Raw genomic sequence first — 72,089 nt, forward strand, 5'->3', positions numbered from 1 at the left:
CATACATAAGATTGCCAACTACACTAGCATAAGGTAGTCTACTCATGTCCTCCACCTTATTAAGAGATTTTGGACAATCATCTATAGAAAAATTTGTTCCCATTGAAATAGGAACACAAAATGGTCTACAGTCTACCATGCTAAACCTTTCCAACATAGACTTCACATACTTATTCTAACTCAACCAAAGCTTTTTGTTAGATCTATCTCTACTGATTTCCATACCCAAGATGTACCTTTCTACCCCAAGATCTTTCATCTCAAATTGTACTGAAAAATGAGATATAAAATAAAAAATCATACCCTTACCCTTCCCAAATAGCAACATATCATCAACATACAATGCAACAATAAGAAGGCAATCATTTTCAACTCTGAAGTAAACACAATGATCTAATTTTGATCTTACAAATCCAATTGACAACACAAAGGAATCAAACGTAAGGTACCACATCCTAGGAGATTATTTCAAACCATACAAAGACTTCTTTAATTTGCAAACCAAATATTCTTTACCTTTAACAATGCAGTGCGTAGGTTGTCACATATAAATCTCTTCCTCCAAATCACCATGAAGGAAAGTTGTCTTCACATCCATCTATTCTATCTCTAAATCATATGATGTAGCAAGAGATAATAGATATGTAATGGGTGTCAACTTTGCAATAGGAGAGAATATTTTACCATAATCTATTCCCTGTACCTGTGAATACCCCTTTGCAACCAATCTAGCTTTGTACCTTTCAACACTGCCATCTGCATAGAATTTCTTCTTAAACACCCATTTGCTACCAATATGTTTTTTTCCTTTAGGCAAAGGAACAAGGTCACAAGTTTTTTTTTAATCCAATGAAGCCATCTCATCATCCATGGCCTCAATCCAAGAACTTGCATCTTCCATATCCAAAGCCTCTTTCATATATCTAAGGTCATCAGTGTTAGTAATCAAAGAAAAGGCACAACTAGAATCTAACATAGAATAACCAAACCTTTCTGGCTTCTTCCTTACTCTTGTGGATCTCCTCAAGGGCTGAGATTGAGTTTTTTCTTCCTTTTCTTCTAAACTATCAGAGCTACTAGATCTCTCCTCATCATTAGACCCAACGTGGTCTCTCTATTAAGTCTTCTTAGGGGTAGGAGGCAACTGGACAATATATTCCTTCTTTTCTTTTTCATTTGGTTGTAGCACAATAGGAGAAGATGTTAGCTCTCTAAAAATAACATTTTTTCTATACAACACCTTACTAGTCACAAGGTCCCAAATCTTGTATCCTTTCATACCAACTATGTATCCAATGAAAATATATTTGATAGCTTTGTTTTCCAACTTAGATCTTTTCTCCTTTGGAACATGTGCATAAGCTTCACAACCAAAAACACAAAGATGTCTAATTGAAGGCTTCTTACTAGACCACACCTCCATGGGTGTCTTACCAACAAGAGCTGATGTATGAGATCTATTAACTAGGTAGCAAGCAATGGCCATTGCTTCAACCCAAAACTTCTGTTCAAGACCAGCTCCACTAAGCATACTCCTAGCCTTCTCCATTAGTGTCATGTTCATTCTTTTTACAACTCTATTTTGCTATGGGGTATAAGGATTTGTCTTATGCCTCTCGATACCTTGTTCTTTACAGAACTGTTCAAACTCTGCTGAGCAAAACTCATTGCCATTGTCAGTTCTCACACACTTAATCTTCTTATTAGTCTAATTCTCTACAAGGGCTTTAAAATCCTTGAACTGACTAAAGACTAGTGTCTTTTTTTTTAAGAAATAAATCCATGTCATTCGACTATAATCATCTATGAAAGATACAAAAAATAGACTTGGAGATTGAGGAAACTTTTATAGAACCAAATACATCGAAATGAATAAGATTCAAAACATCAGAAGATTTGTGAGAACTAGAGTAAAATTGAACACAATTTTGTTTACCATAGACACAATGTTTGCCAAAGTCAAACATGAGATTACAATCATTTAACCCCTCAACAAGGTTCTTGTTCTTGAGGCTTCTAAGACCCTTCTTACCAATGTCGCCAAATCTCATATGCCACAACATTGTCTTTTTTGTAGGAAGCCTTCCTTCCAATGTGTTTGCACCCTTAGGTACACATGTTGCACTACCATTGGAACCAATAACCATAGTTTTCTTTACTGCTCATTCAAATGGTGGGGAATAAGTGATAGCTACTCTCTTCTTTGAAATAGAAGAAAAATTGCACTGAGAAATGCATGCATCAAGCTGAAAAAGAGTACCTCTCCTAGTACCCTTATCAAGCACCATAGCTCCTCTCATCATCTTACATCCATATTTAGAAAAAATAACTTGCACACCTAAATCATTCAACATACTTATAGATAATAGATTTCGTGCCAAACTAGGGATGTGCATTACCCTATTGATCTCCTTTACTTGTCCATCAAGGAATTTGATAGTGACATGTCCTCATCCAACTATCTTTAGGTGAGAATCATCATCCAAGTACACCTTTCCACCATCGAAAAATTCATACTTTAAGAACCAGCTTTGATGAGAGGTAATGTAGAAAGAAGCACTCGAGTCTATCAGCTATACATCTTCAGATGCATGCACTCCCAAGGCTACAATGAAAGCATCACCACCTTCTTTAGATTTTTCTAAACCTAAATTTGAGGCCTTCTTCTTCTTTGGCTCTTTACAATCTTTATGAAAGTGCTCAATCTTATCACAGTTCCAATATTTTGCCTTGGACTTTCTAGGAGTCATTGATTTTCCACAGGATTTGGATCTACCATTTCTAGACTTTTTTTCATTTTTCTTGTCTTTGTCATTAGATCTTCCATGAACAACAAGAGCTTCCTTAGTTGAATATGATGACTTTCTCTACATCTCCTTAGACAACAGTGAAGACACCACATCATTCATTCTAAAAGTGACTAAAGTACTTCTAAGAGCCATCACAAGATGGTCCCATGAATCTGGCAAGGAACATAATAGGGTCATACATCAATCCTCCTCCTTTATTGTGAGGCCTCACCCCGACCCATCATAGCATAGTGATACATTACCCTTATTTTGTTATTCACGACTTGAGATGTCGAGACATTATCTGATGCTTAGAACATATTTTATTATTTCATGTTGTGTGATGTTATTTCCAGATATATTTGATGATTGTCATTTAATGTTCATGTATATGTATGTTGATGAAATCAGTAGATGTAGGATTGAGATTTGATTTACGATATTTCTAATGGTTAAAGAATTATGAAGGATGAAGAAACTTTATTGATGTATGTTTTAAATTATGAAAATTTCTAATACGTATACATATATGTACATGTGATTTTATGGGACTACTGATGTTTGCAATGAGTGTGCAGATATTTAGCCGAGAAACCCTACGGAGGAACAAAACTGATCTCCATGTGCAAAAATTTGGAAACCCTGTTGGTTGTAATTATGTTCTTTCAGTGTCGCTTGACACTCGTAAAATGTTTATGTGCTTATTTTGCTAGTTAGAATTGTCAGATGGACCTATTTTATTCCTAGATTTTATTTTGTCTCTAAAACTCCTTCCTAAGGCTTTTAACATGTTTTTATTCTAACCATAGGGTATGGGTATGGGTTAGGGGTCTTTTCCAACCCCTAAGCCCCTAGCTTTGACTTTTGAGGGCACTCAAAAAGTCCCTTTTTGCCTTTGTGCGAAAATTGCAAGTGGTTGTCATGAGTTGTCTTACCCCACCTCCTTTTAAGGTTTAACCATGGTGTAGGTTGAGTGAGGAGTTTCTAGTGTGGCTAGTGGGTGGAAATAGTTATTGCTCCTTTTGGGTGGTTGGGTTGGAGGCTTATTTAGAGGCCTTCCTTGGTCTAGTGGGGGGGTTACCCAATCTCTACATTTAGAGAGGTTTTTCTTGAAGCTTGAAGGAAGGAGGGATACTCTACTCAAATTGGTTCATTGCCATTACCTCTTTGTGAAGGTAGGAAACTCTCATCTCCCTTATTTAGTTTTTATGATTTGTTTCATGTTCTTGTTACCTTGTTATTGTTTTACTGTTGTATGGTTGTGGGTATGTGGGGAAGATTTGTAAACCTTGTTATTTTGGTTGTTTTCCTTTCTTGTCTTTGTTTGAAATTTTTGAGTTTCCTTGCATGGGTGTTTTGGTATTACTCACCCTAGGAGAGGGTAGAAGTGACCAATTTTGGGAGAGGTCTGTTTAGTTGGACTCCAACCTGTGTAGAGTCTCTTCTCAGGATGAGAAGAGGGATAAAAGGGTAGGGTGTTATGGGCCCCTACCCATCAGTACAAACCTGGTATGAGTATGGCAAGTTTAAATGGAAGAACGGAAGTTCTTGGTTATTGGCCCTGATTGGGCATTTGAATTGGTGTTGTGCTTGACTTCTCCAGTTGGATGAATCCACCTCTCCCTAGTCTTGATTCATTGTGAATCCTATTGTGTAAACCATGTATGATTATGCATGCTTGATGTTCCTTTGGTTCTGCTTGGTTGTAACCCGATCAGTTATTGGTTTCCTCCATGGCTCTTGAAATGATATTCAGAAAACATTACAAAATTCTTGATTATGATCATGAAGAAAATTGGATAAAATTGTTATAATTGGGATTGAGATCCTATTGAAAATTATATTTTTAAATCTTATTGTATATGGCAACGAAGCCGGGTTTTCTTCCAGATTCTTTCCCGGCTGAGCTTTGAATCAGGTTAGCCAATAAAATAATGGTTGAGTGTATTTGGTTCTCATAATATTTGATCATAATGTTCAGTTGTTAGAGTGCTCATCAAAATAGAATAAATTAATTAGCATATATATAAATGGGAGAATAGAATCACAGATAATGTCTTGATTTATGAATGTTCAAGTTTTAATTACGATAATGAAGAGTTGAATTGATATAGTGAGTTTCAATTTTGATGTATAAGTATTATGATGAGATCAATCAAGAGCAAACCATATATTATGAAATCAAAGATAGTTCATTTCTTGATAAATTTCATGGTGGTTACAATCAAATTTGAATGAGAATAATCCACCACCTTTTCTTTTATTATGTGTATAGTATCATTCACCTTCTAAGTTCTTCAAATATGATCAATTGGACTAAGAGGTTGTATTCTTGAAATCAACAATAATAATAATCAGAACATAGAACTCATACCATGTCCTTGAAGAATTAATATTAAACATACAGGTTTAACTAGAGATTGAGAGACTTTACCTAATGTACTCCTTTGCATTGGTATACTTGTATTAAGGAGAAATGTTAATAATAGATTTATTCAAATCCTTAGCAACTTGAATGAAATGCATAAATTAGCATGACCATGCCTTGTCAAATTTTTTGCTTTCAAAAAAAATATGCACTCCCAGGAGTAAAAACTCTCTGGAAAATACATGGAGAGAAAATTCATTGCTTCCAAACTACAGAGCATATTCTTGCTCAGATTCCTTCCTAAATGAATAAAGAAACAAAATAAATATCATGTTCATCTCTTGGGTGCATAATTTTGAATATATAAATATGTACATTATTAAACAAAGTCAATACTAAGTATCCTATTGTTACCTATAAAACTTTATTGCATTTATAACCTAACTTCTCTTGGACGTCAGTTGAATGGAGGGTTAAAAAAAAAAAGAGATAAAATGTTTTATTGCAAGTCAATGTCATCAGGGATGACGTCACCCCCTGCACCACTCTCCCTGACTTGGTGCGAAATTCTAACCTTCTTGCCTGCACATCTCCTCCCACTTGGCCAGCGCTTATCTCCTTGCATGGATGGGATGGAGTAATAAAACGTTGTCAGGACACTTTCAACTGCTTTTCTTTCCATCATGCGTTTGATATTGCTCCCATTTTGTTTAAGTTTTGAACTTTCTTCGTACCCCCATCATTGTTGGACGGTGGTACTTGCGTTTGGAGAGTGGAGGACAGATCCTCTTGCAAATCAATTGCTCTGATCTTGTCCTTAGATCGCCCCTCCTTGGTTAGCGCTCTTCTTTTTGGGAGATGTATTAGTTTTAATGTAAGATGATTTTTGTGTAGCCTTGGGTTTTCCTCTGTGCCTCCACACGTTTTGTGTCAGTAATGGGCGGCCACGTGGGTAGTAAAGGTGGGTTAACGGTGTGGTAGGAAGGTGGGCGGCTAGGGTTAGGTTGTAGGGAGTTAGTAGGTAGTTAGTATAGGTTGTATTCATATTAGTAGTGTGTTGGTATTAAAATTAAGTTTGGTTTATGTTATGTTGTTAGCTTAATTTTATAAAGATCATAGGTTAGATGATTAGGATAGTTTTTATTTTAGTATTAGTTTGTTAGGTTTTGTTTTTGTTTGATAAAATTTGTAATTAGTTAGTTCTTAATGTTATTATTTTGTTAGTATAGTATTGCTAAAAGGATTAGTTATTTTACAAATTAGTTTAATGCATCTATGATATAAGTTAGTTAATAGTTTAGTTGGAAATGTATTTTTAGTTATTAGTATAATTGTAGATTTATAATGTAATATGTAGTTAAGTTTCACAGATTTAGTTGATATTTAAATTAGTATTACTAGTTAGAAAATGTTTTATTAAATTATTCAAATTTTTACATTTATTTTATGAAGAAAAGTTTCAAAAAAAATTTTGTTTAGATGGGTTACTTTTATTAAGTATTAAAATTAGTTTGTTTGTTTTTTTCAATTCTTCTATTTTAGATTTAGTTAGTTTTAAGTTAAAATTAATTTACTAGTTAGTTAATTTAATATATGACAAGTTAAGATTCACAATTATAACATTTAAATTGATTATTGATATTAGTGTCTTACTATGTTCTAAATTAAAATTCATACACGCAATCTTGGTATAAGTTAGATAATGATAAAATAGTTGGTAGATGTATCATTTAAGTCTGGCAAGTGATTAGTCGATAAATATTAATTTATTTAGTACATTCTTTTATTGATCTAATATCAAAAGATTAGATTAGAAGTTGGCGAGAAATGTTAATAATGATTGTTTAAAGTATTATCATAATTATGTAAAGTGAGTTTTGACGACTATTAGTTATAATTAAATGTATGATTGATTAAATAAGAAAATTAAGATAGTATTCAATTGGAGTTAGTTTAGTTTTAAATTAATTTAATTGTTTTACTATCTTATAAAGTTTTGAATTATTTAAGTATAGATATTAGATTTAGATAGTTTAAGTTTTCAGATTTGTTTTAATGGTTTCTCATTGTTGAAGGTTAATGTAGAGAACCTGTACTAAAAAGTTTATCTATCGTTTCAACTTAGAGCATGCTTAATTATTATTTATTATTAAAATAAAAAAATTTGTGTGTGTGTTTTTGCCTTCAAGTTTTGGGCATGACATTTATCTTGACACCAAATGATGTCAACTATGTAATTAGTAAATTAAAAGAATTTAGATGATCTATAACAGATCCTCCTTCCTCTAGTCTTAGAGAATATAGCTTCTTCCTTAGGAACAACTTGTTCACCAACAATTTGGCCTACTACATAGACCCAAGCCGTATCCACAAACTGTTTGTGATCTTCTCATCAAGAACATTCAAGATAACTAAATTAGCTAGATAGAGTAATGAGACCCTTAGATTTTTTATCCTTGAGATCCCAATCTACTTGAGATATTGTTATGGGTCTCACATCAAGTGAAATCACCTCCCATAGATCACAATCCTCAAGCAAGTCTTCCATCTTAAGTTTCAACAACTCAAAATTACTGCCATTAAATTTCTTCACCTCCATTTTTTGGTATGATGAACTAGACATCTCAATCTAAAAATAATATTCAAAATGCTCTACACAAAACTCCCACTCAAATATGAGATTAGCTCAAAAAACCCTACCCAACAACTAGGATCAAACATTAATCAAGCTCTGATACCACTTGTAAGGAAACTCAAGTGATAAAATAGCTTTGTACACTAATCTCTAAAGGAAAAGTATTGTGCAAATTCTTTTAAAATCCTTACAATTATAGATTTGATATTATGTAAACAACAATATTGTAGTCAAACATGAATACAAAAAATAGATAGAGAAAGAAAACACAAACACAAAGATATGCTGGTGGGGAAAAACTTTTCGGTAAAACAACCCCACCTCTCCAAAACCTGTACAATGTATTATCTTTAACAAAAAGGTTACAACACACTTGTAATACAAGTTCTTTCAAGACATGGAAGACTTATCCAGTAGCAATCAACAATACACTAGTCACTCTCTCTCACACACAATTAAATCTTCCAAAGATAGCTCTTACACATCATAGGAATCTGTCATAACCATTTTAGTCATGATCTCCTAACACACAATTACATATTCCAAAGATATCTCTTACACATCATAGGAATCCGTCATAGGAATCTGTCATAGGAATCCATCATAGGAATCTATCATAGTTTAAGATGTCGACACATGCAAGTGGACTGACACATCAACATGCCAACTAGACATGTACACTCACACTTAATTAAATTATTTACAAAAAAAAGATTTACAAAAATAATAATAGGAATAGGAATTATCCAAGGTTGAGACACCTTATTCCTAACAACACTCTCCAGGATATTTTTTTCCACAGCACATGGATCAATCCTGCATCAACATGTTGTAATGGATTCTCTTCCAAGAACTTGTTTGAACTGTAATCTTCTACCTCCAACAATTGAGTGACCATAGATGAAAATCAATCAACCTCTTCTTTCTAGATCATCACTTAAAGATGAGATTCATTAAGCAAAACATCAACCAAAGTGAAGATTTTATGTAAATCTATCATGAGCTTAGCCACCAAGTTTATTACTTGATCAATCCAGTTATAGACAATGATAGTCATAGCCTTTCCTTTTTTCATATCATTCATCAATTTTTGATTTTTAGACATGCTTGGATAAAATATGAGTCATGACAGATCATTAGACACCAAACTCCATCCCTTTAATGAGCTTATATATTTAGCCATTTCACCTATCTCTACTTTCAATTTTTTCTTCTTGATTCCATCTTTTTGAGATTGCAAAACAATCTATTTAGTTAATGCCTCCACCCAATGTTCTTTAGTTTCATGATTGAACACTCCCAGGTCAATGAAAGTAACTTCAAAGTTACTTAGGTCAAGTTCATCAGTACCTTCCTTGTGATTATACATGACTACCTCAATAATTCTTTTACCCATTATGTTGTCAAACAATATTCTAGTTGTGCTCTTAGTTCTCTTAGGCTTTAGAGTTTTTGTAGTATATTTCCTCACAATATCATCTATTGGGAAATAGTTAGGTCCTAGGCTTCACTTTTTATTCACTAAAGCAACTAGCCAATTCAAAGTAGAAGCAACAACTTTATGAGGTTCATCATTCTTGGTTGGGTAACTCATAACTTCAATCCTCTGAGGGGATGTGCCCACCATCATCTTGACTCGTTGGAAATTATCAATAAGTTAACATCCCTAATCTTTGTTAGTTCACTATTGACCTAAATTGCTTCATTATACCCTACCAATGTTGATTTTTTAGCTTTTCTTTTGGAATGAGTTTTATGTACTAAGGAAGTATCAATACCCTTCACACTGCTAGGTCTTGAGGATCTCCTTCTACCTACAAATTTAAGGGTAGAATTAGAAAATTTTGGAACATTCTTGCTCTTTCTTATTTTAAACCAAGAATTTGTTCTTTCAAAAATGTCCTTTATCCTTTCAATGATATTATTGATGACAATTGATTTGTAAACTAAGGACTCAACTACTTGAGTATCAATGAGATTTGATTTGTCTTCTTCAACAACTGAGGTGTCTTCATCCATATTCAGCTGATACAATTTAATTTGAGAAATGGTAAATCTGGAGGACTCTCTTTCCCATACTTCTAGTTCACTAGTACAATCTTACCAAAAATCCTCAAAATTATGTGTAGGCACAAGCTTTGTATTAGTTCTAAAAAAGCTATGAAATATCCCTTTATTATTAAAATTACACATAGCATGATAGAAGCCAAAACATAAATTAACTAAGTCTGCACCTATGCACAATGCATTTTCCATACTCTTACAAGTGAGTTTTCCTAATTTAAGTAGGAAGATAATGTCTAATGCCTCCTTAGGGAAAAACTTGTTTATGACAGCAACTAGTTATTGAGATGCCTCTACTAAGAGAAAATAGTCAAAAGCATATTTGGGGAGTTACACAGGTCCATCATCAAAGACTTTGATCCTTAGGTCAGTAAACCTAGGATACTGAATATATATACTCCCATAGGACTGAACAAGCTTTTGAGATTCATGAGAAAACTTATGGTGAAGAGAACCCTTCATTTTAAAACATTATTTTCTAGAGAAAATATCATTGACATTCCTAAAAATTTCCATGGCTTTGTCTCTATGCAACATGGGCAAATAATTGTATATAGTGATACCTCCAGTCTAGGGCTCATGGGGTAAGTGTTGCAAATCTTTGTTACTAGGTAATATGTACATCAAATATGAGGAAATATAAAAATCTTTATTTAAGTTCAAAGTCCCCTTGAGCTGATTTCTCAAAGAGCTAGCAATTAGCTCAACCCAGTCCAAAAACTGTGACCCTTCCAACACTATTTGAATATAGAAATACATCTAGTCTTCAAAAATACTCACATCCAGAGAACCACATATCCTATGCAGTAGAATTATTATGTCATCATGGGGACATAAGATCCTTCTAAAGCACTTTCAGTAGCCTTGAACCACCGTTGTAAAATGACATAGTCCAGCTTCTCACAGTGGCATTCCTATAGACATCTCGGGTCAGTGAAAACTTTATCAAGGATGATGTGGGGGTCATATTGGCAAAATATTTTTCCTCAAGATGAAATAGATTGTACATAGATTCTTTGGTAATACTTAACAACACACTTCCATCTTTTTTCAAAATGTTGTTACTGGGCACATCATACATGTGAACACAATCTTGGATCAACTTTGGAGAAGGATATGTAGGTGGAAAAGTTGAGGCCATGATAAAATTACAATCCAATACTTTAGTGGGAAATGGGTTTGAAAGCCTCTCACACAACCTCTCTATTATTCCATCTAAATTAACATCCATGAGATTTGTATCAGATATGATGAGTGACCTACTATACAAACTATGAGTATTCCTAAACACGTGCAAAGTGGTCTTCATGACTTAGAATCTCACCCTTTGGAAATAAAAGAAAAAATCTCTATCATGTTTATCAAAAGATGAAATGCATGAATGGGAATTATGAAAGTTGCTTGGTGAATAAAAATTATGGAAACTATGAATGCTGACTCTTTCTCTTGACTCCTATAACTAGCATTTAAATTACGTAATGAAACTTATGTGTTTCTTTGCAGGAATGATTAACTTCATATAAAATTTGAAACAAGGACAAGATTTTAATTCTGAGACTGACATAATAAATCTTGACATATCGTGAAAAGGGGATATGGGATTATTACAACGTAATAGCATTAATTACCCAACAAGAAACTCAAAACTTATTTTGGTTTCACACACGGTGGATCCATGAATCAATATTTTAGAGTATTTATTAATGATGTGTTGATCTCAAAATATCAATGATCCATCACTTTTTTGCAAATGATTAAATTGCACATGAGTGTGTCAATTCCTGAATGGCATCCAGTTGTAGTGCAACTTCTACTTGGATTTCACATCACATCTAGCTAGGGATCACCAAAAAGTTTCATTTAAGAATGTTAAACAAGTTGAGTTGAAGGAATCATCAAACTATCAAACCAGATACAAGGGGTACAAGAGATTCAAGAATGCTTTGTACCCCTCATAACTGGTTCAAAGTGGTTCATCATTTCTTAAAGAAATTGTGAACCTCTTGAGTTAATAACAAGAGTACACCTTAGTGTTGAGATTTCAAGGGTCAAACTTGGTCAACAATAGGCAAGGGAGGAGAACTACTGGAAATTTTTGTCTTAAAAAGGCAAACAAGAGGTAGAGCTAATTGTTCAAAAATAAAAAATTTAAGTAGGAACAAATCGAAAAAATATATAAAAAAGAAATGGTGACTTTGAAAAATCTTGAACTAACATAACCATACCATAATTCAAAAGGTATAGAATTTGTACCTTTCTTGATTTGTACTCCGTTCAAGGTATAGACAATTATATTGAAAAATTCTCTCCAATATTTCAAAGTGTCATTCTTCTCCATCATCAATGTTCTAGCACAATCCATTACATATTTGTTCCTCCTTTTAGTAGTCCCATTTTGTGAAGGGGTCCTAGGTGTAGAAGTTTGTCTCTTGATTCCTCTCTCATTGTAGATTTTTTCAAACTCACTTGATGTAAACTCTCCACCTTTATTAGATCTTAGACATGTCAAGCTTTTACTAATCTCCTTTTCAACTCTTTCTAGATAGCACTTAAACACTTGAAAAGCATAGTATTTTTCTTTTAAAAAATTATTGTCATCATTCTAGAGTAATCATCAACAAATAAGATAATATACCTATCACCTTTGTAGCTTTACACATCAATTGGTCCACATAAATCACCATGAACTAATTCCATAATTTCTTTTGAAGTATGAGTCTTACTTTTAAAACTAGACTTTCATCTTGCCTAACTAACATTATTTGCAAATCATATTATCAAGTTTCTTAAGGTTTGGAAAACCTTTGACTCTTTTCATCTTACTGATATTGACCAAATTGTGAAAATTTACATGACATAACCTTTTGTGCCATAGCCATACATCATCAAATTGTACAACAAGACAAGTAGCATCATTTTGTTGACAGTAAAATCATGTTTGTTATTAGTGACATACACTTATTCACATTATAAGTATCTACCAAGTTCTACAGTTACTACCGAGTCCAAGGGACAATTTTCAGTTTGCTCTGAGCAATTACTACTATGGTGGTGATCATCAGTATAAACTGAGCATCTCAGTGTATGCCAAGTTTATCAGTACAAACTGAGTTATGCAGTGCTTACCAATTTTATAGTTACAACATGAGAATCTAGTGTTGATTGAGCCACTTAGTGTTAACCAAGTGATTCAGTTTATACCAAGCTTGTAGTGATAGCACTTACTGAGCCATGTAGTGATTCAATTCATATGCCAAGTTTCACAATATTCACCAAGTCACCAGTACAAACCAAGTTCAAACTACTTTGAAAGTAATTAGTATGGACCAAGCTTCTACATCTACTGAGTGCATGACGATATTGAGCATTGACAGTGGATGCCGACTATTAGAACCTCACTAAGCTAGTCTTCAAAACTTGAGTTCTTGTAGTTTGGGCCGATTATGTATTTTGTGTAAACTTGTATTGTAGCTGACTTTGTAATTTGTAAATTGGATTGGTATATATAAAACATGTTGTATCACATCCAATGTAAATGAATGAACAAAAAAGAGTGATATAACAAGTAGAGAAGAGCAGAAGAGAAAAGTACAAAACCACAAGTAGTATAAGTAGCAACAAAGATTTATCTATCAAAGCAAGGTGATTTCTACACTTAGAGGAATCTCATTCAGCAAACCAAGTTGTAGATCAAAGATTAGCTACTATTTCATCCTAATAGGTGGATCAATCAAATCCTTTAACAAGGTAGACCTAATAGTCTTGTGTAAATCTCTTTATCGAGTGCATACTTTATTGTATGTTTGTAAATCCTTTTGCAAGGTGGACCTAGTAGTCCTTATTGCTCCTAGTAGGGAAGCTCATCAGAAGTGATCATTGTAAGCCTTAACAAGCCAACTTTATATTGCAGTACTAAATCTTGAGGGTATTCTGCCTACCCCAGTTTTACTTTCTATTTGGAATGTTTCTAGGTCATCAAATTGTGTGTCAAAAGCATTATGTATGCCTTAATGTTTTTAGTTTCTCATGCATGCAATTAGATCAGAATACACATGAAGGATTAATTGCTAAGATTAAGTTTTATTGGTTATTGATTCACGCCTCCCCTCTCAATAATTTAGCCTATCATAATATTTCCAACACATTCATGTCAAGATAAAATAGATTACCTCTCATCTAATCTCCACTTCCAATTAGTTTTCCATCAATGTGATAGATCTTAGCCTTTCTATTATCAAATTCATCTTTGCAACCTAAACCATTCAATTGTGACACACTCACTAGATTATATTTAATTATTTCCACATAGTAAGTATTATCACACATGATCTTGTCTATCAATTGTATTGATCCTTTTCTTTTATCAGACAGGGTTGTTAGTACCCAATGTGGAATAGTTTTAAAACTTTTAGTTTCAGGTTTTGAACCTCTTTGAAGTACTTTGAACTCAGTTCAAAGTAGTTCAACGTGTTCGATAGTTCAAAGTGGTTCAAACAATTCAATTTGCTGGACTTGTTGGTTTAAATTGGCATAACAGACATGTCCGGAGGATAGTTATCAGTAGTGTAAGTTCAAAGATGCAGTTTGTCAATTCACGAATTTAAAGGCTTAGTTCAAGAGGTTCAAGAATGGAAACGCTGAAGCAAAATTCAAAATCCATGTTCAGTCCAATACCCAAATTCACACTCAGTTCAAAATGCATGTTCAGATCAACAGTTTAAAAGGTTCAATAAATCAGTGGTTCTATACAAATGTATTCAGAGGATTGTTTTCAGAGTGTGGATTATTCTTTGAAGGTTTGTAGGTTTGAAGTTTCAGAATATGATGTTTTACAAGATTTGGAGTTCATCATCTTACAACTAATCTGAAAGACCCAAGCAAGGCTGACTTCTTGATCCCAGTTAGTTAAAGTGGAATGTAACCTTATAGTCCTATCATAAAATCTTGATGAATAAAATGTGAGCTCAGTTTTCCATTTGGGGTTGTATTACTTTGATCAAGTTAATAACCTGCAGGCAATCTAAAAATGAAAGTTGAGCAGTATATAATAAGGGCATCGACATCTCCAAGGGAGTGTAACTGTGCATTTCTTCAAAATGAAATAGCACAACATGTATCCTTCCTTATTATAACTAGAAGGTCTTTTGAGAGAATAATACAAACCACGGCTTTCTCCCTTATGCAAATATGCAATAATTGACATGGACATCCAGAGTCCCGTGTACATGTACAAGCTGTTTCACGTGAACACAATATGGACAGTGATTTTCATCACTAAAAACCACTGGGGTCCCTTGAAGATTTTGATTTCAGTATAAAATCATGAATCACATGTGCCACAACATTGAGATTTATCACCCGAGACCATAAGAATGTTGCAAATGTCTTGATGAGAGACGTTATCTTTGCCATGAGCATGAGTTCAAAATGTGTCAATATGGATTTGAAGGATTCGGGTTGATACACCTGCATATGCTGCTAGTCATACCAGTGTAATTGTAATTACACATTACCAAGTTCTAGCTTCCGTCCATGATGGATAACTTAACCACAGAATAATGAAGTAGAACACCGATACTACAATTACATCTCATGATTTTGAAGCTTGCACAGTGATATCCGACGATGACACCCGACGAATGAAAACTCATGATAATAATCAATAATTTCAATTGATTATGTGTCAAGGGAACCGCACTGAATCTTTGAAGATAAGGAAAGAAGTTTCCCTTGCACTTACAGAAAGGCCTGCACGGGGTGTCATAATAGGTGAAGTTCTTCGTTGGGCAGATGGCTACCATCTGAATATTTGACTTTATGAAAGTCTGCCTTGACAAGAGATTCAGATCTTCTACAACACACTACACAACATATGAAGAAAATAGCATTTGATGGGCAAGGTAGCACTCAAGGAAGACTTTATGTGAAATATTTACAATGCTCAACCAAATATCATTTTTATGAAACACAACTGTCACCAAATTGAAAAGTGAGTGTGAGGTTGGAAGCTACAGGTTCCTCCGTGGGATCAGATTTCTCATGTCACAAAAATGCTTGGTGATGAGTTTGGAACTGCATCAAACATTGAGAAAGATTGATCGGCAATCAATTTTAGGAGCACTAAATTCTGCTCAACAAACCCTTGTGTAGGCCTTCGGTCCCTCATCTTCTGAATTGCTTCAAATGATATATTTGATCCTCCACACGAAAAATGTATTGAATCATGATCGGTGGTTTTGAACATGACAGAATGGAGACCCTACTTTAAACCGCATCAAGTTATTGACTGTGATATCTACAATCAACAATGTTGATTATTCGGGAAAGATAGAGGCATGTTATAGTGTGGAGCCTGCATTTCTTTCTCTTATGCCCAAATTTGAGTATCCTAAACATATATAAGATTAATGGATATTGATACTCAATATCAGTTATGAGAACCTTGCAAACACGACAATTAGATGCCACCTGTCCACAGCATGTCGTAAGAATACTCAAGCTCATAATGTAATATGTTGTGCATGTAATATGGGGAAATAAGGACAACGTATATCTGCAGGAAGTCGAAAAGAATTTCCATGCAGTGAGTGTCATCAGTTACATTTGCTTATTTCCTAAGGAATTTATGAGGAAAGAATGGTAAATAAAAGAATCAGTTTTCATAACGGAAGGGGTGGGGGGCGAAACAACTTTCACAATGGACAGAGAAAGAATAAATAAGCAACAACAAGTGAAGACAGGGGTTTCGAATTCTTCCAACTTCCAAAACTGCAGACTTTGGGCTTCAGGCAAGGAAGGAGGAAATTTTGACAAAACAGTTTAATCTTCTTGAGGGACAGAGAGATACAAAGCATGAGCTTTTCTGCCTCTTTTTCAAAACTTTGTAGCTGAGAGAGGGTTACAGTCTTTTGATGTTTGATGTAATATGGTAGAAGAATTTTTGTTTGGTTTAAATGATGGTTGGATTGTAATGTGTGAAAGAAGCTTTGTGATCTTTACAGTCAGCGAAGGGAGACTAGAGGTGAAATGCATTTAACTTTGATTACAATGTGTTTTTCCTTCCACTGAATTCAAACTTTGAGTCATTTTCAGTTTTCTCTGAAAGTTATAGTCTGATGTCATTGTTCTTTTATTATGTTGTCATTTCTTAATATCTTACAAGGCTCTGATTTTAATTATTTCAAGAAGATGAAAGACACAGTTCATCCTTGTTACATGATACAGTGTACAACAAATTAACTTTGTGTAATCTATTGTATTATGTTTCCTTTCTTTTCAATCCTTAAGTTTCACATCTATTTTGTATTTACAGATAGATGCTTGGTATCCTTTCGTGCTTTCTGGTAAAAGCATCCACATTTAATTCATCATAAATTTTGCACGGGGAGTTGTACCCGATAAAAATTCAGAGGAAGGTTATCAATCCATGATAACTTATCCAACTGTTGGTGCTAGTTTGTCCTCTCACTTGGGCATTCAGGGTCGGATTTCCACATATTCTCTTGAAGGACAATCTGTTCACTAACAAGGGTGCAACATTACCAAATATAACACCATTTCCATTGTAATTCTCAAGGGTAATGAACTTACTTTTTGTGTCTAGTCATGTGATATGAACACCCACTATCAATGATCCATCTATTACTTTTTTTCACATAACATATTAATGTAGTTGCCTCATCTTCATAAGAATCATCTTTGATAGAAACATAGACAACTCCATCATCACGATCTTCAGATTCATCATTGGATTCTTCTTTGTCAATGTAACAAGCCTTCTTTCCCTTGTCCTTATAATCTTTGTTACTGTAATCTTTTCTAAATTTTTATTTGTCTTGACATCTTGTTTCATTATGACCAATCTTATTACAATCAATACATATGATGGGTAACTTATCTTTGTATTTTCCTTTGCCTCTGTAAAATTTCCTAGCTAGCAGTGCTTCCAATTCTTCTAGCTCTTCATCATCTATATCACTATCACTAGCAATAGGTTTGACCTTTTTCTTTTTCTTATATTTTGGTTCTTTTAGTGTTAGCTTAGCTTTGAAAGTAGATTCAACATTCTTAGATTTGAAATTATCAAAATTTGAAAGTTCAAAAGTAGTGAGTCTACCAACCAGTCCCATAAGGATCAAATTACTACCATGAGTACACCTTAGTTATTGTATAGAAGATACAATAATAATATAGATAGGTAGTAGGGTTCTCACTATTTTGTTGATCACATTCTCATCTTCAATCTATCCATCAGATCCTCAAATTGCATTAACAATATTCTTGATTCTGGCAGAATACTAGACTATAGTCTCACTTTCTTGCATTCTCATTTCATCAAATTCTCCTCTAAAACTTTTATCTTTGGCTCTAATCACATTCTTGTCTCCTCTATAGATCTTCTATAGGGCATCCCACATCTTCTTAGAAGAATCACATCCTTTGATGTCATCAAACTCTGAATAGCTTAGGGAAAATGCAATCTCTAACATTTCCTAATTGTGTTCCTTCTTTTGTTTTAGTTGTTCAATAGTTGGGGCTCCAATTGGATCAACATGCTCAGTGGTGATAGTTGATTATGTATAATCTCCAATACCTCCTAGATGTAGCTTCATCAAACTTTACCATGCAGGAAAGTTTTCCTTGTTTAACTTGGCACCTCCTTTATGTACATCTTGATCTTTAGCTTTAAGTACCTTCAAACTTTCTCTTCATAAGCACTTGAAGCTCTGATACCAATTGCTGGAATGTTTAGAATAACTCAGAGTGAGGTTGGGTGGGGGGGGGCATAGTTGGCCTGCATCGTTACTAGTAGTAGGAACAGTACATAGTTTTATGGTGAATCAACTATCCAAGGTCAAAATATACAAATAAAACTTTGTGGTACTTCAACATATACTTATGCATGCATTGATCATTCAATATCTTAAATATTTGCATATTGTTATCCTAGGTCAAAATAACTTTACAGAAATATAAACATGCAATGCCACAAAATCAATCACACATTTTGACATAAGTTTTTTATGTGGAAACCCAATTTTGGAAAAACCACCAGTAATATGCTACCAAATTTCACTCTTCTAAAATAAGCCCTATGAATATCCAACCCTATTAAAGGGTACAATGTAAACTGTTAAATCTGAGTTGGTTAAAGGATTTCAATCACCCTATTAAGAGTGAACCTTGTTAGAGGACTTTAGAACATTCCATTAGAATGTCACATTGTTAAAGGATTCACTAATGACTATTAGGACAACCTTAGTCTAAAGGATTTATCCAGACTGATATAATTGTTAGAGAGTAGTAGTGGGACTTGATCTGATAATAAAACAACTCACTTTTGGATTATAGATCTCACATTCAATCCTCTTTTCTATTTGGAATTCATCCTCTTTGTCTCTAATAGCTTGTTCACCCTTCAAGCCTTCATAATCTTAAGCCTTCTTACTTAGCATGCCATCTGCAAACTCTTCCCTTTGGCCATCATATGAAGAAACACCTTAGATTTCTTGTCTGCACATGACATAATTGCTTCTAGCCTATTATCTCCTTTTATAGACAATTTAGATATTTTTCGCTTAACCACAATCATCCATTTTAGGGTTAGGTTAGATTCATTGAATCTACCCACTTTTCCATTTTATCCCTCTCTAGAAACTTCCTCTACAATCCTCTTATAATTTACCTCAAAATGGTTTATCTTGAATTTTGTGCCACCAACTCATTATAGTTATCTTTCACAGGCTTCACACAATTCAAGAAATCAACTTTGTCAGCTCAGATTCGTCAAATCTTTGATCTAACACATTTTATTGTTACTTAGTAATAACAAGCTATTTACTCAACAAACATTGTCTTCTAACACTCAGCCAATACTAGGTTGCTCAACATACACTAAGTCTTTACTAGTGCTTGACACATACTAAACATCCTTCACTTAACACCTACTAGATTTCTCTTTGCTTGGAACATATTGAACTTCCTCGACTTTAACTAACTTTCACTTGGCCTGCATTGTTTGCTTGGTTAGGCTTGGTGGACACATTTCTTTACTTAGCCTTCTTCTATTCTTTGCACAAGTATCCTTTCATTATATCCTTAAGTAGATAAACGATACAATCTATCATCAATGTCTTGCTTGGTCTTAGTGCTCCTTTTATACACCTTATAACTCAACATTTTTTTAGGTCCTCTTGTTATCCTTTCTTTTCAAATCCTCTTCATCAATCAATCAATCAAATTAGCATTCATAACAAAGTAAGCAATTGTCTCACAAACAAGTAGTAGGCTTGACATCAGTGACAAAATAATTATTGTTCCATGATAGGTTTCATTAATCTTCTTGACTTCAACAATCTCATTTCAATGATAATAGGGCTTTTTTCCCCTTTCTTTTTTCCCCAGTGCCTACAACTGAATAAGGACTAATTTTTGTGAATTTTTTTATTTTAAAAATAATATAAAGGCTTCAAAGTCATTTACCGATATTAAAAAAAACTAATCAAAATAAATAAATAAGTAATAGTTAACAATAGAGATAATAATAATTAAGTTGAATAAATAGAAATATTTAAATAATTTATGACATATTTTATTATTTTATAGTTACAATTTTTAAGTTAGTGGAGATAATAGCTAATTAAATTAAAAGAATTGGGAAAAAAAGATTTAAAAGTGGAGTGAGATAAAAATCAATCAAAAAATAATTAATGGCAAGGTCTGGCCATTTTTTGGCCTAAAAAATAATTTTATAGGAACAAAGTTCCCATATATAACCTATTAGCTAAAAAATTGTTTCAACCATACCAGACTTAGAAAAATCTTGTGGCACAAACTTTTCTTCTTCTTCTTCTATAGATAATTGACTGGTAAAAACAATCATCAAATGCTCTAAACTTTGTTTAAAACAATCATCACTTACAAACTAGAAATTTATATCTGCAATTCTCCAAAAGAGTCTAAATCAAGTAATAGAAGTTAGAACATTAGAAAATGCTTAATCATGAATAAAAAAATCATCCAGAAAATATCTAAACATGTTCACCACTCAAATATTTTTTAGTGACCTAAACTTAATCAAAATTAGTCACTGCATTGATAATGTTTCAACTAAACTAACAAAATAAATGAATATAAGATCACATGCATGCAAAGATGCATGATAATACACTGCATAATGTTATCTAAAATGTTTAACTAGTTAATATTGACATCAAATGTTGGCTTAGTCACAAAACACTACAAAATGTTGATAATATAATCTTGCATGCGCATTATATTTTATTAATGAAGTAGCTTAAGACCATAGAAATTTGGAATTCTTTGTAATCCATTGAGAATTTATCTTAGTTGTCCCATTGAAAGTACTAAGGAAAAAGACTAATCATGGTCAAAAGTTAAAATTATCTTGCAATGTAATGCAAATAAAAAACTATATTAATCATTTTTTTAATTTACAATTATAGAGTTATATTTGGTAATAATGATTTTCTTAATTTATAGAAATAGCATGAGTGCAATGAAATTATATTTATTTTATTTTATTTTTTCAAATTTATATTATAATTCCATTTATATATAAATTTGTAAGAAAGAGTTGGCTATTTTTATTGTGGTTTTATTTCTTCTTCTTTTGTTGTATGTGTGTTCTTTCTTTTCTAACTAGATTCAATGCTAGCAAGTTAGCTAAAGATTTACATGGAATTAGAGTAGAAAATTTTACTTGGTATCAAAACTCATGGTTGTTAGAAAAAGAGAATAATTGTTTTGTTGCAAGTATTGAAGATATTTAGAACTTTAAAAAAAATTAAATTTTTAAGCTTTACAATTATGATTCTATATTATTATTTAAAATGGAGAACAAAGATTCTACTTAAGATCAGAAGTAGCCTTACATCAAATAGTAATGAATCATGATAATAGATTCTAAACTTATTTATGTTTCTCCATTACAAACAAGTCAAGATAATGTCTTTTTACATGTGTCCTACCTTCATCATCTTCTTAGTGATACACCATTTCAATGGAAATGTCATGCCTCTCTTTCCAACATTATGGAATGGTTTCTATTGTTCATGTTGATGATTGCTTGGTTATATAGTTAATAAGTTTTATAGAAAAATGCCACCTACATGTTCAACTATCAATTTGGTCTTGCATGGTTAAGTAGTGTCTCTAGAGTCACTTGTATAGATTTATGTGTCATATGCATCCTTGAATAATAAATCTTTTTATCCTTATTTCTAATGTTACTCATTGCATGGGACGTCTATTCATATTATTATCTTTTATATCTTTGGTTGACAGATATTTTGCCTTTCTCATCTAATCATTGTTCGAGTAGTGTTGTTGGGGGCATTCATGTAGATTAATATTTGATCGTCATCCTAGTTTCAAAGGATATTCTTCATTCAACACTATGATAGTTATAATTAGACAATTGTCCACACTTGTCTTACATCTCACATTTTTAGTGGGATTTTGTTCTTATTAAGTTCTCTCTCTTTTCTCTTTCCTTTCTTCGAGATTTTGTCTCCTTAATTAAACCTAAGGACAGGTATTAACACAATAAAATTAACAACCTTTAATTTTTTTAATCTCTACTTTCAAGGATAGTTTTTTTTGTTGCAATTACTTATTTTAAAGCTAACTAAAGATGATGCATGAGCATCTTAGGTGTAAGGGAAATCATGCATCGACCAAAAATATTTCATTTTAGTTGTTTGAATAAGGGTTATCTTAATGCAAAATTGTTATCTATGGAAGCTTACTACTTAGTAAGTTAGTCACACTAGCTCATAATGCCCTAATTCAAAGGTGGAGGTTCATCTCAATCATATCACCTTGTCAGTCGAGGCTCAATGTCATATCGTAAGTATCAGTGAAGTTATTGTAGATTTTTGGTATAAATTTTTGTTACAAAAACTTTGTGCTCACTTTTGAAGGCCTAAATGTGTGTAGATTAGGCCCAAAAATTTAATGGTAGGGTACTTGTGTGGATTCAAGCCTATAGATCAGAAGCTGAGGATCTATTGCATTTTGTGCCCCCCCCCCCCCACCAAATATTTGAATTTTAAATGCTTACCCGCCAACGGACACTGCCCGATTTTAATGCTATTTTAAACATCCAAAGGAATATCGAAAAAATACTTTAGGCTAACCTTATAACATTTCTTCCCTCTGCATTTTAACATTTCTACAGGCCCGCAAGTTCCTCATCATCGGATCGAGATAGATCAACGGATGGCGCTATGTCACTATGGAAAGTTGCATGTTGTTTTGAATTAGCGACATAGCACCCTTTTGCCACATGTCGAGTGGGGTCCTCCCTTTCCCTAATTATTTATCCAGCGCTGGGTTTTGCTAAGTCAGCGATGGGCGCTATGGTGCTATCAAGAAATCCATGCTTCTCACCATTAGCAACATAGTGCCCAAACGAAAAGTGATCTTGTGGCGAAGTTTGGAAATACGGTGGGTCCCAAGTGTGCTCCGTTGGATACCATGGATGAATTTGTCAGACACATCAGTAGTGGTCAACTGTTTCATTGGCTAAGGTGTGACTATGTAGAATGTGGGCCCTATGAGGACTTGTTAGACAGTTTGGCACATGGCCAGTTCTCATTAGTTAGTACACTGGTAGATTGGACCCATCTTGCTCACCATCAAATAAGTTCAAATCTACGGTGGGCACTATCTCGCTATGGAAAGCTGCGAGAATTTTAACCATAGCAACATAGCGCCTCGGTGACACATGTCATGAATGACATAATGGACCCACCCTTCTCCAAAGTAATATTACAGCTCATCCTCAGTGGCAGTTGTCAAGTGGTTCATAGTACAATGGCAATTTTTCATTGGTCCATTCAGCTAGCTCAGTGTGTGGTTGTACAATTCTGCTCATGATCATAGATCTAAGGAAATCGATGGTAGGTGCTATCTCGCTATGGGAAGTTGCATGGATGTTACGCATAGCGACATAGTGCCTTTCGCCATGTCGATCAGTGGGGCCAAGTCTCGCCAAGATGGATATGCCAGGATGTGCCAAGTGGTTGCCAAGTGGATTCATGGATCAGAAACCTTATGGAGGCAAGCACATATCTTCCCGTCGTTGATCTCGTGGAGATCAATGGTGGGCACTATCTTGCTATGGAAAGCTGTGATAATTTTAACCATAGTGACATAGCACCTCAGTAACATGTAGCAGGGTGGGGCTAAGGGTGATGAACTGTAGGGATGGTACCAGTTCGGGCCGAGTTAGATGCTAGGTGTGCTGAGTTGTTTCATGGGCCCAGAGGTTCTAAGGAGGTAGCGCAGTATTGTGGTGAGTCTTCATGATTGTCAAATCAGTTCAAATCGATGGTGGGTGCTATCTCACTATAGGAAAGTTCCCAGAGAATACGCATAGCGACATAGTGCCTAGATGACACGTGTCTTCGCGGGCCTGGCTAGGATTGACAGATAAGGACTGGTGGTTATATTGTAGTCGTCATGGTCAGGGTTTTAAGAAGATGGCGTGGTAAGTTAGAGAAAGGCATGGTCAACTTAGGAGGACCCCGCGAGGTCATAAAAGAAATAAACTCATTAGTCCACGTGGCTCATCCTAGTGCCAAAGACAGGTTGACTCGTTGACTTTGCTAATTAATGCACCAAAAGTGATAGGAGGTCAAGTTTTCTACGCGATTTGATACTTATGATTGATCCCAACCAACCCAGAGTGAATGTGAGACAAGGAAGAGCACTCCACCTCTGATCTAATCCATCTACTTGGTTAGAGCACAGTTATGGCGCCACCTCTGTCTTCTCAAGGCCCTATTTTAGTTAAAAATTAGATTTCATGGTACCAAAAGGCTATACTTAGATTAGATTTCCTCAGATCCCCATGATTGTTCTTAGCAGAGCCTTGATGGCAGTGGTTGCAGGATAGTTTTGGAGGGAAAATCTCAGTTATGCTTGAACTATAAAGGCAATTTTTGTGAATTTTGTAAGGGTTGATCATTCTTCGAATTTTCTCTGCTATTGCTTTGCAATTTTAGTGTAAAATTCCCTATGCCTCTAAACTGTATGATTCTCTACCTTATCTCCTTCAGCCATTGGTGTGAAAGTGCAAGAACTCTTTGCCTTCGCCATTGTTTTGTGAAAGTCTGTAATTTGCATGACTATATCTCTTATGGCCTATGAATGATAATATAAATGAATCTCTCTTTCCTTGTGTCATTCATCTTGGTTTTTTGATCTGCATGTGATTATTAGATTAAAGCAAGTCTGAATGTGTATATCCTTAGTTTCATTCTGGTTCAATAGCGCATATATGGGCAGAGATTGTTCTGAACACTCTATTTTGGTGCATCACCTCTTTAGATTAGATTAGGTAGATTTTCTTTCATGCTCTCCCTCTCCCTTTTCCTCTCCAAGAGTAGTTAGGTGCATCCTGATAGTAAGAGGAAGTCGGCCTTCTCCAGAGACTCAACCTCACAGTTCAAGTCCCATAGCTTGGAGGTTGTTTCCATGTTTCACTAGGTTTTCCTCATGCATAAGCTTTGGAAAAGGGTGCAAACCTAAGTGAAAACAGGATCCAAAAGGGGTTTATACTAGAAAATTGGAGCAATAGTTCAAAAGTTATGGCCTTCCGAAGTTGGGTCAACCAAAACTTCCAAAATAGATGTCAAAGGTGTAATTGGTTGACTCTATATGTATTGTTAGGGTCTGTTGGCCCTAGGTATTAAGTTTGAGTTTCCAGAGCCTTCTTGGATGGCATAAAATTCCTTATTTAAGAAATACACATAGATTGTATAGGACAGCTCTAGGTGATAGTTTGCAACTTTTTCTTACATATTACTATAATGAAGTTGCCCATGTGGGCTAGTATATTGTAATTCTAAATTATGTAATTTCACATTTGTCGTGATAGTAAGAAGTCCATGTTGTGTTCTCACAAATTGTAGTTATTTCCTTATTTCTATCATGTGTTTAAGGTATAAAGGTGAGCACCCTTCATCAATTGGTATTAGAGAAAGAGTTCATGAGTGTGTAAAGAGATCACTAAACATGAGGAAATTGCACTAGGATAGTGGTTTGGGTTGTACATATAGGTAGATCACCGACTACGAGGCAGTTTGTACTATGGTTTTAGCATAAGCACAAAGATGCCTCCAAGAAGAGAGTCTGGTGGGAGATTTGAAGGCATTACACCTGAGGGTTTTAGAGCCCTCCAAAGGAAAATACAAGCATTGCAAGAAAAAATTTGGAGAGGAAGGAATCTTGTCATAAAATATGATGAAAGTGAGGATAGAAGAGAAGGAAATGTTGATCAAGTAGTAGAAGATGAATTTTTGAACCTAGAAGAGGAAAATCTTTTTAAGGCCATTTCAAAGATTGGAAAAAGACCTAAGTTTGCAAAGGCCAAATTGAAGGGTCACACAAAGATCTGGTTGTAGGAGATCTAGTTGGAGTGAAATAGAAGAGAGAAGGAAAAAATCACCAAATGAGATCGAATGATAGCTAAAAGGAAGTCACAATTCATTCCCATGGATTATGTTCTTGATCTATTCAGTAAAATATAGGGGTTGAAGCAAGCAAGAAGATTTTTTCAAGAGTATATCGAAGAGTTCTATCGAGTTCTCATTAGAACTAGGCATGCAGAAGCTGATAAGGAGAAAGTTTCTCGTTATCTTAATGGGTTAAGGCCAAGCATTTAGGAGTTGATTCTGGTTTGAATGACTAGTATTGACGAGGTGTATCAATTTTCCCTTAGAGTTGAGGAGAATCTAAGTAAAAAGTTTGATAAAAAGGAATAGTGGAAGAGGTCACAGTGGAAGATCTAGCGAATGACCTTACTGAGGCTGAAATGATGATCAGAAGAACAAGGATGGGGTTGATAGTAGAAGTCAAAACCAAAGGGAAAATAATTCCAATCATTTCCATGATAAAAAAAATAGAGATCAGAGAGGAAGATGAAGAGGACAAGGATTTGGAAGAGGAGGTTTCCATGGAAAATGCTTTCACTATGGAGAAGAAGGGCATAGAGAATTTAAATGTTTCCAACACTAAGAAAGGATAGATCAAAGAAGTGAAGGCTAGGCTAGAGTTGCACATATTGATGAAGATATTAAACCATCCCATTCTGAAGATGCTGAAAGGGGAGGAGTCCTAGTTAATAGGATCTTTTTTCTTAATGGACAAAATGAACCTGGTCAAAGTAGGAGTTTGTTTCACACTAGGTGCAAATGTGAAGATAATTGTTGTGATGTGATCATTGATGGTGGAAGTACTAACAATATGGTATCAGAAAAGATGGTCACCAAATCAAATCTTAAGACATAGAAATACCTATGTCCATACTATATTGACTAGGTGCAGGATGACCATACGGTCATGGTAAATGAGAAGTTCCTAGTGAAGTTCAAGATTGGAAGCTACCAAGATGAGGTTCTTTGTGATATCATACCTATGGACATGTGTCATATGATGTTGGGTAGACTATGGCGGTTTGATAGGCATACTATACACAATGGGTGAGAAAATGCCTACACTCTAACAAAAGATGGAGTGAAACATAAGTTGAAGTCATTGACGGAGAAAGAGGAAAAGGTATGTAGTGCTGCTAGAATATGTTTTGTTGATGGAAAGGAGTTTCTCCAAGGTATGAAGTGAGCATATGTGTTTTTTTGTAATCCCAAAATATGGTAAAGAAGAAGTAGAGGAGGTACCTACAGAAGTTACAGATTTGTTGGGAAAGTTTCCTGATATTGTGTCAGATAATGTACTTGATGAACTATCCCAATGAGAAAGATCAATTACCAGATGGATTCGATTCCAAGAGCAAGTTTTCCAAATAAGGCATCAAATAGAATGACACTAGCAAAAAGTGAACAGTTAAATAGACAAGTCCATGAGTTAATGCAGAGGGGGTTGATTTGAGAGAGTATGAGTCAATGTGATATACCAACAGTATTAGCACCTAAGAAGAATTGAAAATGGAGGATTTGCATAGATTCTCATGCTATGAACAAGATCACAATCAAGTATAGATTTTCATTGCCAAGGATGGATGATATTATGGTTTGTTTGAGTGGAGTTATATATTTCAGAAAGATAGATCTAGAGAGTGGATACCATCATATTTGTATCAAAAAAAGAAATGAGTGGAATGATTATTTTAAGATAATAGAAGGATTGTATGAGTGGTTAGTCATGCCTTTTTGAGCTAACCAATGCATCAAGCATTTTCATGTGGCTCATGAATGAGGTACTGAAGGAGTTTCTAGGAAAGTTTATCATTGTTTAACTAGATGATATTTTGACCTTTATTAAGATGTTGGAGGGAAATTTGATGCATATTTGAAAGGTATTTGATAATTTGAGGGAATAAATTTTTTTGATAAACCTAAAGGAGTTGGTGTACCTGGGATTTATAGTTTCAGTAGAACGCTTGAAAATGGACTCATAGAAAGTGAAGGCTATCCTTGAATGGCCTACTCCAAAAGAGTGCTACAAAGGTAAGATCTTTTCATGGACTAGATATTTTTAACAGAAAGTTCATAAGAGGTTTTAGTAGTATTTATGGACCCTTGATTGAAACAATGAGAGGGGATAGGAAAAAATTTAAGTGGACTATAGGAGCAAATAAGACTTTTAATATGTTGAAACAAAAAGTTGTAGAGTAGCCTATTTTAACACTTCCATATTTTAACAAGGTATTTCAAGTAGATTGTGATGCTAGTGGTAGTACAATAGGAGCTATTTTGAGCCAAGAAGATAGACCTATTAATTATTTCAGTGAGAAATTGAATGATGCCAAAAGAAAATATTATGTTTATGATCAGGAATTTCATGCTATAGTTCAAGCATTGTAGAAGTGGAGATACTATCTTATTCATAAAGCGTTTTTTTTGTATATTGATCATCAACCTTTGCAATATTTTAATATTCAAGGAAAAATAAACCAAAGGCATTTGGAGTGAGTTGATCTGTTGTAGACCTATACATTTGTTTTGAAACAGAGTAGTGAGAAACCTAACAAAGTTGTAGATTCTCTTAGTAGAAGACAAATTTTGATAATAGAAATGTAGATTTTTGTGGTTGGGTTCAAAGAACTCAATAATCTATATCAAGAGGATACTAATTTTGGTGAAGCGTAGAAGGATTGTACAGAACCTATTAGACTTGATAGGAAGAAGTAGTTGGATTTCATAATCCAAGATGGTATGGTGTTCAAAGGGAGTTAATTGTGCATTCTATGAAGTTCAATGATATGTCATGAAGGAGGTGATGGAGATGAAATTGCAAAAGCACATTGGAGTATTCCAGAAGCTAGTTTAGTTACAAAGGCGATTAAAGAGATACTAGACAGACATGTTGGAAAAAGTACAAGGAATAGAACTTATGAAGACTACTTGGACAAATGGAAAGGGAGGCTAGTAGAAGATTCATCGTGGCTAGCAAAAGAGGAGGCTAATTGTCTTGGTTTTGCACTGAACACCTAAGACGTGATGGGGTCACTTCTTAAAATACCCTAGGTGTTTGATGCAAGAGAATCCTAGATGTAAGAGAAATTTTCAATCAATCAAAAATATTTCATTTCAATTTTTTCAACAAGAGTTGTCTTAATGTGGAGCTATTGTATCTACTCAGTAAGTCATTCATATGAGCTCATTATTTCTTAATTTTAAGAGCTGGAGATATATCTCAGTCATATCAGCCTACCAGTTGAGGTTCAATGTCATATCATATGTATCGATGAAGTTATTATGGATTTTTAGTACAAAAAATTTATCCTTGATTTTGAAGGCCCAAATGTGCCTAGATGAGGCCCAAAAACTCAATGGATGGACGCTTGCGTGGATCTCAGCATATAGATTAGAAGCTAAGGATTTCAAAAGGGATTATAATAGAAAATTAGAGCAACAATTTAAAAGTTATGTCCTTCCAAAGTTGGGCCAATCAAAACTTCCAAAATAAATATCAAAGGTGTATTTGGTTGACTATATATATATCGTTAGGTTATGTCAACCCTAAGTATTAAGTTTCAGCATCTAGAACCTTCCTGAGTGACATAAAATTTCCTATTTAAGAAATGCTTGTAGATTGTCTAGGACAACTCTAGGTGATAGTTTGCAGCTTTGTCTTGCAAATTATTGTAATGAAGGCGTCCATTTGTCTTAACATATTGTAATTTTGAATTGTATAATTCCACATTTGTGAAGATAATAAGAACCCCATATTGTATTCTCACTAATTGTAGTTATTTCTTTATTTCTATTATGTGGTTCAAGGTATTGAGGGGAGAACCCTTCATCAAAAGAATATATCTAATATTTCAATTTTACTCAATTTTTCTTCCACATTTTTCTTTGAGGAAGACTATGTTAGCTTCCTGGTAGTTAAAACCTCTTTAAAAATAATGCATCTAAGGGAAACTATCTCCTATGATGGATACACATTGTTTAGAACTCAAGCCAACTATAAGGCCTAAACTCCTTCTACACTTCAGGCTCTGTATGACCTAAGTGGGTAGACCTTAGATTCCATTATGTTACTTATGCAAAAAACCATAAATCTGAATCTATATTAAGCAGTTAAAAATCCCAAATCCTTCTATGCTTATGCAATGACTAAGGCATCAAATAACAACTAACATGACCTATGAGATTCACAAGCTAAGTGCATGTATCTTTTTTCAACTCTACAACATGAAAAGGAAAAATATTTTGATTATAAGTTGAATATCAACATAATCCAAATATGAAACAACAAAATACATGCAAATCCTATGATTGATCAGTGTCCTATCCATTAGGTATTTTACAAATTACAACATACATTAAGATATTGGTGATCTATCTATTCACTATGTGAATCAAACATCTATATTCAAACTAAATCTCATACTCATCAGATCCTTCCATGAAATCTGCAACCTTGTCAAGATACATCAAGAATTTACTTGATTCTTTGATCAGTGGAAGAACACATCAAGACATACAACTCTAAACCAATAGCAATTGAGATCTATGATCTTTGTTCATGCATCACAAGAGATTGCAAACTACAGAGATAGGAGACAAGAATCAGAATGAAACCAATGTTTCTATTCTATTTTCATTTCTTTGAAACAAGCACATTCAAGATACATGGAAATAAATCATAAAACACAAAATAGATCTAAACTACACATTAGAATTTCATTAATGTTATTCATAAAAGAGATAATACTAAAGAAAATGGTGGAATCATAGCTATGGAAAATTGCCCAAAATTTTGGAACCAACCCTGTATAAAGAAAGAGAAAGAGAAAATATAGGAGAATGAAAATCCTAGATCTAATCTAGAAATGCCACATGTCTACTTGAATCTCCATCCATTGTTGAAGAAAAGCTTCTCTCCTCTCTCTAAAACTAACAACTGGATCAAATCTCATCATTGTGCACAACAAACTTGTAAATATCTCTCCAAATGATGAGAAAAACCCCTTTTGATAAAACACCAGATCTTTTGATAAAATATTGCCAAATAGTTCACCAAACTAGTTAGAAGGAAAACTAACATCACTAACAGGACCCTCTCCAAGTTTTTCACCATTTTTAAAAACTAACAGATGCCCACTTCACCATTTTTTCACAAACTGAATCTGAACTATCTACCTAGAATATAATTGAAAATAGAGTACCTTAGAAAAAATTGAGAACAAGTTTCAGTCACTAACATTTGCAAAAAAAATTGATAGAAAAAAATGGAAACTAGATTCTAAGAGCTTTCCAACGATATATGATAGTCATCTTTTCTTTTGATGGCAGCAAAGCTCTAGGGTCTAATGGTTTTCCTTTCTTCTTCTTCCACTCTTACTAGGAAATTATTCAAGAGGATGTTTCTAATGCGGTGAAATAATTTTTTGGCTCAAGAAAGATACTAAAGGAGCTGAATGGTACTTTTATTGCCTTGATTCCAAAAAGACAGGGTGTTGACTCTCTGGACCAATTTCGCCCTATCAGTCTATGTAATTCATTGTATAAGATCATTTCTAAAGTTATTACACTAAGACTTTTAAAAATCCTACCTTCGCTCATCTCTAGTCAGTAGAATGATTTTGTTCCTAGGCGTCAAATTTTGGACTCCATTATTTTTGTTCATGAAAATGTGCATTCCTTCACTAAGTACAAAAAGGAAGGGTTCCTTTTGAAATTGGACCTCTCTAAAGCCTATGATAGGGTAGATTGGGAGTTTCTGAAGTGTGGATTAGAGGCCTTTGGCTTTAACAAAATATTTTTGGAGCTAATTCATAAGCTTATTTCCTCTGTTACCTTTTTTGTTTTGATTATTGGGTCCCCTACTCCTTTCTTTCATGCTTCTAGAGTTTTAAGACAAGGGGATCCCTTATCCCCTTTTCTCTTTTTTCTAATGTTGGAGTGGTTGGGTAGATATATTGAAGCCTTGGTTCATAAAGGGTATGTTGTGGGGTTGAAACCTTCATCTAAGAATCAAATATGCTCTCATCAACAATTTGTGGATGACTCTATTTTGATGGGAGGGGCTTCAATTAAAAATGCAAATAATATTGAAAATACCCTCAATACCTATGGATAGGCCATTATGCAGCTCATTAATTGGAATAAGAGTTCTCTTTACTTTATTAATGTCAATCCCAAGAGACAAGAAAAAATCAAAAGAATTTTGGGATGTGAGGTGGGAAATCTTCTTGGTACTTATCTTGGATTATGTCTTTTCTTGGATCCCCTTGAATCTTTTTGGAGTTCTCTTGTGGATAAAATGATTTCTAAGTTGACAGGTTGGAAAGGCTCTCTCCTAAACCAGGTTAGGAAATTTATTGTTTTAAAAGCTATCCTTTAGAGCTCTCCTCTTTATGCTTTAAGTGTTTTCAAGATACCTAGAAAATGTGTTGCTTCCATTAATAAAATCTGGAGAAACTTCCTTTGGACCAATATGGAGAAAAAGAAGAGAATGGCCCTTCTTGCATGGGCCAAGGTTTGCAAACCTATTAAGAAAGGTGTGTTGGGGTTAAGAAAGGTTAATGAAATGAATGATTTCTTACTAGCCAAACTCATATGGAGGTTGTTTAATGATTTAGGTGAATGGAAGGATATATGGACTAATAAATATAACCTAGAGAATAAATTTTTTTAGACTTCCTTTTAAGTGAAAATGAGCAAGGTGGATCAATTATATGGAAGCATGCTCAAAAAAGCAAGCTGGCAATTAGGAATGGGGTTAGATGAAAGGTTGATAATGGAATGACTATTCAGTTTTGGGATGATATTTGGCTCCTAGATCATACCCTTAAATTTGACCAAAGGTGGGGAGGATTCATGATGCAATGCAAAACTATCTTTGGGTCTTTGGTTGTTGATTATCAAGAGGGTGAAAATTGGGTGGATTTAACTATGGTGGATGCTTCTCTAAAAGACCTTAATTTAAGGTTGAATACTATCTTTCTAGTCAATGAAGAGGACCCCTTAATTTGGAAGGGTAACCCTAATGGACAATTCTCAATTTCCTCTTTGTATAGAAATAGTTATGATGATTGTCAGGAACCAGTTTGGGCTACTACCTGGTTGAAGGGTATGACCCCCAAAATTAACATCTTTTTTTGAATTCTTTTATAGGAAAAAATCCTTACTACTAATAACCTTATGAAAAAAGGTATGTGCTTTGTTAGCAGATGTTATCTTTGTAAATAATATGAGGAGTCTGTGAACCATCTATTAATCCATTGCCCTTACACTAAGAAGATATGGGACAAGTTCTTAAGACTTTTTGATATTGGATGGATTTTTCCATCAAACATGCATGAGTTATGGTCAGCTTAGATATACCCTTCCCACAATATCACTATTATCACACTTTGGAGGTTTCTATTTCCTTACTTATGTTGGGGTGTGTGGAAGGAGAGAAATGATAGAATCTTTAGGGATAGGGATTTGAGCTCAAATTAGGTCTTCCATAAGATTTACAGATGGTTACTGAGAATGTAAGACTTATTAATAATAATCAAGATTCTAAGATGGATTGGGATTCTAAAGTCCTCTTTAATCAGAATATGAATGAGAATAAGGAAGCTCAAATCAAGATCAATCCTAGAAGTCTTGCCAGATGGAATTGTCCTCCTTAGGGATGGTACAAGATTAACTTTGATGGGGCCTCTAAGAGAAACCTTGGAATTGTTGGATGTGGGGTTGTTATTAGAAATGAACATGGATATACTGTTCGTGCAATGGCTATACCTATTGGCATTCAAACTAATCATATTGCTGAAGCAAGTGTTGCTCTTTATGGTCTTTCTTATGCTAAGAGTTTGAACCTTACTAAAATATGGCTTGAATAGGACTCTCTTAACATAGTTAATTTTCTTAATAAGGTTAATCTCCCTTCATGGACCATTCAAAATATTATTAACAAGGCAATACATGTCATCAATTGTTTTGAAGTTTGTGTTATAACTCACAACTATAGGGAAACTAATAGAGTTGCTGACTGGCTACCAATGTGGTGTGTAGGAGACATGAAAAGGTCATTTGGAGTAATTTTAATGACATTCCTATAGATGGGAAATCATTTATGGACTTAGATAGACTTGAATGTAGGCAAGTGTCTAATCATGATTATGATGATCATGAGATTTAATTATGAGGAGGAAGTGGCCAATATGATGAAATGGGTGCCTCCTCTTAAGGTCAAATCCAAAGATAACGACCAACTTCATAAAGGATATGTAGATAAAAGTGGGCAAATTGGATAAGAGAATGGACAACATGGATTGTGTCCTTAAGAAGAGTGTAGATCTAAGTGGTGCTCTTCTTAGAGCTATTATTGACAATCTGAAAATTATGTTGAAAAAACTAGAAAATAGCATAAAAAGTTAGGGCAACATAGAAAAGGAGGATCACAAACTTGGTAAAAGGACTCAAGTTAATACGAAGAAGGAAGAGGAGTCCCAAGAAAAGGAATTGAGAGAGTTGAAGGGCTCGATGACCAACATGAATATTCTGGTAGATCAACCTACTGATCTCCTCAAGAATATGTAGCTTTTGTTGTCCCTTGTTTTCTTGTTGTCTTTTATCTTCTTTGGGCTTTGATCCTTTGGTGTTTGTAACACAACTCTATTGGGCTTGCTTGGCCCTTTTTTTTGTCTTTTGTATAAGGATTTGAGTCCTTTTAAAACCTATTTGTACGTAATCAGAACGATATATGATAATGTTATGTTGGCTTGAAAACCAGGCCTAGGGCATCCATTTGAAGTTCAAGGTTAAAAAGATTGAATAGACCATTAAAATGTGCAAATATAAACCTTATTATAAAGTTAAAACTTTATAATAAAAGACCCTCTTATTTAAAATTTGTCTTGCAGATCCATTTACAGAAATAATTAAAAACTACTATTTTGGAAATTCATAATTTCCCACCTTTTTCAAATTTGGGTCAAACATGGTTGACCAATTGGTTACACGTCTCACCCTTTGATTAACCAGTTTGTCCTTCTCACCTACTTTGTCAACATCCAATTGGGCTCGCTAAATCTAGGTGCCATGTGGCACTTCTTGATTAGTCTAACCTTCTACCACATCACTAGGCCCACCTATGCCATGTAGCACTCTGTCGCATTCTCTCAATGGTTAACATTTGAGTATCTTCTCATCTTGACTTTACAAAAACTCATGCCACGTGGCAAATCTGGACACTCCAATCTTGGTCCACTCTGTTCCACCACTTCATCACCTCTGACACATGATAGCATGTCTCTTTATTGCATATTGTGTCAACAATTGCAATGTCATCGTGACATCACGATAGCTTGACACATGTGATTTTTGAGTCAAACTCGATGACCCATGTTTCATGAGTAGTGATTCAACATGAATCCATCTCTCATGAGAATAAATGGAACACTTAGCACTCATTGGATCTAGGTGATGCTCACAATTTGTCTAGCTGTGGAAATCATCTCCTACTTATCAGCTTGACACATTTCATCCTCACCTGGCCAATTGCCTCATTTTGCATGCCATGTGTCATTGTGCCACATCATCACCCCTACCACATCTCAGTTGGTCATCTATTTGTATGCCTCAACAACACCCTATCACGTCATTGTGAGATAGTGACATTCTGCCATGTGACAATTAAGTCCAACTCAACATGCCTCAACTCAGCATGCCTCAAAAAATTTGTGTGAGATGTCATCCTCCTATTTGTTAATCATCTTCCAAGTGCTCTCCACATTATTTGTATTTTTATTTTTGTCAATAGTTTGGCTACTATCGCATCAAGATTTCCTCGGCCCCTCATGCAATTGCCTTATTGTCATAAGGCACAAATCCTTAGATGCTTAATGTACATGAAACTCTATATAGAAAGAACAAAAGGACTCACTACATGTTGAACGTGGGACTAAGGCATTTTATTTTATGCACACAACACTCGCATGGCCCGGCTTAAACTCCACACACTAAGCTTTTGACTGCTTAGGTGGATAAGATGGGGCCCAGCCATACTCCGTCTACCTCTGTTTCTGTTAACGGTGCTGGTTCATGATGCATCGATGGTATTATGAACCAACGTACATCTCGTCCAGTAATTCATCTCAGTACTATGGCGCTTCCATCAATCGATTGTCAGTAACATAATTATGTTATTTTCAAATTTGACCTTCTCCCGCCTGATAACTAGGCCTATCAGGACACTGTTCTTGACGACAGTGGAAGGCATTATTTCAAGAACTGTTTCATTGAAGGTGCTGCAGATTTTGTATGCGGTGATGGTCAATCCGTCTATGAGGTAGATTATATTGAACCAAACAAAATACCCATCTGTTAAGAAAACTGCTTCCCATTTATAAAATCAGCACCCAATTCATAAAATGATGTTGTGATCAATGAATTGCTTCCAGAAATGTCATCTGCATACAATTCCTCTGCTGAACGGAGCCATTACAGCTCAGAGAAGGCTTTCTGCAGGGGAACAAACGGGGTTTGTTTTCTTGAGCTGTAAAATCACAGGAGGTGGATTAATGTTTCTGGGAAGAGCATGGGGAGCTTATTCCAGCGTGATATTTGCTCGCTCTTACATGGATAACGTCATCTTCCCTCAAGGGTGGGATCATTGGAAAGATACTTCTACACAAAACTGAGTTTATTCAAACCCTAAAATGAATTCTTTGTCAATCCAACAAAATCATTTAACCCATATTTTCATTTGCTTCATTTTTAGACTTTTGAATATAACATCAATCTTTGGGTTTTTTTTTTGGTATGTGCAGGACTGTAACATATACGCAGTATAAATGTTCAGGACCAGGCTCAAACAGCGCGGGAAGAGTTGTATGGTCATTTGAGCTGAGTGATAAAGATGCTGCCCCATTTCTGAGCAGCAGCTTTGTTAATGGCGAGCAGTGGATCAGGAAAATGCCAACTCATTTGACAAAGGCTACCAATCTTATTCCCAAAAACGGTTGATGAGAATTATTCTACACATTTCTATGAAATTGGAATTTGTTCCTCCTGGAATGTTAATTGTTGGGGTGTAAATTGTCATAGCCGACATTAGTTAGTTTCTGTTGAATCATTCTTACTATATTTTATTTATTGAATTTGAGTTTGTCGTCTACAATCACATCAAAAATTATTTATCCTTTCCCAAGGATTTTGTTGGGTTCACAGTTAAATGAAATATTCTCTTCCACTCTAGCGAAAATTACAGCTAAATTATAATTAGTATTTTAGTCGTGATAAGGACAAAAAGTTTAAATAATAAAAATACAGTATTCTCAGTAAATTCTGGTTTTAAATTGTTGTCTCATTTTAAAAATGTAATTCAACTTTTATTTAATTTCATTTGGGATTGTGTAATTTTCTTTGAATAGTTTTAATTGTTAAGCGAGGTTAGTATATTATCAATTTTAATGATAAAAAATAATTATTTAATTTTTTTAATGAAATAAAGTTATTTCAGATTTTTTTAATTATCTTTGTAATCTAGATGTACATTTTATCAATTAAGTTGTTATTTAATATATTAAAAATGAATTTAGTTTTTTCCCTTCTTCTATATAGCATTCATAGATTATATTATCATATAAAAAATATATGTTTATATATTATTGTTGTCTAAAATAGTTTAAATTTTTTTTTTTTTTTTTTAAGCAACTTTAATACTTTATTGTCAATGAAATTTTTAATTATATAGAGTATAATTAAAAAATAAGGTAATCTTTTTCTGGCTTTGTGCAAAGAGATTAAACTTTCTTAGATTAATGAAATAGGAGAAAATGGGCACACAAATGGAACCTCCAGCCTTCTAATAACTAACAACAATAATGGGTCTTCAATAAAGCAACTCAACCATTCAAATTGCTTAACTAAACATGGCACAAGAAATTGTCTAATATGTTAATCTCAGTAACAAAACACCAATTTTGATGTGTTTGTGATTGCTATTATTCATAATTTTGAGTTTAACAAGGTATCTTTGGGTATGAAAGAGTTTTGTAGTACAATGTTAGCTATGATTAATGCTAAAGACGTGTTTGGATGTTGAGTTGGAATTGATGTGAATGTTTTGGATGTGTATTTGTGTTTTTCATTTGCATTCTTAGGCTGTGTGATAACTGTATTGTTGGTCTATATTAATCGAGGAAATCAAAAATTGCTATTTTGGCTGTGTGTGGGTGATTATTTTGTATCACATTGATGCATGAGTATACTTTTTGGTACTACATCAACTCCCATAGCTAGTGGATGTTTATTTTTTGTAATTAGTATAAATGAGATATCATTTTCTAATTGAGAGTGTGGGATGAGAGAGATGTGTATGTGAGGATGGTATGAGAAAGGTGAATGTGAATTATACTTAATTTGAACTTTATAGGCATAGGAGAGGGTTAGTTTTGATAATGTAATTTCCATAGTGTTTTCTAAGTATTAAGCCTTGTAAATTGAGATATGATTCTTGGAAGTAAGGTTCATGATTAAAATTTTAAACTATCGTTGATTCATTATTTTATGCCTCAAAAATTTCTTGGACCGTATTTTTTTTTCATGATTATTGGCTCGAAATTAATTGGTTCATTATTTTATGCCTCAACAATTTCTTGGATCATCTTTTTTTTCATGGATCTTATGTTTTGAATTGATTTTTTATGAATAACATCATTATTGTTACATATTAGTTGGTTGTGTAGTAATTATCATTGCCACTATGTCCAGTGATTCAAGTTTGTTCATGATTATTGGTTCAATATTAATTGATTCATTATTTTATGCCTCAAAAATTTCTTGGATCGTGTTTTTTTTTCATGATTATTGGCTCGAAATTAATTGGTTCATTATTTTATGCCTCAACAATTTCTTGGATCATCTTTTTTTTCATGGATCTTATGTTTTGAATTGATTTTTTATGAATAACATCATTATTGTTTAGTCCCAACAGTTGCTCATTGTGTGTTCATCACATCCATTGGCACCAATGCTTGTTAAAGTATTTTGGCATGCTCAATAGTCTTCTCATTGCTTGAGCTGGTGTATCCCTTCATTAATATGCTTTGGTCAATATATTTATGGCAAGAGTTTGGGATATATGCATTGTTTACTTGTGTGTGCACTATGTCAAGCATGAAACTTTGCTAATTTGTATTTATTTATAATAAAAGTGTGTAATCATAAACAAGTTCATCAAGGAATTGGAGACATTTAATAATTGGTAGTCGCAAAGGCTTTATTTTATATTATATTTTTTGTTATATTTTTCATTCTGGGAGTGATCCTTCATTTTGACAATGAGTGTTTCTATATTTTGGGACATATCTAATCAGGAACCTAGACTACCCACAATAAAACTTATTCTCAGAAGCTATCCTTGTGTCAAATAATCTAATTATTGTCACCTTAATAAGTGTTGCTATTCGTTTCATGAGAATTACTTTCTCTTTGTTTTTCCCGAGTTTGAGATTTTACATTATATGCAGTGTCCATTATATTAGTGTATCTATGTTCTTAATGATTATAATTTGATGGTGTATTGTTACACATTAACTAGAATATCTCTAGTAATAGTGGATGTATATTTTTTCTATAACTAATAGTTTTAAAAGTTTTTAAGATTATTTGGAATAATTATTTCACTCCCTCTCATTTATTTGGCCTATTCAACACCTTGTAACAAGCACACTTCCTTGGTGTGAACCTTAAGAGCTTGAGGTATATCTAATAGTGCAAAAATTGAATACCCCCTATATTTTATGGATATAAATATGGTTTATAGAACAATTAGATGAAATGATACCTAGCATTGGTTGGCATTTATAAGACACATTAGAAAATTAATATAAATTATGTGTCCCTAAGAGTGGATTGTAGACAAGTGATGAGATTGAAGCATTTTTAAAAAAATAGAAGGAAAGGTATGTTATTACAAATGTTGTATCTAAATCAAAACTTGCTAACTTCATTGTTTTGTAGACTCTTAATAATGTTTGGGAAAAGTTTGAAGAGATTTATAAAAAAATGCTTTTGTGAAATTATCTAGCAAGTTGACTTCTAACAAACATTATGAAAATCTTAGAATGCAAGATGGTAACCATATTTTTTAGTAAATGGATTTTTCACTACACTTTTATCATCAAAATTTACTCTATTGGCTCAACAAGTACTGATAGTTGTGCCATGAGTTGGACTGATTTCGATGAAATAATAATCTATTACAATCTTACTTTGAATTTGAGAGGGGCAACTCTCTTGTGTGATGAGGCTAAATTTAATATTTGTATGTACTTTTAATGTGAAAGTACAACAAGGAGAAAATATAAAGATAAGCCAAGATGAACAAAAGAAACCTTAGTTGTAGAAAATGACTACAAACTAAGATTACACAATAAAGAGTAATTTGAAGAATGTTTTAGAATATAATACAATGATGATGAAAGAAACATAATGAACCTCAAATTATAAAAATAGATAAAATGTACTATCACTTAAAAATCAAGGTACCATGATTGGTGTATGTTTTATTAAATCAAATGCAAAAATTATGAATTCTTTGCACATGCATAAAAAATAGTCACCAACTTAAAATACAAGAAGATCAAATCAACAAAATAAAATATTTACTAGATTTATTCTTATAAATATGACAATGCTTTACTTCCTAAGCATATTTTATTCTACAAAACAAAAACCACCATTAACAAAGTAAGTTTCAAAAATTCCAAGATGAAAGATCTTGAGGAACTAGAGTTCCTAGTCAACATGGGTGGAAATTTGGACAAAATTAATCCTAGACATTTCAAATAGTAGTGAGATGATATGGTGTGTGTGTGGATTTATATTTCTGAGGGTCGACTACTATTATTTATGGAGGCTATGGAAGGAAATGTCATACTAGTTTCTATGCAACCTATAAATACTTGGCAACAATGGTGTGTGACAATGGGTGGCATTATGTTTGAGATTAATGAGGATGTTATAGCCTAGACTATTCGGTTTTCCATGAAATAAAATATTTTGAGAAGGGTTACAATGAAACTAGACAAGAATAGTATGAATTAATTCTTTAAAGAAGGTGAGGAGCTTGTTCCTCCTTGTGGTGGCTTCACTAGAGACAAATTACCAAGCCCATGAGATAATGTCTACTTCTTGATAACAAAATACCCTAATCTCAAAGAAGACACAAAGTAAGTTTTTACTACCACTTCCTTCTATTGAATTAATTTTTTTATCATGACACAATTTGTTTTTGTTTCCCCCCTCTTAATTGATTTAGAAGCTTTGGTTATGGATGTGTGGAAATATATGGCTACGGGAAAAAATTACAACATCCTTCACCAGGGTTTGATTTGAAATTGTAAAGATTTCATAGAGATATGTTCCCTCCTAGGCATATTATCTTAATTCAACCATTAGGGCATAACACTTCTCCTCTGGTTGGTGCTACCTTCATACCTATTTTTCCTTCTCTGTCTCAAGTTTCCCCTCTATCTAGTAGTAGGAAATATAAGGGTCCTTCCATGGTGTCTATCTATAAATAAAACCCTAAGATGGCAGTAGACCTTGGATATATAATTTTTGAGTCTATCAGAGGTAGAAGGAGATCCCACTACTTTCTCAATACTCCTAGTAGGAAGAAATAGGTAGATAAATAATAAAGCACTAAGGAGGTTGATTTTGACTTTGAGTCCAATTATAGTAAGAAAAAAAAGAAACAACCCCTTTAGTTAAAAAAGGTTAGGAGGATTAAGTACACTAAGCAGAATGATGATTATTTGGAAAAGTCCCTTGTTAATAGCGAAGAAGCCTTTCTAGAACCTTCCCATATCTCTGTCACTTTTAGCATGGGTACTATGCATTCCCACTTAATTGTTAGCTCCCCCTTAAGGAAATAGAATCTTGAACCCCATGGAAGACCCAAACTCATGCCTGCCTTCCTACTTCATTCCCCCCTCGCACCTCTCCCCTTATCCCACCCACAAATGTCCCCTCATTCCCCCTAGTTTGAACATAAATGCTTTCTTCTTGGTTGAAATAGAGTTGAAGAAGTTGTAGATAGATATGGAGAAGTAGAAGGAAAAAATAATCAACGTCGAGACCTATTTCATGACCTTGGGTGATATTGAGGTCAAGGTCATACATGTTGCTTCTAATACCCTCCAACTTATACAATAGGATAACAAGAAGGGTGACCATAATATGATGATGATGTAGTGAAGTTTTACCAATTTTTGTTTGATGACTAGATGGATGTGCTACTTTCTAAGCTCAACCAGAGGAAAAAAAGATTGAGAATTTATCCTCTTTATATGTCTTAATTTTTATTTCTATTATGTTTTACTTTTCTTCAAACTCTTAATCCATGTGTTGCTGGATTTGAAACAATCTTATTATAATGACTGTAATTATGGACCTTCCTAATACTATGTTTAGAAATTATAATTAGCTCTTAGTTTAGAGTGGATGTGTAATGCCCCCAACATGGAACCTAAAGAAATTAAGAAAAGAACTTCCTATCATGTGTTGGTATGTATTTTTTTTAAACAATAAGTTCTCTTATATTACAACTTAAATAAAGCATAAACTTTAAAAATATATATATTAAACATAGTATTGATAATTTTAAGAGAAAGATACCATAGATCTTTGAGATAGATGAACTTAGAGCAAAACATATTTTTAATTTTATTTTCGCAAAATTCTTAATGGTACAAATTTCATAACCATTTTTACAAACATAATTTTATCCTTTTTGAGGAAATCATAATGTACAAACTCTCATATCTATCTACCCAACCTTGATGTGAATTTTTTTCCCACCCATTGGTTTTAGACTACAAGAATTAGGTGCAACATGGCCCCTCAGTAAACTACAATTCACTGGGTAGAGTTTTTAACATGACCGGCAGCACTGGCACGACATGCCCATCGGCACTAGGGGGATGACAGAGAGCAGAACCCATGACCAACCCCCTACAACAGGAAAGATTTAGCCAACTGGGCTAGGGCCCTCGCCTACCTCCCTTTTTTATATTATACACCAATTTTCATTAATTTACATTGGATTATACATTTCAAGATGGTGAAAAATACACCCAAAAAAAAAAATTCAATATTTTCTAGGCATCCTTTCTTGTAAGAGTTCCAATGCTAAACCATGAGTGAGCCTCAAGTTTTTCCACACAACCATGTGATCTCTAAGGAATCACACCTTGAGCTAGAAGAAAAAACCTTGATCTAATAGGTCAAAGGTATTCTAAAGCTTATACGAAAAATCAAGTTAAAAAAATGGCAAAGCCAAAGTGAGGGGTTCAATGATATCTAGGTGAGTGTCATCGTACCTTCTGAAGTGTTGGGATCAACCTCTCGAGCCTGAGGCCATCCTACTGCACATAATGCCTTTACCTAAGTACCCCTATAGGGTAATGGGAATGACCTATTTATTGCTATTAGTACCAAGTTTTAATGATATCAATTGAATGATGGTTCTTTTTAATACAACCTATAATTACCATGGTCTACAACCACGTGTCATCATAGTAGTATAACTTGAAAAACATGATCTCTGATTCTTTTCTTTTCTAATCTTGTATGCTAACTATATAGAGGTGCATCATAGTCCCCATAACATATTCTTTACTATATTTTGTATGAAGTAATTTTGTGATAATGATACTCTGACCTACTCACTAGTATTTGTTGTATGCCATATTTGGTAAGAATGAGGAAGGTATTTAAGGAAATCATATGTTAAATATCTCATTATTAATAGAAGTCTCCTAGGATGCACCCAAAGCTAGTGAAGCCACGTGAATGGGTAAAGAGGAGAGGAGTCCTACAAGGAAGAACAAACTATGACTAGATTCTCAATTGCATAAACATCTTAAAAATAAATTGTTAAAATCTAAGTTATCTCATGATTGTCCAAACATACTCAGTTATCGAGTTGAGTGGTGAAATTAAGTACTAGGAAGCTTAGCAGCTAGACAAAGTGTTCCATGTCTATTCTTGGGTAGGGGAGGCCTTTCTCAAATGAGATTTTGTGGGGACAATAAAGGGTCCATGGTTGGAAGGTTAAGCCCCTGACAATGTTTCCCCTCTCCATTAGGTGCCAAGATATGCACAAGAGAGAGATAAGTTATGCATTTAACATCTATTGGTAACAAGTATTTTACTTTTGTGATATATGAAATTACTAGTCTAAGATATGATAGATTGATTTATACCATTGAATAAGTTAATTCCTTCAATAAAATCAACTTTCCTTGTCAATGTAAATGGTAACCAGTTAGATCAGTTGATCTTCAATTTTAAACATGAAATGTATCTATAGGAAAGAGATAGGATTTGTTGGATGCAATTGTTAATTGTGTATTGTCTTTGATGTTACAAAAATGTCATATCAGTCATCAGACAGAGTCTACTGAGCTTAGATGATTAGCAAAGCAATTTACAGTGTCTACCGAACGTTCCTGAACATTACTCAGTAATTTCAGTTCTTACTGAGCTCACTCGGGCATTAAAGGATTTTATAGCAGAAATTTAGTGTTAATCGAGCTCCCAAGGTTAACGAAGAAAATTTAATGTCTATCGAGCTCACTCGGTCATCAAAGGAAATGTGGTAGAAAGTTAGCTTCTACCGAGCTCACAAGGACAACAAAGGAAGGTCAGTGCTAACCAAGTTCACTCGATCTCCAAAGGATTTTTCCAGGGTTTGCAGTGTTTACCAAGATTCACTTGGTTAACACTAGAAAACCATTCTGGAGCAGTGGTTACCGAGCTAGGTCGACCAGTGAAGGATTTTATTGTTTTGATATTAAGTTTAATTGTTTCGTGCAATAAGTGTAGCCAACTGATGTAATGATTTTTTCAGCTCTTGTAACTTATATTTGAGCTGACTTGATAATCTGAAAGGTATATATATAGATGTTCAAGTTGTGAATTTAAGTGTGAGTATGAGTATATGGATAAGGATGGAATAAGTGAATATTGAGCGAATTCTAATGAAGGATTAGATATCCTGGAGGAGCTGCAAAGTTGTATTCGACCAGTAAGGATCTAGTGAAGCAGAATAGAGATTTGTAATCCGCAAAAGATAAGTTGCATATCATTTAGGTCACCTCATTGTTGCTTTCTAATCATTGTAACAGTGAATCCAGAATCTCTTTACAGAGTTGGTTTAACAGCCATTTTGTAAATCCTCTAAAAAGGTGACAGTTCATTTGAATTGTTCTAAAGACCTCTAACCAGGCCACTCCTAATAGGATGATTAAATCCTCTAACGAGGCCACACCTAACAGTGTGTATTGTAACCTTTAACAGGGTTGGCTCCTAACAGGGCTCACTTCAGAAGAGTGAAAAATTGGTGACTAGTTACTTGGTGCTTTTTCCCATATTGGGTTTCCATGTTAAATCTAGTGTCTCTTGTGTTCATTTATTTAACCTTTGCATGCATATATAATAACTGTGAATGCTAAATGAGTAGTAACTAGTTAACCTACTGAGTTACAGTATTTCTGCACTATTTACCAAGTATCAACAGTAAGTAAGTATTATAGACATCTAAGGGATTTATGGAATTGTTTTTGTGGTAACTGATTCACCCCTCCCCTCTCAGTTACTTCATCTATATTTCCAACAGGCTTATCTTATGGTTTTTATTTCTATTTTTCATTTTTCTGAATAATTATTATGAGTATTGTTGGAAACTAGCAATTGGAACAATTGTTGTTTTGTCATTGATGCCAAATCTATTTGATAAGACATATTGCTACCTAGACTAAATGTCATATCTATTTGATTAGTGAAGAGGATTTTAGAAATTACTCATAACAATAACACCTAGAGGAAAGGTTGAGTTATGAAAAGGAAGCTACAATGGACATTTGATTAGATAGACTTTGATGAGATAAAGTGATTATTTATATCAAGAAAGTTAAGCCAAGCAAAAAAAAAAAGAGTAAAATGGTTAAGGAATGTCGAGTGATGCTATTGTCAACCAAGCCATAGTAAGTGCCAAGAAAATCTAGTGTTGACCAAGCATCAATATCGACTAACCAAGATAGTTGATGCCAAGACAAAAAAAATTATAGTGACTAAGTGATTAAGTGATGAGTGAGTGTTAGAACTTAGTGATTGCTGAGTAATAGTGTTGAGAACAAATTTGAGGAAATTGTGAATCCTAGCTAGATTGGTTCATTTCTTGGGAGATGTAAATTGTGTTGAAGATGGATTAGCTAAATACCTAGCAGAAAGATTCCATAGAAGTTTCTAGAGGAAGATCAAGAAGATGGATAGATAAAAGTAATTATGTTCAACCTGATTCTAATTTAATCTATGACCTATAGTGATAATGGAAAATAATAAAGCAAGAATTTCCTATTTAAGGAGACACAAAGATGGATTAATGGGTGTGTGTATGAGTGTGTGTGTGAGGTGTGTATAAAAGAAGGTTGACTAGAGATGCACAAGTATGAGAGTGAATGTGAAGGTAAAGAAAATTTCTTACGCGAATGCTACTAATATTGATAAGTAAATCTAAAAAGATGGCTTGAGTGTTTTTCAAAGGAGATGATTGATTTCTTGAAGGGTTTCCAAGTGAATCAAGAACAAAGATGATAATTGAGAGCTTATCATTGGATCAACACATGAACCAAACAATGATCCAAACTTGCTAAGTGAGTTGTAATCATACAGATCAAAACCCTACTATTTTCTTTCTAATAATTATAAGTAGTTTGTATTGAAATCCTTTTAACATGGCTAATCCAATAGTCATTTGAAGGACTTAACAATCTATGTAAATCCTTTAACAAGGTGACATTATAAATGAAATCATTAAAGTCCTCTAAAAAGACCACTCCTAATAGAGTGATCAAATCCTCTAACCAGGTCACATTATCATTGTGTATTGTAAACCTTTAATAGGGTTGGATCCTAATAGAGCTTACTTCGAAAGAGTGAAAAAGTGGTGACATGTTGCTGGTGGTTTTTCCCAAATTGAGTTTCTACGTAAAGTCCTATTGAAAAAATTGTGTTGAATTATTTATATGTTTTATAGTTTATATCTAGTAAAGTATGTTATGATTAGGACAATAATTTTGTTTATCAATACAATAGAGACTGAGTAACAATAAGATAAGCAGAAAAAATGAATGTTCTATGTTTAATTTATGCAATGGTACTTATGAACCTTGAGTAACTTATTCACCCCCTCTCTATTATTCTAAACATTTCTTATAATTGGTATCAAACCACCATGCTTACAAAGAAAAGTTTGAAAGCACTTAAAGCCAAAGATCATGACTCACAAAAGAGATGTACTAAAGATGAACAAGGAGAACTTTCCTGCATGGAAAACCTTGATGAGTTTTCATATACCTAGTATTAGTGATGCTTTTATCAACTTTGTGGACAACTAATATGCAAAGCTAACAACTACTCCTCTGATAGTTGATAAACTAAAGAAAAAGCAAGAATACAGTCAAGAAATGTTGGAGATTTCCTTAGCCCTAAGCTATGTCAAGTTTGATGACTTGAAAGACTATGATAGTGCAAATAAAATATGGGGAAATTGCAAACGATAAATGGAGGTGAAGATTTCAAAATATTTCAGGAAAGAGTTTTAAACCAGTCTTTATATTCTCTATAAGACATACCTCCAACTATTGACAATAAAAACTTAAAAAACAATAACAACATGGGTGACGGTCAACATAGGTGACGGTCCTTCTCATTATTCATAATTGTTTTCTTTATTGCAAAATGTAATCACCTCCACAACCAGAAGAAAATGGAATGGCACAATTAAGCAGAACATATAATGTTACTGTATAACTTATATTTTAAAATTCATCATGCACATTCTATAATAAAATTGGGAGACAAATACTTCAATACAATTTATCAAGACTTGAATGCTCTTAACACAATATGTCAAAGGTGACAATTATAAAATAAAATATTTTTTCACTGTAAATCTTACCTATAGATTCATGTCTCCTCTTGGGTCAAATTTCGCTTGCACGGGTAACAAATATACAAAACCCCAACATATTCGAAGGAAGGGAAATCGCAAAGCAAACAATTAATTTTTTTTAAAAAATTTACAACTACATAATCTAGTTTCTCCATTCTTCTTTTTAATAACCAATCTAGTTGAAGATAACACTTTGACAGACATAATGGACGTGGCCTGAATTTTTTCAATAAATTTGTTATTGTGATCAAGAATTTCAAGGTATATTCTTGTAAAATATCTAGTAGAAACTTTAAAATCGAATAGAGATGTTGCCGCTAAACATTCTCTTCCGTTTCTTCACAAATTTTATCGTATTAATTACTAGATTTATATCTAGTTGTCACATTCCATATTTGCAAGCCGTATTATTGTTTTCCTTTGTGTGTTTTTTTCATTCTCATAATTTGGAAAGGCATATGTCACAATATGATGTATCCTCTAACCATAAGATCCATGAAAAAAAGATGATCCAAGAAATTGTTGAGGCATAAAATAATGAACCAATTAATTTCGAGCCAATAATCATTAAAAAAAAACATAATCCAAGAAATTTTTGAGGCATAAAATAATGAATCAATTAATATTGAACCAATAATCATGAACAAACTTGAATCACTGGACATAGTGGCAATGATAATTAATATATAGCCAACTAATATGTCACAATGACCAATGTAGCACTAGAATAATCAAGGTCCAATTAAAAATGTTGAGGATAATGACAACCATATTGACATCAACGATGATATAAAATGATAATCACGAACCTTACTTCCAAAAGTCATATCTCAATTTGCAAGGCTTACTACTTAGAAGATACTTCTTACATTACAATATCAAAATTGACCGAGGTCAAGTTAAAGATGTTGAGGATAATGACAACCATGTTGACATCAATGATAATATAAAATGATAATCATAAACCTTACTTCCAAAACTCATATCTCAATTTGCAAGGCTTACTACTTAGAAGACACTACTCAAATTACAATATCAAAACTAACCAAGGTCCAATTAAAGATTTCGAGGATAATGACAACCATATTGACATCAATGATAGTTTAAAATTTTAATCACGAACCTTACTTCCAAAAATCATATCTCAATTTACAAGGCTTAATACTTAGAAAACACTACGGAAATTACATTATCAAAACTAACCCTCTCCTATGCCTATAAAGTTCAAATTAAGTATAATTCACATTCACCTTTCTCATACCATCCTCACATACACATCTCTCTCATCCCACACTCTCAATTAGAAAATGATATCTCATTTATACTAATTACAAAAAATAAACATCCACTAGCTATGGGAGTTGATGTAGTACCAAAAAGGATACTCATGCATCAATGTGATACAAAAGAATCACCCACACACAACCAAAATAGCAATTTTGATTTCCTCGATTAATATAGACCAACAATACAGTTATCACACAGCCTAAGAATGCAAATGAAAAACACAAATACACATCCAAAACATTCACATCAATTCCAACTCAACATCCAAACACGTCTGTAGCATTAATCATAGTTAACATTGTACTACAAAACTCTTTCATACCCAAAGATACCTTGTTAAACTCAAAATTATGAATAATAGCAATCACAAACACATCAAAATTGGTGTTTTGTTACTGAGATTAACATATTAGACAATTTCTTGTGCCATGTTTAGTTAAGCAATTTGAATGGTTGAGTTGCTTTATTGAAGACCCATTATTGTTGTTAGTTATTAGAAGGCTGGAGGTTCCATTTGTGTGCCCATTTTCTCCTATTTCATTAATCTAAGAAAGTGTAATCTCTTTGCACAAAGCCAGAAAAAGATTACCTTATTTTTTAATTATACTCTATATAATTAAAAATTTCATTGACAATAAAGTATTAAAGTTGCTTAAAAAAAAAAAAAAAAATTTAAACTATTTTAGACAACAATAATATATAAACATATATTTTTTATATGATAATATAATCTATGAATGCTATATAAAAGAAGGGAAAAAACTAAATTCATTTTTAATATATTAAATAACAACTTAATTGATAAAATGTACATCTAAATTACAAAGATAATTAAAAAAATCTTAAATAACTTTATTTCATTAAAAAAATTAAATAATTATTTTTTATCATTAAAATTGATGATATACTAACCTCGCTTAACAATTAAAACTATTCAAAGAAAATTACACAATCCAAAATGAAATTAAATAAAAGTTGAATTACATTTTTAAAATAAGACAACAATTTAAAACCAGAATTTATCGAGAATACTGTATTTTTATTATTTAAACTTTTCGTCCTTATCATGACAAAAATACTAATTATAATTCAGCTGTAATTTTCGCTAGAGTGGAAGAGAATATTTCATTTAACTGTGAACCCAACAAAATTCTCGGGAAAGGATAAATAATTTTTGATGTGACTGTAGACTACAAACTCAAATTCAATAAATAAAATATAGTAAGAATGATTCAACAGAAACTAACTAATGTCGGCTATGACAATTTACACCCCAACAATTAACAACATTCCAGGAGGAACAAATTCCAATTTCATAGAAATGTGTAGAATAATTCTCATCAACCGTTTTTGGGAATAAGATCGGTAGCCTTTGTCAAATGAGTTGGCATTTTCCTGATCCACTACTCGCCATTAACAAAGCTGCTGCTCAGAAATGGGGCAGCATCTCTATCACTCAGCTCAAATGACCATGCAACTCTTCCCGCGCTGTTTGAGCCTGGTCCTGAACATTTATACTGCGCATATGTTACAGTCCTGCACATACCAAAAAAAAAAACCAAAGATTGATGTTATATTCAAAAGTCTAAGAATGAAGCAAATGAAAATATGGGTTAAATGATCTTGTTGGATTGACAAAGAATTCATTTTAGGGTTTGAATAAACTCACTTTTTTCTAGAAGTATCTTTCCAATGATCCCACCCTTGAGGGAAGATGACGTTATCCATGTAAGTAAGAGCAAATATCACTCTGCAATAAGCTCCCCATGCTCTTCCCAGAAACATTAATCCACCTCCTGTGATTTTACAGCTCAAGAAAACAAACCCCGTTTGTTCCCCTACAGAAAGCCTTCTCTGAGCTGTAATGGCTCCGTTCAGCAGAGGAATTGTATGCAGATGACATTTTTGGAAGCAATTCATTGATCACAACATCATTTTATGAATTGGGTGCTGATTTTATAAATGGGAAGCAGATTTCTTAACAGATGGGTATTTTGTTTGGTTCAATATAATCTACCTCATAGACAGATTGACCATCACCGCATACAAAATCTGCAGCACCTTCAATGAAACAGTTCTTGAAATAATGCCTTCCACTGTCGTCAAGAACAGTGTCCTGATAGGCCTAGTTATCAGGCGGGAGAAGGTCAAATTTGAAAATAACATAATTATGTTACTGACAATCGATTGATGGAAACGCCATAGTACTGACAGGATAAGATAGGAAGATGAATTACTGGACGAGAGTTGGTTCATAATACCATCGATGCATCATGAACCAGCACCGTTAATGGAAACAGAGGTAGACGGAGTATGGCTGGGCCCCATCTTATCCACCTAAGCAGTCAAAAGAGCTTAGTGTGTGGAGTTTAAGCCGGGCCCACTCGCATGCATGAACACAAATGAAAATTCTCTCATCTGCCTATTTAGGTTTTTGAAAGAACTGGTGGGCATTTGGCTTATTCTGCGCATCTCCAGATTTGAGAATAGAATTAAACAATGTTCATATTAATCACTTCTAAGACTCAAGCAATCTGAAACTACATGAAGGAACACAATAATTTTAGCAAAAACCATTGTGACACTGAGGCTTAATATGGTGTCATTGCTCGTGTAAACCAGGTTGGGCTCTATATTCGATATGCTCAAAATGTCTTTATTGCCTCACTGCTCCAACTTCCCTTTTATTTACCATCTCGAGAAGAGTGTCAAATCTAATCAACTTGGTTGAGCATACTTCTAACGCAGTCCGAATGAAGACCTCCCGTGGTAGATTTTTTTTCAAAAAAAAAACACAATCCTCCTTCAAAATCTGATGGTAATGTGCAGTAAAGTAACCCGAATCTTATGCATTTGTTGCCACCATAAGATTCAAATGCTAATCCAAGTCTCTTAATCGATATTTTTCCAATGGCCTTCCATAGTCTAAACGGTAGCTTCCCTTTGTTTGGGAAAAACTCCCCTTTATCCACATCTTCTTCTAGTTTTCTCTAACGTTGTTTCAGTTACAATTTACAATAAATTCGTTATCATTCCTCTTTAATTTAGCTTCTTTTTTGTCATTGGCTCTATAAGAGCTATCACTGCATTTCTCCTCAACATACATTTCACACTTGCATTTCTCTTTTATATCATTAGTTGTTGCATGTTTGTATGACATGAAATACTTTCCCATTCATTCCATTTGTCCGCATTGTTAGCATGCGTCCAATACTGGTGACACACTCTTCTTGCAATATGCGCTCTAAGTTTGAGGAAATTCACTTTCATCTTTGAGCCTTGTTGCTTCTTTAGAAACAATTAGCGCATATCCTCCCACAAACCGAGGACCTCGAGTGCATACCTCTACATTTGCTCTACAAATTCTCCATATCCTTGTCATGCATATGTGCCTCAAGGGCTAGAAGACCTTCAACATGCGTAGAATCCCACTATTCTAAATAGTGCTTTGAAAATAATTCATACGTATCAGATGGAAATATAAGTCAACTTCAATTTGGACATTTATGACTTATGTCAGATGGGCCACTTCTAATGATTTGGCATTTTTCATTTGTCCTTACTGTTATGGAATGACATTAAAAAATATTTGCTCTTAAAATTTGATGCCATAATACAAATGATAAAGCTTCTTTGTACACATATTTCATCATTTTACATCTTGATGCAAATCCCTACGGTCAATATCAAACCCTCACTATCAGGGGCCTTTAGGTGTCTAATTGTTTTTCTGTGCCATATGAGGAAATCACAGGCTGCACTCAAATATGATTACTTCCCTTTGTATCTTGGCTACTTGGAGTTAGGTGTTAAATACATAATTTGAGCACAATTTTTCAATAAAACTCAATTGAGAGCACATTAAAAGAAAAGAAAAAGTCTTCATTAGGAATTGGGAGATCCATCTCATGTAATTGATTTACAAGTCTCTTCACTTCAATGGGGCTAAGATGATCATATTAATCACCAACTTGTTCAATTTAGAGTAATGTGTAATCTATGTAATAAACTTTATATTAACCAAAAGTGTCAATTATTCAATAGTGTCACGGTGAAAAGGAGTTGGGCCCCAAGTGGATCCGGTTAAAAAAATTTCAAAACCAAACACCTGACCTGTGAGAAATGCTATAAAAACTTCCATGAGAATTGGAACCCAATCCAGTCACCAGTTGATCACTTAAACTCACTTTTACTTTTTTTGCAAACTATCAATTTTGTGTCCGGAAGCCTCTGAGCTAGCCTTAAAAACTAAGAGGACCACCTGACCAAGCCTTGGCACCTAGCATACTTGGTATCTGGTCAATAAACTTTCACCCTATCAAGTTTTGTCTCATGATGATTTTCTAGTCAAAAGTTATCAATTGTCACAGTTCCCCTTTTCAAACTGTTATGTAAATGAACATGTTAGAAACATATAAGGCACTCTATTTTGACTTTGAAAATTGGCCAAATGACCACTTGGGGAAGAGAAACTCAGAGCATTGGTTAACTCTAGTATGGAGGGTATGAGAGCACAATATAGGCTCATGATGAATAACTAGGAAAATTTGGCAGATGTAAAAAGTTGGCTTCTAGGATTCGCAAAATTGGAAATATTGTCAAAATAATGATTTTTGTAAATGGGATAGGCATGAGAAAGTGTGCAAATGGATTCACTAAGATTTGAAAACTAGCACACTTGAGGTATTATCAGTCTAAAACATAGTGATGAAATTCATTTGGCTTCATATATCATGGTTTCAAAGTTATAACGTCCTTAACAAGCCTTCTGATCAATCTACAAATCTGGTTATTAGTAAAACTTTAGAAATTGCATTTGGAACCATATTTGAAAACTAATCAAATGGATTCGTCATAGGCTCAAATCTGGAACTTAACATGTCTTAGACCCCTAGAATGTAAGGGAAAAAGAATTTTCTTAATAGAGTCAACTGAATCAAAGTTATAGCTTGTCAAATGGAGCTACTGGCTAACTGTCATAAAAGGCAACTGGGTAGTTTTGAGTTCTTGCAAATGGAATCAATTTGGGAAACTCATCAATAGATTCATCAGGCCTTGAAAATGTAGACATATGATGTCATGTATGAATAAAATGTAGTAGTATGACCCTTTCTTCAAGACACTCATTAGGTCATGAAAAATTTACTATCAAACAGGGTCTCCCAGAATTCTAAACAATGTGCATCAACATGGCAACAATGAACAACCAACTTTGAGAGATTCAAAACCTTATTAGAACATATCAAAATGACTTGAAATATGGAACATAGGTTCTCTCGTATGCATACTAGACACTCCCAAAGTGACAAGCTAAGAAACATTTTCGAGTATGAGATATTCAATCACAAACTTGGCTTTCCATTGTTGTTTGACACTTTGGCAAAAATGCAGATTTCTCAAAAGCTCAAAATGACACTTCATGAAATGATTTGAAACTTCCAGTCGACAATCTGAGGTGTATGAAAAAAACTAAATGAAAGGTAATTAGCACTTGGAACACATCATGGGCCTCAAAATTTCAGCCAAGTACAGATGCATGCAAAACATTTATAGGGGCTCATTGAGACTTAATTTTCATAATGGTACTCAAAATCAAGAGCTTGCAATTTTGAGTCCCAACAGTGGCTCTATCTATGGATGCATTCCCCTTGTGGGCATGGCAAGGAGTCAGATCTCTGGGTGAAGAATACCAATCCAAAAATTCTCTCTAACAACTTTATTGAAAACAAGAAATCTACTCTTAAACTTTACAAGTGATGGATTTGGCCACCAAACTTCAGTATAACTTCTTACCTCTTGCATAGAATTGATTTTCATTCCTTTCCTCTTGAGGAAAAGTGAAAGTATCATTCATACTAGTTACACCAACCATATGTGCATCTTCAAGTGGTTCATTTGGAAAAAGAAACTCTACATCTTCACTTTCATAGTGCATAAAAAAACTAAAATCAAAATCATCATAATGCTCATTATGAAAGAACAGATCAACATGCTCTTGGATTTCAAAATCAAAATGAAATTCTTTATCAACATATGATTGATGCATGTTATTCAATGGAAACACAAAGGATTCATACTCTACTCCAAGCAGTTACATACATCATGAATTTGAAACTCACCTTATGTATCCATTTGTGAAGGGTATTTGGAATCTTCTTTCTCATCATTTGTAACCTTGTTATTCATCCAATTAGGTTTAACATGTAATGAAACTCCTTCACATTCCTCAAATAGTGGATTAGTTACCAAAAATAATTATCATGAAAGTGCTCACATCCTAAAAATTGATTCACTTCCTTTATATCATTATAGAGATCATTGTGGAAAACCTTTAACAAATCAAATTTACTGTCATGAGGTACATTAGCACAAGAAGAGAATTCGTAATTTGAATTAATAATGAATCTCCCTTTAGTAATATTCTCCACATTAGATAAGTCATCATGTGTATTAACACTTGAACTACTATCATAGACACCTCCAAATCTTAACACAAATGTTCTAATTTTGTATTGCTTTCAACGTCAAACTTTGGGGAATTGACTTCATCATGGGAAAAAACACAACAAGGGAAAATAGGGGCATCCTTAGAAACATTTGCATACTTTTCAAATTCATGAGCTAATAGTAATAAAATTTCATTAGTGTTTTGGAAGACTCCACTACAAGTATGTTCTTATTGGGTATGATCATAATCTAAATGATGTTGAAAACTTATAGCAGTTGTATCGTTAGTAGCATAATCTGAAAAATAAAAAACATTACCACAACATTTTTCCTCTTTTTTATATGAAACTATACTTGAAATCTCATTAGGTTCACTTCCATCACAAGAAGAATCATCTCTATTACTATTATACTTTTCCTCCTCATACATGTCATAAAAAGGAAAATCAGTCTTATTTTCATCTTCAAATTATTGATTACATTCATTTGATTCACTAAGTTGCGAAGCTTTATCTTCACAATCATAAGATATACCATCGTCATATGATCCATGACACTCACTAGGATTTTCAAAACTTTTACATTCATCATCCGAAGAAACAATATAGTATCCATTGTCAATCAAATAACTCTCAATTTTCTTCAAAGATTCCTCAATGTGAATAACCCTTTCTAACCTTAATTGTGCTAACCAATTAACTAAAATAGGTATGAAAACATACAAAAAGACAATTGGCCATGGAACCTCCTTAGGTCTTAAAGAGACGTTAAGATTCATGAGTGTTGATTTAAATTTATGCATAACTGAACATCATTTAGACCTTGAATATTTGCTACCTCATTCCTTAGACAGTGATGAGCTAAATACAAAGTTCCATTCTCAAGATAGCAATGTCTTCACAAACACTTTCATAACTTCGTAAACCATTTTCAGATCCAAGATCTGACTTCATTTTAAAATTATACCTCTTTCTCCTATTGCTGGAAACACTAAATTGAGGCACTAATTTTACCACTTAATTCTCATGGAAAGAAAACTCGTGAAAATTAAAGTATCTTAAGTGTTGATGCCAAAAGTTTTGCTTATTTATTGGGCACTATTGTAGGCATGAATCCTTTCTCACACCATACATGACAACAATGTATAGTTTTCACCTCTTTGAAAGGATGACTATGAAATCACCATTGTAATTTTATTTTTTACACTCCAACTACCATGAAATTAGTAGGAGCAAACAACACTCGAACTTGTAAATCAAGAACTTATAACTTCTATTTTTAGGAACTACTCACAAAAGCTTCAGATCCACTCAACAAAATGTTGAAAGTCTCTTAAATCTTTTATATGAAATCAATTGCAACTGGTACAAAGATCTTTGAGTCACCACTCACACTTCTGAGAAAGAAATTAAAGCATAGTTTGTTACTTGACAAATTTAAATCAGACCTTCAACTTGTGGGAAACTTGCAAATCATCAAACCATTTTTTAATATTTACACACTCGGCAAAGAGGAAAAACAATTTTGATCATTCTTGACTCTAAATTTCACAACAATACTTTGCACATAGCTAAACTGATTAATGATAAATTCAATTGTAACAATGCAATTTACACCCAACTCTCAAAGCTACTACAATAAATGGATAAAGCATTGCTGGCATACATGAATCTTCAACAAGGAAATAGAGAAAACATCACAACCTCGCTGCTATAGAAAATTCTTCATGTCTTTCTTCCTGTTGTATTGGATCTTCTTTTAGATTCTCAAGGTTTGTCTAATAGAAAGATTTATTACATTCCCTAGAAGAGTCACCATTTTGTTGGTGACTCGGATGGGAAAAATATAGTTGAAAACATGAATCAACATATACAATTTATACTAGAAATTCCAACTCTTCTAACAAGGTTTGTTGTAACCCTATCCCCAAAAGAGTGGCCATTTTTTTGGCTCCTGATGTGAATGATATTTTAACTACCGGGAAGCTAACAATAAAATGTATCTAAGGGTGGCTATCTCCTATAATGGATACACTTTGTTCAAAATTTGGACCAAGTATAAGACTAAACTCCTTATACACTTTAGGCTCTACAAGACCTAGGCGGGTAGCCCTTAGATTACATTATGTCACCAGTGCAAAAAACCATAAATTTGAATCTATATTAAGAAGATGAAAGTCGCAAATCCTTCTATTCTTATGCAATGACAAAGGCATGAAATAACTTCTAACATGACCTATGAGATTCACAAGCTAAGTGCAAGTATCTTTTTTAGCTTTACAACATGAAAGGGAAAAATATTTTGATTATAAGTTTATTATCAACATAATTCACATATGAAACAACATGATACATGAATATTCTATGACTAATCAATGCCTTATCAATTGGGTATTCTACAAATGACAACATACATCAAGATATTGGTGATCTATCCATTCACTTTGTGAATCAGACAACTACGTTCAAACTGAATCTCATACTCATCAGATCCTTCCATGAGATTTCCAACTCTGTCAAGATAGATCAAGCATTTACTTGATTCTTTGAATCAATAGCAAAACACATCAAGACATACAACACTAAACCAATTGCAACTGAGATCTATGATCTTTGTTCATACATCAAAAGAGATTGCAAGCTACAGAGATAGGAGACAAGAATAAAAAATGAAACTAAGTAATTTTGTTGTTCTTTATTCATTTCCTTGAAACAGGTACATTCAAGATGCATGGAAATAACTCATAAAACACCAAATAGATATGAACTACATAGTAGAATATCATTAATGTTGTTCATATAATAGAGAATAATGAAGAAAATGGTGGAATCACAACTATGGAAACTTGCACAAAAGTCTGGAACCAACCTTGTATAAAGAAAGAGAAAGAGAAGATATAAGAGAATAAAAATCTTGGATCTAATTTGGAAATGCCACATATCCACTTGAATCTCCATCCATTATTTAAGCAAAGCTTCTCTCCTCTCTCTAGAACTGAAAATCAAATCAAATCTCATCATTGTTCCCAAAAAGCTTGCAAATATCTCTACAAATGATGAGAAAAAACTCATTTTGATAAAACACCTGATTCGTTGATAAAATGTTGCCAAAAGCTTCACCAATCTAGTTAGGAGGCAAACTAACATCACCAACAGGACCCTCTCCAAGTTTGGCAGATACCCACTTTACCATTTTGTCATGAATTGAATTTGAACTGTCTACCCAAAATACAGTTGCAAATGGAGTACCTTGAACAAAATTGAGAATAAATTTCACACACTCATATATGTACAAAACCTAATGGAAAAAATAGAAACTAGAGTCTAAGATCTTTCCAACAATTTATGATAGTGCTATGTTGGCTTAAAAATTAGGCCTAAGGCATCCATTTGAAGTTCCAAGTTTAAAAGATTGAACAAACCATTAATATGTGCAAATATCTACCTTATTATGAAGTAAAATCTTTATAATAAAAGACCCTTTTATTTAAAATTTGTCTTGCATGTCCATTTACGGAAATAATAAAAAACTATTATTTTGGAAATTCTTAATTTCCAACCTTTTTCAAACTCAAGTCAAACATGGTTGATCAATTGATGACATTGATGACACGTTTCACCCTCTGATTGGCTCGCCTATCCTTGTCACCTTCTCTGTCAACATCTAGTTGGGCCCTGATGCCATGTAGCACTTCTTGATTGGTCTAATCTTCTGCCACATTATTAGGCCCACCTGTGCCACGTGGCGCCCTATCACATTGTCATCATGGTTAACATCTAAGCATCTTCTCATCTAGACATCACAATTGTTGATTTTGTGCCATGTGGCAAAAAATCTAGATGCTCCAATCTTGGCCTACTCTGTTCCTGCATGTCATCACCTCTTACACATGTCAACATGTTGTGTCATTAACCACCACCTCATCACGACATCGCAACAGCTCGATACGTATCATCCTTACCCTATTAGTTGCCTTGTTCTGTGTGCCATGTGTCATTGTGCCATGTCACTGCCCCTATCACATGTTGATTCAGTCCAACTCAACATGCCTTGAAATCTATGCCAAATGCCATCCTCTTATTCGTTCACAAGTTTACATGTCATCTACCAAGTGCTCTCCACATTATTGGTAGTTTGGTCAAAATTTGGCTACTGTCACATCAAACTATCCATGGACAGACATGCAGATGCCTCCTTGTCATAAAGCACAAAGCTTTAGACATTTAGTGTATATGCAACTATATATAAAAAGAACAAAAGGACTCAATGCATGTTGAATGTGAGACTACGGCATTTTTAATTTTGCACACAACAGTTGCGGGCATGAACAAAAATGACAAATCCCTCATTTGCCTATTAAGGTTTTCGAAAGAATTGGCGGGCATTTGACTTATTCTACGCATCTCCAGATTTGAGAACAGGATTAAACAATGTTCATATTAATCACTTTCAAGACTCAAGCAATCCGAGACTACACAGGAGCACAATAATTTTAGCAAAAACTATTGTGACACTGAGGCTTAATATGGTTATTGCCACAATCACCAAGCTAAAAATGATAAACCAAATCACCAAAAATGAACCCAGCCATGTTATAAAACCCACGCCATGCAAAAAACATAGAAATTAGGAAGAAACATTGGATTATAATAGGGAGCCCGCGTCAATCCTTATTTTCTTTTTGAGTTCAACGTCTGCATTCATCTCCAACTATGTAATATTTTTTTCTCCTTCAACTTTCTGAATCATGGAACAAGGGACGTCCAGCTGCTTGCTTGGTTCAGGTTCATTCGCTTTTGTTTCATTTTCTTTGTGAGCATATTGAGTAGGTCAGGAACTGAATCAAAGGTGTTCCTCACTAATTTTCACTGTGTCTATGATCCCAGACGTTTATGTTCTCCACTGCAATACTCTTCCTTGCATGGACTTCTGCTTAGGATCGAAACCCCATTTCTTGGTACCGGGAAACAACGATCCTATGTATCAAGATGCAAATACGAGTCAACTTCGATTTGAACATTTATGATTTATGTTAGACGGGCCATTTCTAATGATTTGGCATTTTTCATGTGTCCTTATTGTTATGGAATGACTTTAAAAAATATTTTCTCCTAAAATTTGATGTCATAATACAAATGCCCAATCATCTTTGTACACACATATGTCATCATTTCACATCTTGGTATAAACCCGTGCAGTCAATATCAAACCTCCACTATCACGGGCCTTTAGGTGTCTAATTGTTTTTGTGTCATATGAGGAAATCACAGGCCTGCACTCAAATAGGATGGCTTCCCTTTGTATCTCGACTATTTGGAGTTAGGTGTTAAATATATAATTTAACAGCACAATTCTTCCATAAAACTCAATAGAGAGCACATTAAAAGAAAACGAAAAGGCTTCATTAAGAATTAGGAGATATCCTATGTAATTGATTTGCGACTCTCTTCATTTCAATGGGGCTAAGATGATCATATTAATCATCAACTTGTTCAATTTAGGGTAATGTGCAATTCATTTAATAAGCTTTCAATTAACTAAAAGTGTCAATTCTTCTATAGTGTCACAGTGAAAAAGAGTCAGGTTCCAAGTAGATCTGGCTAAAAAAATTTCAAACCCAAACACCTGACTTGTGAAAAATGCTATAAAAACTTCCATGAGAATTGAAATCTAATTGAGTTTACTTTTTCCTCAAACTATCAATTTTGTGTTAGGAAGTTATTGAGCCAGCCTTAAAAACTAAGAGAAACACTTAACCAAGCCTTGGCACCTAGCACACTTAGTCTTTGGTCAACAAACTTTCATCCTATCATGGTTCATCTCATGACGAGTCTCTAGTCAAAAGTTATCAACTATCAAAGTTCCTCTTTTCAAACTGCCCTGCAAATGAACATGTTTGAAACATATAAGGCATTATGTTTTGACTTTGAAAACTAGCCAAATGACTAATTGGGGAAGAGAAACTCAGGACATTGGTTGACTCTCATATGGAGGGTATGAGGGCACAATTTAGGCTCATGACAAATAGCTAGGAAAATTTGTTGGATGTACAAAGTTGACTTCTAGGACTTGTAGAATTGGGAATACTATCAAAACAATATTTTTTGTAAATGTGCAAATGGATTCGCCAAGATTTGAAAACTAGCACACTTGAGGTATTTCCAGTTTGGAACACAGTATAACATCTATTTGGCTTCATCTATCACAATTTCAGAGTTATAACATCTTGAACAGGCCTCCTAGTCAATCTGCAAATGATTACTAGTAAAACTTAAGAAATTGAATTTGAAATCGCATTTGAAAACTAATCAAACGGATTCCTCATAGGCTCAAATCCAAAACTTAACATGGTGCTGACCCCTAAAATGTAGGAGAAATTTTATTTTCTCAATAGGGTCAACTAGGTCAAACTTATAACTTATCAAACAGGGCTAGTGGCTAATTGTCATAAAAGGAAACTAAGCAATTTTAAGTTTTTGCAAATGGAATATGTTTGGAAAACTCATCAAACAGATTCATTAGGCCTTGAAAATACAAACATAGGATTTCATTTATAAAAAAAAATGTAGTAGTATGACCCTTTCTTCAAAACACTCAACAGCTCATGAAAATTTCACTGTCAAAAAGGCCTCCCAAAATTCTGAACAATGTGTATGAACATGACAACAATGAACAACCAACTTTGAGAGATACAAAACATATCCAAACAAATTGAAATCTGAAACATGGGTTCTCTCACATGCTTGCTAGACACTCCCAAAGTGACGAGGCATGAAATTTTTTTGGGTGGGAGATATTCAATCGCAATCTTGGCTTCCCATCATTGTTTGGCACTATGGCAAAAATGCAGATTTCTCAAAAGCTCAAAATGACACTTCACAAAATGATTTGGAACTTCCAACTAACAATCTGAGGTCTATGAACAAACTAAATGAAAGGTAATGAGCACTTGGAGCACATCATGAGCCTCAAAATGTCAATCGGGTACACATGCATGGAAAGCATTTGTAGGCGCTCATTTAGACTTGGTTTTTAGAATGGTACTCAAAACTAGGCTTGCAATTTTGAGTCCCAACAGACTAGATATTGTAATTATATCTATATCTAAATTAATAAGAAATAATTTATTGCTCTTATTCTTGTTTTATTTTTTCTTCTTTGACTACATGTTTGTTCTTTATTTTTCTAACTAAATCCAATGTTTGCAGGTTAGGTAAAAAAAAACATTTCATTAAAGCACAAAATTTTATAGATTTCTCATGTATATCCCATTGCAAATACTAATAAAAAATACTAATTATGGTTAGTAACCAGAAGTTAGAATTATCTTACAATATAACACAAATGAAAAAACTTATTAATCATTTTCTTAGTTTGCAGTAATAGTGCTAGGGGATATTTGGTAATAATTGTCGTAAGGGTAGAATTTGTAAGACTCAAAACAAACTAGCTAGAAGCATTGATTAAATTAGAATACTAAACATACAAACTTATTTGACCCTACAAACAACAAAATTAGAAGCATTATTATCAAAAATCAAATACACAAATGACACATGCAACCCGACAAATACTCCTAGCTTATGTTGCTTCTCTTTGTTTGTATGAAGTGTGCACTCAATTGTGATTTTAGGAACACTTAAACTTTGGACTTTGAGAAGTATGATCAAGTGGTATGATAGCAAAATATTATGGTTGATAATTGGAAAGAGATTTGATACATAAATTTGTGTTGAAAACCTACATAAGTGTGTGTGTGTGTGTGTGTGTGTGTGTGTGTGTGTGTGTGTGTGGAGAGAGAGAGAGAGAGAGAGAGAGAGAGTTGTTGCTTATATAGAATTCATAGTTAAAATAGATTATCACAATTGATACAAAAATAAATAAAGATCAACAAATAAAAAGAGAAAGATTTTGTTTTCTCTGATCTAAAAGAATATATGATTTTCAAAAGGAAAAAAAAAAGATTTTTGGTTTTAATTTTCAAAATTGATAATTTCTTTTAAATTTAGTTTTTCCAATTTTAGTAGATTTAATTGAAAAAATATATTCAAACTAAAAATATAAATTTAGATGAAATTAAATAAAATTAATATGAAATTGAAATTGATGTGAAATTAAATTACTTTTTTGAAATTTTAATTTTTTTAAAAAAATTGAGGGGAATTAATTATTATTATGTGTTGTGATCAATTATTATTATTATTTATCAAGCTAAGTACCTCTCAAATAATAGGCTCGCAATTTTCCTTTTGCTTGAGAATTAATTTAATTAAGAGAAATTAGATTAGTTAATTTAAATCATCAATGAGAATTTTTTCAACTATGAGATTTTAGAAATGAGTTTTAATTAATCAATAATGATCAATTAATTAAAAATGAAATAAACTTAATTATTTAATTAATTTATGGGAAATGATTGTATGCAAATTTTTCTATAGTTAAAACTTATAAAGAAAGGTTGAATAATGGTTGTTAGGTTATTGTTTCATTATATAGGAAAGTGTAAACATTATGGAGATAAAAAGTTTATATTAATATAATCATGATAGTGTGTTTTAAAATTCTAATGCATAATGGAAATTATCAAAATTAAATATTATATGTTTTTGTTATTCTTCTTCAAAAGTTCTAACAATGAATCTTTGTCAATGTTCATATATTTTCAAGAAGTGTTGGAAGGAACATGGAAATACCATTGAAAGCACTAGTTCAGATATTTTCTTAAGTGTTTGAAAGGATACATGGAAATATCATTGAAAGCATTAAAAGATCAATAAGGATAAACATAAATTCATGAATTAAAATCCCTGTGTATAATTTATTAATTTAATTAAAATCCATGTGTATAATTTATTAATTATTTTTGAATTAAAAAGCAGCCAAAACAAGGGGGTTTGCCCATAAAGTAGACAAACTAGTAAATCACCAACAGATTACCACCAACCAAAATTATCCCCTACCACTTTTAAAACAAAAACATTGTTCACAAACACGGCAATAAAAGTATCAATAGGCATTAAACAACTACTGCTTGTACTAGAACTACTAAAACTAAGAAAGCATAAAAACAAAGGCACTACCACCTTAAACCCAGCAAAGTTCAACAACCAGCACAAAAACAAAAAAACAAAAAACAAAACATAGAGAGCTGGGAGAAAGGGCCCTAAGGCTTCTTGGCATCCTTCCCCCTTAGGAGGATTTTAGCCCAATCTTCCGCAAGGAAGTTGAATAGCATCCTGGAGTCCTCATTGGTTAAATCACCCTCCTAGTCCTTTAGCAGATGTAATGTGGCAGCAACAACATGTGTCACCTTGACAATAAATTTAGTCAAGAGACACGTTCTTTCCTCTAGGGCATAGATTCTCTCCCATAGCTCATTGCCAGCCATCTTCCGAACCTCCTTAGTGACCTCCTATTTGCCACAATGGCAGCCATCCACCTACTCCTTAGTGACATCCTGGACAATTGAGGGGTTAGGTATTACATTATCTTTGAAAGAAACCCTTATAGGAGAGGATATCGTAATAGGGGAGGGCACTCTATCCACATTATCAGGGAGCTGGTCCCGAGTTAGGTCCACACATCCCAACCCAATGGTCATTGAAACGTGTGTCATCTCTTTCCTCCCTTTAATCACATCTCCTGAGCTAGACTTTGAAGAATCTGAAACCTCTACTTTCTCCTCCTCCATATTCCCCCCACCAAAATTTGAAGCCTTCTGTTTAATCATTTGTTAAGGGTGGCCCATCTCCTTCGAATCTAAATCCTCCTCTTGCAAGGTCCTAGATCTCAACTTCCTTTTAGCATTGGATTTCGCAATACTCCTCGACCTCCTCCTACCAACTCTCCCCTCATCCTTTGATTCCTCCAAACTTCCTTCTCTTTACCTTTTCTAGACTTCCCTTTTTTACCTGAGGGGAGAGCTTCGACTCAACAGGGGACCCATTAGGCGAAGGTTGTGGGGTAGGGCCTCTAGGGCCTGTAATCCTAAGGGGGATTTTTTGGGGATGGGGGTTGGGGGGAGCAAGTATATCAATCTCAACAATCCTAGCCAGGACCAAAGCAAGGTGGGATTGATAGAGACGAAACATCAACCCTTGATGCAAAATGGTATAATTAACTCCCTTCCTCATTTTTTCCTTAACATCAGCAACCATATCAACTAAATCGTGTAGCAGAATAAAATTACATTGGCAAAAATGGTTTAGAAGAGTGAAATGATAATAATAACAGACACCATACCTCCCTTTAGAGTGAAGTACTTCATCAATGTCAAACAAACTTCATTCCAAGGCTCTAGGAGCTTCTCCCTCATAAACCCTCCTCTATGGTGAATAGGTTCTTCCCCCTCTAGGAAGAAGTGATTCAGACTCACTTCATCAGCTACCCTTATCACTCTTTGCCATGTCCTTCCCCTCATATTAAGTCTCATTGCCAAAGAGATAACTTCCTCCGAGATATGAAACTAGATACCATTGATCATGACTCTTCAATCCTCCCAAGAATTAACAAATTGCAGAGAAAAATTCTCATCATACCCATTCAGTGCCTTCATGAACGAGATAAATCCTCCCTCCTTCAACATGTACCAAACTAGTGGCTTCCTAGCACTCTCCTCTATCATAGAAGGCTCAATTCGCAAGAGATCACCCTCCATCTTTGCAATTTTCCCTAAAACTCTCTCCTTCTCCCAAACCCAAAGGCAATTACTTAGAATGCGATCACACTTAGGCACAAAAAATAGTGGGCCTTAAGCATACATAAAGGCCTTTATTGTTAATAATAGTTGTGTCCCATTTGGACATAACTATCACGTGTCAACCACCTCTATCCCTACTCCAATATTTTCCATCATTCCCAATACACCCAAACCATTTAAAATTTGAACTTTTGCTCATCATGAAGTACAAGGACACACAAAAAAATCATTAAAAATTCACTTATCTCAAACTTCAATATTCTTTCCTTTTTGGACCATGAGAATTTATTATCACAAGTACCTTTTCTGCCACTCCTTGCCATCTGTCCATAATGACTTTGTCCCTTCTGCCTACTCAACAACAAGTCACTATAATTTAAAAAGCTCCTCCAACTAGACTTCATCATGCTTAATTTCTGTATTCACTAAATCTCTTACCAAGTTTGGTAAGGCACTAAATTCCCTCCAACATCGTAGGTCCTTCACATTTAGACCTAAAGCTTCCATTCCAAAAAATATGATGCTATTCAAATCTATTTAAAATAATTAATAAGTGTCTAATGTCTTCAACAATGCATTTAATTGCCCACCCTTCCTTCATGATTCCTTCTATAGTCTTAATAATAATTTTTGAGTCACCTTCAATCTCCATGTTTTCCCATCCAACACTGATCACCATTTTTAGACCCTAGAATAGAGCCATAGCTTCCACAATATTGTTGGACACTATCCCTAGATGTCTGGTATAGGCCACAAGCATACTGCCCTCTCTGTGTTTGACTATACCTCCACCAGTCGATCCCTCCTTTCTAGAAGCACCATCAAGGTTGAGCTTAACCTAGTTCTATCTTGGGGGTTTCCATCATGTCCTTTTACTTACTATCAAATTGGAATTATCAATCTCCATGATTCCCTCTTCCAAACTCCAACACTTGGTAATCCCAATTTCCAGCTGATTAGGGGGGATCATTGGTTTCCTCCACCTGTAGCACTTCATTTTTTTGACTAGAAGTTTGTAGATCTTGTCCACAACAACCTCCTCACTTCTCTCTTCATTCCTAAATGCCCTATTATTTCTCACCTTCCAGATACCCCAGCAGACATGGGGGGGATTACCTTCCACATACAGACAAGGAGGGGGTAGGTAAAAGGGCCTGCCAACTCTTAACAAATTGCTCAATTCCCTTATTAAACACCCAAATTAAATCCAAATTCTATAATAGCCTCCCCCAAACATTAGAACCATAATTACAATCAAGGAACATATGGGTAATATTATCCTCCACTTTCTTACACAAATAGCATATGTTGGATAATTGGAATCCCCTTTTCATGAGATTATCAATAGTGAGGATTTTCCCATGAATGGTGGTCCACCAGAAAATATTAATCTTTGGGATCAAATGGTTAAACCAAATATTCCCCCAATAATTAGGCTCTAAGGCTTTATCAAGCATTAATTTGTAAGAAGATCTGATAGAGAACTCCCCTATCAAGGTAGCCTTCCAAATAAAAGTATCATTTTGGGCCACTCCCGAGATTCTATAATCTTCAAGCAGGTCATTTAGCTCTTCAATTAGCTCCCCACCATCAAAGGTGTTATGTTGCTATTCAACCTTTTTCCACCTCCTCCCTAGGCCAATAAAATTGACAACCTTATTCCCCACCTGCTCCTATAGGTGATCCTGAAGTGACCCATACTTCATTCTGGTAAGAGGTTTTTTAGCAAGCCACATGTCCTCCCATAAATTAACCTGATTGCCATCACCCACCAACCACCTCACACCTTCTCTCTTGAAAGACTTATGTTTCTTAGTATATTACCCCAAACCTTAGATCCCATAGGAAGATCATTTCTCCAGATGGAGTGAGAGAAATTCAAATTTTCCAAATACTTGGCTTTCAAAATTTTACACTAATTGGCCTCCTCCTTCATCAGATTCCACCCCACCTTCATGAGGAGCACATTATTCAAATCAAATATCCTTTTAACTCCCAAGCCTCCTCTACTCTTAGGTTTACAAACTGTGTCCCAACTAACCAAGCTTAACCTATTCTTCCCACTTCCTCCCGACCAAAGGAAATTTCTTTGGATTTTCTCCAATTTATCCACCATACTCTAAGTGATTTTGAACATTGATAGGAAATACACAGGAAGGCCTTGAAGGGATGAAATTAGAAGCTGAAGCTTACCCACACTACTCAAGGTTTTACCTTTCCACCCGATCAACTTCTTTTCCATTTTTTCTAGGACAGTACTCCAAAAGTTATTACTTGCATCTTTCATAGTCAAAGGGAGGCCCAAATACGTATCAGAGAGCAAGGCAGTATTACACACCAAATTATTTAAGATCCTCTGTTGAATATCTAGAATAGAGTTGAAGAAAACTTTCCTTTTATCCAAATTTATTTTTTGTCTCGCATTGACCGCATAAACCTCCAGGACAAATTTCCAAGCCCTAGCTTCGCCCACAAAGGATTCTTCGCTCAGGAAAATGTCATCCACAAACTAATGTATCACCTTCAGCAGAAGCGTGGAAGCAAGCTTAATACCTTTGATCTGCCCTCCTTTCGTCTTTCTCAGGAGAGCCCTTCCCAGCACTTCCGCCACCATAATAAACAAGTAAGGAGAGATAGGGTCTCCTCATCTTAGTCCCCTCTCCCCTCCAAAGTTCCCCCAAGGCAAACCATTCACCAGCACCGAATAATTAACAGTCTCTATCATTGATTTAACCATCCTTATAACCTTTTGACTAAAACCAATTTTAACCATAACTTCATACAAGAAGGTCCAGTTGATCCTATCATAAGCTTTAGAGATATCAAGTTTCAAAGCCATACCCGGATTACCACTCTTCTCCATAGAGTGAAGCACCTCATGAGTGGTGATGGCCGCATTAAGGATTTGATGCCTTGGAACAAACCCATTCTAGGTTTTCCCAATAAGTTTATGTAGTAGCGCTTTTAACTTGCTCACCATAATTTTAGAAAAAATTGTATAAGTGGTGTTACAAAGGCTAATTGGCTTGAAATCAAAGAGGGCCCCTAGATCCTTGACCTTAGGGATCAGGGCAATAAACATCTTATTGAGTTGCTTGAGAAGCTTCCCAATTCTAAAAAAGTCACGGGTGGCCCAGAGTAGATCCAATTTAACCATTTCGTAGAAGTTTTGGATGAAAGTCAAGGGGAAACCATTAGGCCTCGAGGATTTATAGGCTTTCATAGAGAAGACAGCTCTGTCAACTTCCTCCTCAATGACCAACTATGTTAATTCTTCATTCTCCTCCACTGCGATCACTGTGGGTATGGAATTAATTAGCCATCATCTGTCCTCCTCCTTGATATTTCTATGCTTCTCTTTATAAGAGTTCTTGAATTAAGCAGTAGCCCAACTACCTATCTCTTCAGTTTTAGTGAGCTTCACATTATTATCATCTTTGACAACATCAATAGAGTTTCTCCTTTTTTGGATGGATGTCGAGTTGTGAAAAAAAGTAGTATTCCTATCCCCCAGCTTGAGCTATAAAACCCTTGATCTTTTCTTTCAGAAGGTCTCCTCTTTGATCATCGTATCTTTCCAAACCTTCCTATAGTTAGATCCCCTTCCAGAATCATATCTTAAGAGGCTAAGCCCTCCTCCATAACTTTATGGAGTTCCTCTAACTTCCTTTCCACCTCTGCCTTAGTCATAAAGATATCCCCAAAGAATATTTTCTCCCAAGGTCAAACATTCCTTCTAATATTGTCCAGTTTAGTAGAGAGTCTATGCATTGCAGTTCCTTCCACATAATCCCCCACCACTCCGCCACCCAAGCACTAAAGTCGAGATGAGATTGCCACATTATTTCATATCTAAAAGGTCTTGTGCCCCCCAAGACACTTCTTTCCGATTAAAAAGGATGGGAAAATGATCCAAGACCGTCCTGGGTAATCCCATGAGAAAGGAGGAAGTCAGACCCTCCCAGCCAGCCGAGAGTACAAGTCTATCAAATTTGACTTTGATAAGGTCAACTCCCTTCCTATTGTTCAACCAAGTGAACTTCACTCCATGCATCTCCATATTCATTAAATCATTTTTATTGATGAATTCAGCCAAGGCCTTCATACTTTCATTAAAATCTACCGTTCCTCCAACATTCTTCGAGGGGTATAGTGGGGAGTTAAAATCTCCCATACATAAGGTATTTTTATTATGAGAGAGGAAAACAGACAACTCCTCCCAAAGACAGCTTCTTCCTTGTCTTGAGTTTGGGGCATACACATTAATGATGTTCCAAATCGTTTCATCTTTCCTATTTTTAGTAATAAGATAGTTTTTAGAACGATGTATGAAACTTCCTTTACCTGTACTTGGGTTCCAGAAAGTGGCCACATCTCTTGATACTCCCTCCACTTCACTATAACAAAAATTAGCACTTGGCCAAATATAACTGGCAATACATTCAAGGTTAGACATAGTCATTTTAACTTCCTGGATTAGAAGGATATCAATTTCCATGTTAGACAGTTGTTGCTTGAGGGAAAACTATTTTTCAAGGCTATTCAACACCCTCATATTACGTGATAGAATGATCATTTTCTACCTTTTTTCAAAGACTCCAAGGTAGGTTTCTTACCACTAGCCACCTCCCTTGCCATTTGCTTCATTATTCTACTTTGTTTCCCAGATTTCCCCACATCCATCTTCAGCTCTTTCTCCACCTCAAGTTTCTTTGATACTCTTGTCTTCCTTCTTTGATTTTGTCATTTTCCCTCAACATTCTCAAGCGTGGCCAACAGTTCCACCCTCTTAGAATCTGGGGGAACATCTTCACTCCAACAAAGTACTCTAGCTACCTCCACACCTTCTGATTCTTTCCCTTTTCCTTTCTCTGAAACCTTACTTTTATCCTCCAAACCCCCATATACCTCCTCCATCACCATGTTTCTCAAAGCGGTGCTAAGGAGGTCCTCTATGCCTTGCAAAAAGGGGAAAGTCTCATCTTCATTGAGATCCTCTATCTCAACTTCCTCTAACCCCCCAGAAGGCCCACTTGGTTCACAAGACTTCTTAGAAGCCTCTATCATTTTAATCTCCACCTCTCCTTCATAGGTACTAGCCTCATCTTCTAGCCCCTTCCTAGGTGAAGAAACAATCTTCACCATCCCCTCCAACTATCCTTCTCCTCTATCCAAAGATACAACTTTCTCCTCTCCAAATTTTGAAGAAACAAGTACAACTTCCTTCTCCCCTGCTAACATCCCCTTCTTAGCCAACTTATAGTTCTTAGTGCAATCAATAATCAAGTGTCCAAATGACGAGCATTTCTGGCAAAAAAGCCCCGCATTTTTTTAGAT

At 34.3% G+C, this 72,089-nt stretch overlaps 2 protein-coding genes across 2 annotated transcripts; one reads left to right on the forward strand and one right to left on the reverse strand.

Annotated features, from left to right (window-relative positions):
* Nucleotides 1-24,088: 24,088 nt before the first annotated feature.
* Nucleotides 24,089-37,317, forward strand: LOC149577231 (putative pectinesterase 11). Its single transcript, XM_089795912.1, has 6 exons — nucleotides 24,089-24,176; nucleotides 24,305-24,371; nucleotides 36,332-36,407; nucleotides 36,533-36,640; nucleotides 36,753-36,955; nucleotides 37,122-37,317. The coding sequence occupies exons 1-6, from the start codon at nucleotides 24,089-24,091 to the stop codon at nucleotides 37,315-37,317; spliced, it is 738 nt and encodes a 245-aa protein (XP_089652038.1).
* A 13,439-nt stretch (nucleotides 37,318-50,756) lies between these two features.
* Nucleotides 50,757-51,689, reverse strand: LOC149577232 (putative pectinesterase 53). The gene is made up of 2 exons (XM_089829789.1): nucleotides 51,276-51,689; nucleotides 50,757-51,142 (listed from the first exon to the last, which is right to left on the reverse strand). Exons 1-2 carry the CDS (start codon nucleotides 51,524-51,526, stop codon nucleotides 51,010-51,012), a joined length of 384 nt encoding a protein of 127 aa, XP_089685915.1. The 5' UTR covers nucleotides 51,527-51,689; the 3' UTR covers nucleotides 50,757-51,009.
* Nucleotides 51,690-72,089: the final 20,400 nt, after the last annotated feature.

This window comes from Cupressus sempervirens, chromosome 1 (assembly GCF_028749045.1).
Source record: "Cupressus sempervirens isolate cs-2001-9-10 chromosome 1, ASM2874904v1, whole genome shotgun sequence".
In the NCBI taxonomy this organism is placed as follows: domain Eukaryota; kingdom Viridiplantae; phylum Streptophyta; class Pinopsida; order Cupressales; family Cupressaceae; genus Cupressus; species Cupressus sempervirens.

Bases quoted from the DNA above. Each gene is read 5' to 3' on its own strand.
- LOC149577232 (XM_089829789.1), bottom strand. From the start codon at position 51,526: ATGAATTGCTTCCAAAAATGTCATCTGCATACAATTCCTCTGCTGAAC. The intron at 51,143-51,275 runs GTGAGTTTATTC...TGGTATGTGCAG, and splicing joins AAAGATACTTCTAGAAAAAA to GACTGTAACATATGCGCAGT.
- LOC149577231 (XM_089795912.1), top strand. From the start codon at position 24,089: ATGGTACCAGTTCGGGCCGAGTTAGATGCTAGGTGTGCTGAGTTGTTT. The intron at 24,177-24,304 runs GTGAGTCTTCAT...GGGCCTGGCTAG, and splicing joins GGAGGTAGCGCAGTATTGTG to GATTGACAGATAAGGACTGG. The intron at 24,372-36,331 runs GTAAGTTAGAGA...TTGACTGCTTAG, and splicing joins GGTTTTAAGAAGATGGCGTG to GTGGATAAGATGGGGCCCAG.